The sequence below is a fragment of the Cornus florida genome, unplaced genomic scaffold (assembly GCF_030987335.1).
Source record: "Cornus florida cultivar Cherokee Brave unplaced genomic scaffold, ASM3098733v1 CherokeeBrave_3.0.0_Hap2_Chr10, whole genome shotgun sequence".
NCBI classification, from domain to species: domain Eukaryota; kingdom Viridiplantae; phylum Streptophyta; class Magnoliopsida; order Cornales; family Cornaceae; genus Cornus; species Cornus florida.
In genome coordinates this window covers 111,315,901-111,387,989 of record NW_026775580.1, presented here as the reverse complement: position 1 = coordinate 111,387,989, position 72,089 = coordinate 111,315,901, and the positions used below count along the sequence as shown (strand labels likewise).

At 32.4% G+C, this 72,089-nt stretch overlaps 6 protein-coding genes across 6 annotated transcripts in view; 1 reads left to right on the top strand and 5 right to left on the bottom strand.

Annotated features, from left to right (window-relative positions):
- Nucleotides 1–949, bottom strand: part of LOC132277157 (hexokinase-1-like) — a 7,918-nt gene extending 6,969 nt beyond the window's left edge. The window contains exon 1 of the mRNA XM_059778910.1: nucleotides 328–949. Coding sequence (XP_059634893.1) covers nucleotides 328–599 — 272 coding nt within the window. The 5' untranslated portion in view covers nucleotides 600–949. The remainder of the gene's footprint in view (nucleotides 1–327) is intronic.
- A 34,078-nt stretch (nucleotides 950–35,027) lies between these two features.
- On the top strand, nucleotides 35,028–37,030 carry LOC132279851 (protein DETOXIFICATION 52-like). The gene has a single exon (XM_059781902.1). The coding sequence runs from the start codon at nucleotides 35,159–35,161 to the stop codon at nucleotides 36,749–36,751; it is 1,593 nt and encodes a 530-aa protein (XP_059637885.1). The 5' UTR covers nucleotides 35,028–35,158; the 3' UTR covers nucleotides 36,752–37,030.
- Nucleotides 37,031–43,890: 6,860 nt separating this feature from the next.
- On the bottom strand, nucleotides 43,891–47,180 carry LOC132277154 (probable pectinesterase 53). Its single transcript, XM_059778905.1, has 5 exons — nucleotides 46,763–47,180; nucleotides 46,351–46,540; nucleotides 46,051–46,257; nucleotides 45,105–45,340; nucleotides 43,891–44,270 (listed from the first exon to the last, which is right to left on the bottom strand). The coding sequence occupies exons 1-5, from the start codon at nucleotides 47,125–47,127 to the stop codon at nucleotides 44,123–44,125; spliced, it is 1,146 nt and encodes a 381-aa protein (XP_059634888.1). The 5' UTR covers nucleotides 47,128–47,180; the 3' UTR covers nucleotides 43,891–44,122.
- A 6,784-nt stretch (nucleotides 47,181–53,964) lies between these two features.
- LOC132277152 (protein OXIDATIVE STRESS 3-like) lies at nucleotides 53,965–55,161 on the bottom strand. Its single transcript, XM_059778902.1, has 2 exons — nucleotides 54,458–55,161; nucleotides 53,965–54,329 (listed from the first exon to the last, which is right to left on the bottom strand). The coding sequence occupies exons 1-2, from the start codon at nucleotides 54,715–54,717 to the stop codon at nucleotides 54,083–54,085; spliced, it is 507 nt and encodes a 168-aa protein (XP_059634885.1). The 5' UTR covers nucleotides 54,718–55,161; the 3' UTR covers nucleotides 53,965–54,082.
- A 1,903-nt stretch (nucleotides 55,162–57,064) lies between these two features.
- On the bottom strand, nucleotides 57,065–59,900 carry LOC132277153 (profilin-1-like). The gene is made up of 3 exons (XM_059778903.1): nucleotides 59,656–59,900; nucleotides 58,393–58,530; nucleotides 57,065–57,565 (listed from the first exon to the last, which is right to left on the bottom strand). Exons 1-3 carry the CDS (start codon nucleotides 59,776–59,778, stop codon nucleotides 57,431–57,433), a joined length of 396 nt encoding a protein of 131 aa, XP_059634886.1. The 5' UTR covers nucleotides 59,779–59,900; the 3' UTR covers nucleotides 57,065–57,430.
- Nucleotides 59,901–62,357: 2,457 nt separating this feature from the next.
- On the bottom strand, nucleotides 62,358–64,635 carry LOC132277151 (profilin-4-like). The gene is made up of 3 exons (XM_059778901.1): nucleotides 64,279–64,635; nucleotides 63,391–63,528; nucleotides 62,358–62,817 (listed from the first exon to the last, which is right to left on the bottom strand). Exons 1-3 carry the CDS (start codon nucleotides 64,405–64,407, stop codon nucleotides 62,683–62,685), a joined length of 402 nt encoding a protein of 133 aa, XP_059634884.1. The 5' UTR covers nucleotides 64,408–64,635; the 3' UTR covers nucleotides 62,358–62,682.
- Nucleotides 64,636–72,089: the final 7,454 nt, after the last annotated feature.

Here is a 72,089-nt window from a genome sequence, read left to right as displayed (position 1 = left end):
TAAATTCAAGGGTATTTAACAAAAAAATCTCCACTCTTTATTCAACAAATATCAATAAATTAAGCAATAAACTGACATAACAGAAAACACACGCAGTGTCAAATAATATAAATAAAACAAAAAAAGAAAAAGAAAAGAAAAAGAAAAGAAAAAATAAAATGTTTAAATGGCTGGTACTCAAACTAAAAGCAACTCAAAATTCAGGGTTTCTAGTCAAGATTTGTTCTTTAATTACCAAGATCAATATTAAAACACTGGGACATATATATATATACACACACACACACACACATGATTGTGTATTTATTCATGTCGAGAAATATATACCCGGTGGGGAGGTTGTCGACATAGCTGATGATCATCTTGAGCTTGCTTCCACCTTCGGAGGCAAGCCCTGCGTGCATCTCAACGGTCATTGCATCGGCCACCTGTCTCAGCTTCCCGATAGGGGTGCTACACTTCTCCTCCAACTCCCTCAGTATGGCCATCGCCTTCGCCCACCGCCCGGAGCACTGCATGCGGTGGCGCACCACCAGAGCCGCCGCCGCGCAAACCGCGGCGGCGCACACCACCGCCGCCCCTACTGCCACCTTCCCCATCAAGAAAGAAACGCACACGTCACTTTACACAGATCGACCTAATCCACAGACAAATCTCTCTACACTCTCTCTCTCTCTAAAAATGAGTCTTGATTGATTGAATCGATTTAGGTTTGAATTTTGATTAGGAAGTGTTATTAGATGTGAAAAAAGATAGATTTGTTTTGCAGAGGAGTGGAATTGGATAGAGAAATTAATGAAAATGGACGAATTTGAACGATTTTTTCGAAAAATTCTTGAGAAAAGAAACAGAGAGAGAGAGAGAGGGGACAGACTTGAAGGTAAAGATTTTTTTCTTGGTTAATCACTCTGCTTCTCTCTCTATCTCTCTTTATATTTGTTGTGCTTTGACTTTCTTTTTACTCATATGACTGTCTCTTTTCCGGTTTTTAGAGGCTTTAACTGCTCTGCTCTATCACAAAAATCCAAATCTTTATCATACACATAAGCGTGGTCACTTGTCACGCATTACGCTCAGCTGTCCAAATTGTAGAAAGATAAACTAGACATTTGCATGGTAAAATCATTGATTTTTTATTTATGGAACTTAAATTAATTATGGGCATCGTTTATCAATTTTCAACTCTAATAAATATTCTTACTCAATAATCAGTTGCAAAGTCTCTCTTAATTCTTACACTATTTCAATTAATGTTTGACATATCAATTTTTTATCATTATTTTTCTTAAAAATAATAATGAATTATAATTTAAATAATTTAAATGAAGGTTAAAATCATGATGATATCATTAAAAGTTAAGCCAGCATGGCTCTGATACCAAAATAATTAATATGGATCGATAATTTTTGATATTATAATGAAATAAATTCTTACTTGTATAAAATTAATCGGATAATTATTACTTTTTATAGTAGTGAGTCTAACATCTTTACATGACTTCATACTTAAATTGAAAATAATATAATAAAAAAGCAACGCGATTATTCTTTGACGCAAAAAATATTCAATTCTATATATTTCTTAGAATTTAATACGTTGTCGTATTTACTACTACTAATCAGTATCAACCTATTTTTTTAACATGGAGATGAGAAATAATCCACTCTATATATGTGTATGGCTTTAAAGTTTATCTATAATTTTCTTCTTCTTTCTATTTTTAACAGAATTTAAAAAGGAAATAATGTAATGAAAGAAAATTTAACAAATGATTGATGATGTGACAAATTCTATATTATAAATTTGACTTTTTTAGTTCCATTTCTAAAATTGCAGTCCTTATTTCTTGCACAACGAGTACAAAATTTTATCCACACTTTTTTATAGTCATAGTTAGATTAAATTTAACTTAAATCCACCCATCTCCATGTCAAATATTAGAACATTCCCAGTTAACTATGACTATAAAAAAGTATATATATATATATATATATATATATTTAATGTAAATATGATGTTTCCAATAACAATCAATCAGTGTCATGTTTATAACTCACATAATTTTTATAAATCTATTTAACAATATCTAAGATTTAGAGAGAGAGGTTGAGAGAAGAGAGAAGGAAAGGCACATAATTTTTACAAACCTACCTAATTGTATCTAAGATTTAGAGAGAGAGAAAGGGAGATGTGGTAAATATCTGTGTCTTAATATTAGTTTTTAGATTAGTTTTAGAGAGAGCAATAGAGAGATATCCTTATCTATCCATATTTTAAACTCATTAGTCTCCTTATCAAATATTACAAAATCACTCTCCCTATTTTAAATCTCCAAAATTAGAGTCCTGATCTCTTACTCAACCGGGAATAAGAGATTTTATCCACACGTTTCATAAAGATAGTTTAATTAATGGTCATATTTCAAACCCAATATTTTATTTTCAAATGCGACAAAACTACTATCTCCCTATTTTTTATTTCTAAAATTAGCAAGTATTAGCATTAGCATATTATTCAGACTGAAGTCATATTATTATAAGCTTTTGCTTAATTTGTTTCAAGAATTGTACTAGCACACTTGATTTACATGAACATGGGAACCGGTTTAGGGAGGTTTGAGGTTCACTGGCTTAGGAAATACTGTAGTTCTTAAAATATAGATTTTATTATTATTATTTATTTATTATTACTACTATTACTATATTTGGTGTGTTTGGTTAAAAAATTTTTAGTTCGATTCGGTTTCATATTTCAAAATCCAAATGTACAATAATAAACTAAGTTAATCAATACATTCAGAACTTTTAATTCATTCTTCTCTGTCACTTCTAGAACTGAAATGAATACATATAGAATTACTAATTCAACAACAAACATTGAGCCATAATTCAAAAAACCAACAAAATTCAGCTAGCCACTGTAAATTAATAAAAAATAAGAATCAACTAATAAATTGATAAGACCTAATTGAGAGTGGACTGTAAGATTGATAGTTGTTACAAACTTCTAAGTGACTTGGATTGAAAGATTATATTATATTGTAATATATATATAACTAAACAGTTTGGTTTGGTCCAATTCGATCATAAAATACCTCAAATCGTGACCAAATCATATTTTTACGGTTTCATAAATTTAAAACCGTAACCGAATCAAACCGTTAGCAAACCGAACCAAATTGTTCGATCCAGTGTGGTCCGGTTTGAAATTTCGATTTGACCGAATTTTTGTGCACCCCTATAATAGACATGAATGGAATGTGCTTTCAAAGTATAGGGAAAAAATTAAAACAAAAACAAAAACAAAAAGAAAGAAAAAAAGTACACACCTCAATGTAGAAGAAGAAAAAGAAGTTCATATTTCATAGAGAAAATAATTTCCATTTTATTTAAATTATAATAAGAATAATAATATTATACATTAAGTAGTATATAAGATATATTGAAATGTGTTGGTGTGAAATAACATTTTTACCCTTATTTAACCTTTTAATTTAAAATATCATAATTGTATAAAAACGAAATTACCCTCAATGATTAATTATCCAAAAATACGCTCACCTTCACTCATTCTTTCTCTTTATCTTCATATGTGGGCAACCTCCCACCACCTCACCACCATTGGTAGTTGAATACATTATCAATAATTTGTTTCAAATGAAACTAGTAATAGAAAAAGAGTCACACAAATAAATAAAAGAAATATAACCCTTTTAATAAATATATATATACACAGACAAGCACAAATTACTCCAATTTTTCAATCAACAATCTATTGTGCTCTCAACATTGCCCTTTTAGCAAAACTGGGTTAGAGGTTGGTTGTGGGAGAGGAATCCTTGTTTTACAAGATTTATAAATCAAAGTATTTCCCAGACTGTGATTTTCTTGAAGCTAGTTATGGATCTAGAAATAGTATCTGTATTAGTTTCATTTTTTAATTTTATTCTTCCCTTAAAAAATCGTTCTGGTGCATAGAGGGGGTTTGGAGAAGTATCTCAGCCTCTAAGGATTCAATCCGAAAATGAATCCATTGGAAAATTGCAACTAGCTCTAAAGTTGATTGTTGGAATAACAACTGGTTGCTAGACAATTCAAATCCAAGGCCTACATCGGTCTACAATTCAAGAAATCCTTCTAAAGTTGATGATCTGATCAATTCAAATTTGAGGACGTGGAAGGTTCATTTAATCCAGCACATTTTTAATGCTCGAGATTCAAAATTGATCCTTCAAAAGCTAATGAGTGCTTCAGATTTGGAAGATTCTATAAGACAGAGTCCTTCACATAATGGTAAGTTTTTTGTTAAAAGCGCCTACAACCTGGCTTTAACAGAGATTAATGGGTTTAATTGTAATCATTCTGGTCTTGAAAGTGCTGAATGTAGTCACGAAATGGAATTCTAAGGCCATTGGAAACACTTCTGGAAGCTTAAGGCCTACCGGAAGATCCAATTCTTTTTATGGCAATGCGCGCATGACAAAATTCTAATATTGTGTAACTTATGAAAACGAAGCATTTCAATCATCACTACATGCCCACGATGTGGATTGTCAAAGGAAACTGTTGATCATGTCCTCTTTAACTATGAAATTGCTCAATTGGTGTGAAAAACATCTCCGTTTAAGCTTAACTCGCTAGGCAATGATATTCCATGGAAGAGAAGATGGTTAGAGCTCTTATCTAGTTAGAACAAATCTGATAATCCAATAGAGTGCTTCAGTCTGGGGGCGTCTATATGCCAGCATCTATGGAAGTGTCGAAATGACAAAATCTTCAATGCGAGAACATCGAACTTTTTAGAGATTTTAAACAGAGCTATGGACAACTTTGTTGAATTCAAGGAAGTTTGTAAGAAAGATGATAGGCTGGTGGAAGTGCCTGATGCTCCTCCTAGGCTTGTGTCCTGGTACCCTCCGCCACATGGGTTGTTCAAACTCAACTGTGATGCAGCATTTGATCATTGTTGCAAGAGATGTGGTGGAGGTTTAATATTGATAGACTCTTGGGGTAGACCGGTGAGAGTTGCTTTGTGCCTTTTTTATTTTGTGCACTCTGTTTCCATGGTAGAAGTTTTGGTTGTTCGTTTTGGGTTACGTCAGTTGCAGGTATGGGATTACACCCAAACCATTTGTAGAAGGAGACTGTAAATGTGTTATGTCCCTTTCCCCTCCAAATTCCTTCTCGGTGATTGTTGTTGAAGATATAGCTAAAATAGTTTCTGGTGATTCAAATGTTAGGATTTATATGCCCCGGCATAGCAAATTCCTATTTGGATTATAGTGACATATGTACCTGACGTTTTTGAAATATTTATGCTTTATACAATTGGTGAATTCAATGTATTATGTTTCGATTCATTATAGAATTGATAATATCCACTTGATTGCAAGAGATATTTATATATGTATTTGATGGCGATCAATACATAAATATAAATAGTAATCATAAATTGTTCATAGTCGGTAATTATGGATGAACTCATAATTAATTAAGACTTGAACTGGATTCGTGTTAGGTTGAGATATATTGCAAGAGCCGTCGTATACAATTGCTCCCTATCACCGTCATGGCATTTGACTCTTAAGTATGAGAAAAATATAAATTCTTTTATTAATTAATAATTACTTTGATTTGTTTAGCAGATACTTCGGGATCCTTAGACCGACACTTTGGGTAGTTAAGTAATTAATATTTAGAGGGTTATATTTTCAATATTTGCATCATTACTACTTGTATTTATTTTGTATTGATTATGATTGATCACAAAGTAAATTCGAAGGCCTTCGTGTATTTTTAGACAAACTGATTTATTATATATTTATTTATTTAAATTATTATTTTGTCAAACAAATGTTTTATTGTGATCGAGCCAGAAATAATCAAAGGTACCAAAATAAATATATTATTAAGCAGTCGGATTGATGGCTTTATTTATTCGATAACTAATTATGCATAAAGGGGTCAAAGTGTAACATTGACTTAGAGGTTATTTATTATTTAATTGGAGTTCAATTAATTTCTTTTAGTGGAGTAGAAATCAATTTATGAGTTAATTGAATTGGGTTCATGGACCGAGCCAATTATTAATTCATTGTAACCAATAAAATAATAAGCCCAAATGATTCTTACTCATAGCCCAACTTGATATTGGAATCCTATTAGATTTGAGACATGTGAATTAGAGATTGAGTAGGATTATTGTTTCATTTTCTTTATCTTTATGTTGCCTATATATATACATGGTCTATGTATATTTTAGGGGTAATTTTTGGAAGAAGGAAAAATGAATATATTTTCTCTCTCTAGAAAATTAGGGTTAGTATTCTCATCTAATGGAGACTCCCACGAGCCTAATTTTCCAAGGTCATTCATGGAGGCTTATGAGTGATTCCTAAAGGCAAAACAATTACCAAGAAAATAGAGATCCAAGGAGAAGGCATCTTGCTAAGGGATTTGCAATAAGTGAGAACATTCACTTTAAAGGAAAGATTTAAAGGTTTACTCAGACATTTGATGTAAGTATTCAATCTATTAATTGAATGATACATCATATTTTATTTTTGCACAAAACTTGTCTCTATGTGATGAATCAAGATCTATGAATTAAAATCCCTCGAAAAGTTTTTAAAACTTACACGTTTCCCGACATCGAATGCAACTAACTTTTCATTGAAATGGATTCCTTGAAACTGTAACAGGCTAGCTCATGAAATAGGGCAAGTGAGCTCTTAAATGTAATCAAGGTGATCTTGCTTGGGAGGTGTGGCCATCTTAGCTTTTAGCATCTTTTGAGGCAAATCTTCCTTCTATTCCTCTTAGTTTATATTTTAATGGCTTCAGAAAAAAAAAAAAAAAAAAAAAAAAAAAAAAATTCTATTGTGCTCTTTAATAAAATTCATATATATATATATATCATCAATTCAGTTTGAGTTTTGAAGTGGTTAAAAAAAAGTTTTATTTTTGCAGTGATTTAGTTGTATTCTTTTGTAATGTGTCTAAATCGATTGATTGTAATACTATATAAAGCAAATGAAATATGTTATTGAAGTTCAAGAATCAACAGCTTTCAAGCATTATAACTGATAAAACTTTTTGTTAATATAAATATAATGCATTATGTAAGTCCAAAGGTTCAAAAATCATTATAGTAAAAAAAAAAAAAGAAAAAAAAAAAAAGTAACCTGATGTGAATTAATTAATTTGCTTAATCTCTAAATTAATTGTTCTTACATTCTATTCTTCCAAAGAAACATTTCTAAAAAGTTTTGTATTGATCTCTAAAAATAAAAAAATTAACATAGGACGATAACGAAACGTTTTTCTTAAAATAGGGAAAATCTACGACAAACCCAAAATTTTAATCTACATAAATAATTTTTTTTCATTTTCATATTTGATCATACATAGCAAAATATTATTAAAAAAAATTACATTGAAGCCAAAATAGAGAAAGAGAGAAGGAATAATAAGTGAAAAGCATAAAGTTTGTCATGGGTATTTTGGTCTTTTAAATAATTTTATTTTGGATAAAAAGATTTTGACAAAGTTAAATGGATAGCAATATCATTTTATATTCAAAAACTGATCTCATAATTTTGAAAAATAATACTTGGGTTTGAGTGAAAAACGGAATAAATAATTTATAATGTGAGGGGTAATTATTTTTAAAAAATGTTTCTATGTTTGGTCAAATATAAAGCGGCAGTGTAATAAAATTAACCTAAAAACATATACATATCTATCGAAATGTGCAGGACATCTGGTATCTGTTGTGGTTGCTTTGACGGTTGTCTCAGTTACACTTGGCGAGAGGAATCAAAAAGTGGTCCATCAAACTTTTTCCTCTTTGATCCCATAGGTACATGTTAACAAGACAACCCAAATGATAGGATAAGACATGCAAAATTGTTCTCAATGGCCCATATATTTACAAATATATAAATGGACACACAAACACACACACTTATTAATTTGTTGATGTGTCCTTATCAACACACAGAAGGAAATGAGATGAGTTTTGTAGTCATTGGTTGAATGAGATGAAAGATGAGTCTTATAGTCTTACAGTTATGTGATATCATTTCATCCTATAAAGTGATTTATACAGAAGAAATTTGCTGTAAAGCTACTTAATTTTGTAACTGTACACTACTTAATTTGCTAATGGATGTCATGTGCATGCTGATCAATTCGGTTATATATATTGCAAATGATTCTCTCTGCATTAAGCATGTTGCTTTCACTACCCCCATTGCCCGTCAAACAGATAACTAGTGAGTGGTCAATTTCAAAGCCCAAATTGTGTAATATATATATATATATATAAATTTTGGTCGATATCTCTATTTGAAATAGGACCACTCATTCTCACTGTCCTCTGTTTGGACTTCTCATTAACAAAATTTATTCTCCTCCATCAACATTTTGATATATTTTACTTTTTAAAAACCGTTTTTAATAAGTTCGTCTCACAATAGTTCAGATTTAAAAAGAAAAGTTATGTTGAATTTTATTACTTTGATTTAGTTAGTGTCTATAAGTGTGAAAATGTTCGTCCAGTTGTTGGTCTTGCTGATCTTCAAAATAAGGTCTTGTTCCAATAAAAATATAGAAATAAGAGTAAAAAAATTCTTGAAAATAATGAATAAAGGTAATTTCAAATTTGAAAATTTTATGTTCGTGTTTATATGTAAGGTATTTAACGGGTGTAGCATTTTGCTCTAATTTCTAATGCTTAAATTTGTGTTATTATATGAATGGATGGTATACTGAAGGACTGTATGGTAAAGTTGTAATTTTTATTTTTTGCATCAATTCATTTATGTGAAAATAGCAAGTTTTGAAAAGCTCATTTTTGTTTAACCAAAACACATTTGGTGACATGCTGTTGAATTTTTTTAAAGGGAAAACTACACTTTGTTTGGCTCACAAAGTGGTCTGAGGTCGCTAGCCAATGAATGACTGACCTAGAACGCGGGCATGCTAGAATCCTGATGGACTCGAATGCTCCTTGCCAAACTATTCCTATCGGGTCGGGTCACCGACCTAAGGTGATTCAGGCAAAAGTTGAAGAGTAGGAATGACCATCTCCTTAAGGTTGCTATTGCCTTTAAGAAAGGACTTTAAACATTTAAGATAAATATCAATTACAAACAACTTAACTGAACAATAAATATACCTGAATCTGTAAACCTTTCTTCATTGAACTTGACTGATTACAATAATGAATGAATTATAAACTCTTGATTGAAATGGAAACTAAAGTATTGAATGCTGAAAGATGAACTAAGTACTAAACTGATAGTGCTAAACTGAACTTGATGAAATAAAAGTTAAGTGCTAAACTGAACTTGATGAAATAAAAGCTAAGTGCTAAGTGATATGAATGCTAAAGGTTGATCTTTAGAAATGGTCTTGGACCTCTTCCTTGTGAGGCTTAAGTGGGTATTTATAGAGGCTTCCATCTGGTGTTGTCCCTTTCAACCGTTTCTCTAGAAATTGATTGGTTATAAGCTGAAAGTGACTTTTCCTAACCACCTTGCTGAGCTGGTCAGGTTGACTGACTTGCACATCCCTCTATAGGCAGATACAAGTATGTTTGACATAGTATTTTTGACTAAGTGGTGCCTTTTCTTTCATACTTGATGATTTTGGTCTTCAAGCCATTTTCAGCTCTCTGCACCTGTCATGTCTGGCTTGATTTGTATATTAGCTTGGAGTCGTCTGATTACTGACAATTCTGATTTTCCTCATCAGATGTAGGTGAGAACCTTCCATCTGTAGTTCTGAACTTCTGATATTGTCAAGTTGTCCTTTTCTATTTCAAGCTTTTTTCACGTTTCCAGTCCTGACTTGTTGGGTTCTTGAATCATTGGGATTTACAGCCGGTCTTCATTTGAATTACCCCAAAGATTCCTCAAGTGATTATGACCCGAGACCCCTGATCATGACTATATTTGGTCATGAGTCTTGATCATGGCTATAGTGACTAAAAATCTTGGTTAAGGTTCAGATCATGACCATTATGACTGAGAGTCTTATGATCATTGTGACCGAGAGAAATAATGGTCGAGACTCTTGATCATGGCTGGTTATGAGTCTTTAGAGAGACTTTGGATCGTGACCATTATAACTGAGAATCTCATGACCGTGACCGTTATGACTAAGAAAGTTGTGACTGAGAGTATTTTAGCTTAAACTCATGACCATGAGACTGAGACTCTCATAACCATAGTGACTGATAGGATTTTGACTGAAAACTCATGATCATGACCATTGAGCGAAATTTGGCTAGAACTCGTGATCATGAGACTGAGACTCTCATAACCATAGTGACTAAGAGAATTTTGGCCTAAGCTCATGATCATGAGACTGAGACTCTCATGACCATAGTGACTGAGAGAAATATGGCCTAAACTCATGATCATGAGACTGAGACTCTCATGACCATAGTGACTAAGAGGATTATGAGACTGAGACTCTCATGACCATAATGACTGAGAGGATTTTGGCCTAAGTTCATGACCATGAGACTGAGACTCTCATGACCATAGTGACTGAGAGGATTTTGGCCTAAGTTCATGACCATTGAGATCGAGAGTCTCAATTATGGCCGGTTATGAGCTCAAAACCTCATCTTAGTCTTAATGGCCTAAAAATTCCACTTTTCTTAATTCTCAACCTTAAATCTGAACACCATGATTAGAAATTAATCTTCCGCCCTGATGATCATAGGTTGACCCAAAGTTCAGACCTCATGGTTTCTGACCACGTGACATAAATGCTTCGAATTATATTTTAGGTTTTAACACACTTATTTCAAAATAACAAACCGATCTACTTTAAAAGTTCATTTTTCACTTTGGTTGAATTAAGTAAAATAATTACATATGCATCAATACTAAAAATTATTCCCTTAAAATCAAGTACTTTCTTTAAGTAATTTTTTTCCTTAAACTTTGAACCATATTACTACAACTTTCATACATACATACACACGATAACTTATACAAACAATAAAAAAAATTTAATATAGTAAAAAATTGGGCAATCAAAGGTTAGTCCCCAAAAAGAAAAATATAATTAAACTCAAGAATATATAATATAAATTGTCTTTACTGTGGTGGATGTCTCGAGATGATTATCAATTTTTTGGCTCAATTAATTACACTTGTTTTATAATAAATAAATAAAAATGATTGTTGGTGTAACATTTACTGAAGCAACCATTTAGTTTTTTCATGATCTCCCTCTCTCATGTATACTGTATGTGTGTGTGTATATATATATATATATATATATATATATATATATATATATTCATAGGAAAATTTTCACATTTGCAGGTTTATATTGGTATGAATTAGGAGTTATGGTTAAAGTTATGTGTAAATAAAATTATATATATATAAAGGATGAATTTTCACTTACTGAAAAAAAATTCTATACATAATTAATTTCTATTAAATTATTTGTATATTTCTAAATTAATATTTGCAGATTTGAACCGATATGAATTAGGAGATATGGTTAAAAAAAATTGCACAAAATTTATATAATATATATATATATATATATATATATATATATATGTGTTTTATTTTATATATTTTGGTAATATATACACCAATGCCAAGTTGAAAGTCAACTTAGAAATTTTGTGTTTCTAAATTTTATGAATGAAAGAATGATTTGATTTAGGAAGTATATTTTGGTATTTTGAAATAAGAGTTTGCAGGATATTTTGGACCTAAATAATAGTTTTTAATGCATATGTAATTATTTTACCTAACTCGACCAAATTGAAAAATTAACTTTAATAATATATTGATTTGTTATTTAAGGCTACTACTAAATCTACTTAAGTGTAGTTTTCCCTTTTTTAAAAGAGGAAAGAAAAAATATGTTTAGTAAAATAATTTTTTTTTATTTTAAAAATGGACTATTTTATTTACTATTTGAGTATAATTGAAAATTAATAAATTAATAAAATATATTTTATTTACTATTTAAGTATAATTAAAAAATAATATTTTATTTACTAATTGAGTATAATAATAAAATAACATTTTTAATTTTACTATTTGAGTATAACTAATAATAAAATAATTTTTTTAATTTTATTTACTATCAGAGTATAATTTAAAAATAATAAAATAACATTTCTTTAATTCTCATTTTGAAAATAATAAAATAAAAGTATTTTGAAAACCAAAAGAGAAAACCAAAGCTTCATTTTGAAGTTGTGGGAATTGTGAAAGAAATGGCAATGAGTTTTCAAAACTTTTGAAATGTAAAAAGTCAAAATAGAGTTATTTAATGGATTTTGTTACTATATTTTGAAAAAAATAAAAAAACATATCAAAAAATCAAAACTCAACAATTTACCGAACAGGCCTAAGATGTTGAGAGTGCAACATACTTGGCCTTGGACCTTAAGTGTTGCAATCATCATCTCGTTTTAGGGCTTTGCCGCTAGAAGTGTCCATGAGCTGGCCTGACCCATTAGTAGACATGTCTCTGGGCCTCTGGTGATCACGATTGCACAAATCTGAAAGATCATTTTATAAACTACAGTATATCACAGGACTTCTGTTGAACATCATCTTCGATAAGCAGAAAGATTTTGATTAATTAAAATTTTGTTTAACTGAAAATTAATGTTGAGAAAGAACAAGTTAATCAGAAATTGAATGATTCTAAGGATTGGCAAGTGCCGTATTGCCCGAGTGGTTGGATTGCTTCCCGTGTCTAGCTTGCACCCTCCCCTTCCCCTCTAATAAGTAACCACTAACCCCTTACCCTGAAAAATAATAATAATAATACCAGGATTGATTAGCTGCAAGATGGTGAACGATAGATTTTCTCTTTAATTCAGATTTCAGGTGCCATGTTTCTTTCCCCAAGTTTTCTGAATATCAAAATAATCAGGGCCATCCAGTTCAAATGCCAGGCCCATTATTAGTTGGACTGACAATACTCTAAAGCCCATTAGTTGAAGCCCGGAGGAATTAATGCTTTATTCATTTTAATTTTTATTATCATAACAATTTAGGAAGAGGGAAACTCAAATACCAACACACTAGAGGATTGAATAATCCCTGTTAAAACAAGACTCGTTGAGAGTTTTTAACGTTGACTCGTTGAGAGTTTTTTCTGTGCCCAAGCCACCTCTTCTTCCCTTGCTCGAAATTCTTTTTGTAAACCAATCAAAAAAAAAAAAAAAAAAAACAATCAATTCAAAGTTCAAACCCAATAATTCAAATATTTGTTGTATGAAAAAGCCCAATAGACGACATTGACGTCTCTAGTGAGAGAGAGTGAGTGGGGTGGTTTTACAATTGAGCTGCAACAAAACTTAATTAGGTTTATTTTACATCATAAAATTCCCCTTACATTAATTCTGCTGCCAACCCCACCCTTGATTATTACTCTTATTTATCAATTTCCTACAATTAATATTCTTAGCTCACACTGGGGAGGCTTTTAATTAAACTAATCACTTTTGACGATCTTTCAATAATTCTCTCTCACACGTCACAACCCCACCATTAATATAATGTTACATATATTAATTTGATTAGACACAAGTCAAATAATTACGAAATCTAAGAGATCCCCAGATTACATGGAAAAGAAAAAGTAATTAAGGAACTATTATCATCATTTTATGTTCATCAAGTTCAACATATATAGTCATATTCCAACCACTAATTAATCTTCCTTAATCCAAAATTAATGACAAAACAATATATGGACTTAATTGTAACATGCCCATTGACTTAGGATGACAAAAAATTTCCTTGCTATGGTGGAGCTAGTGAGTGGTGGGATCTCCATATTGAACACACATGATGTTGTTAGGGGCTATTAGGAATTCAAAATAGAAAAGAATGTAATTTTATTTTTTTATTTTTATTTTTTTGTATATTAAGATCTTTTATCCTCCAAACAATAATTTCAATCCAACATGAAGTGATTTGACCGCCAAATCCATCCAAATCTCTACACATCATTCATTCAATAATTTCTTGAAAATCATCTCTCATGTTACGGTTTCCCAATTGTCAACATAAGATAATATTGTTTGTGCTTAATAGTGGTAAATTAAAGTAGTAGACTTTTTCCTTCTGATTTGACCTGTGTGTGTGTGTGTGTGTGTGTGAGCTTGAAATGAAAGCGATGTGCATGCTTCTTCAATTGACAAAGTATGTGATGTGACCTATCAATGGATTTTCTTTTTAACGCGTGACCTATGAACGTTTCGTAGGCCAATTGGGGTGCTAAACAAAATATAATTAATTCTTTGCATTAATTAAGGAATCCAATTTGAGTAAATATAATAATAATTACTTTGTGAAAGAAAAGAAGCACCACTCTGTGTCTTCTCCTAATAGGATCTACACATAGCAAAACCACCAACTCCAATTTCTTTTAGCCCTGTGGATCCCCATTAGCCTAGCTTTTTCATATTTTATTTCATTCCACCGTCTCATTGGACAATTAGTGGGTCAAGCACATTGCTTCAAAGAATTCAAACATATAAATATTAAATAGTATGTGTGTGTGTGTATATATATATATATATATATCTGCGCAGTGGAATGTGGCTGAACCCAAGTTGGCTGTGACTGAATAAACCCAGTCAGCAATTAGGTTAGGCCGCAGTGAGCTTGAAGGGTGGTGGTGGACTTGACAATGTTGCCTAAATAGGTTAGATTCGATTGATCGAGGACACTGAGATGTATCAAAACCATGTGCACAAATGCTCACCACGTGGGATATGACATGCGTGGGTCTGTTTACAAACACCAAGTGGTTGTATTCTCCCTTCTTTTTAATTCATACACATGCAACAGTATTTATTACAAGCAAAGACAGTAAGGAATGTAATTAATGGTCAGTCCTATAAGCATATATATATATATATATGTAGGTATAACAAAAGACACTACTGCCCATAGGCCCTGTAGTGTACCCTCTTTAGATGCTGCAACTTGCAAGTGTTTTTGTGTTTGAGACACACTTGTATAATTTTTTTTTGTTGTTGACGATGCAATGCATGATAAGATCAGTTTCAGTACTAGTATGCATATGATTATATATATATATTGTGTTTGAAGGTGGAGGTGAGCTGGGCGTGTGAGGCAAGTAGCTGGAATTGCTGAAACACCATCTCATATTTCACGTGCCTATATATATACATATATATATTTCTTCTAGGCCTTTCCTATTTATTGACAGTGATATGGGCACATACAGTTACTTTCTAATTATATATAACTAACTCCTTAGATTTGTGCAAACTAGCTCAGCTGTTATAAAACTGTTCACTTGGTTATAATATGTGTGTGTGTGTGTATATGAAAGCTGAGTTCTTCATCGTAAATATACATTTCAAATTTTTATTTAAAATAGTTGAGGAAGAGTTTGTGCAGTTGATTTGATTCGTATCATATCTTTTTTTATAGTGTTTTAATTATTTGTATATATTCTTGATTTGAAAAAAAGTATTGTAATTTGCACTACACACAACACGTGACATATGAACTTTTATAATCCTAACTAATACGTGCCGTGGAAACTTTGCTTGGTTAGCAATCGCTGAAGCAAGTAGGTGGTACAAGTCCATGTCTGGATCATTATCAAAATCTAAAAGAGGCAAATCTTAGCCGTTACACTTAGTGTGTGTGTGTGTTACCAGCCCCTTGGTCTTGAAACAAACTGAGCTGAGATTGACATAAAGTTCAATCACGACTTATAAAAAAGTGAGTCAAGATTTTGTTAGGATTTATATGTTTTGGCATAATAAATTTCTATTTGAATTATAATGATATATGTTCCTAACGTTTCTAAAATATTTATACTTTATACAATTATTGAATTTAATGTATTACGTTTCGATTCATTATAGAATTGATAGTGTCCACTTGATTACAAGAAATATTTATTTATGTATGTGATGGCGATTAATACATGAATATAAATAGTAATCATAAATTGTTCATAGTCGGAAATTATGAATGGACTCATAATTAATTAAGACTTGAACTGGATCCGTGTTAGGTTGAGATATATTGCGAGAGCCATCGTATGTAATTGCTCCCTATCACTGTCATAGCATTTGACTCTTAAGCATGAGAAAAGTATAAACTCTTTTATTAATTAATAATTACTTTGATTTGTTCGGCGGATATTTCGGGATCCTTACACCGACACTTTGGGTAGTTATGTAATTAATAGTTAGAGGGTTATATTTTCAATATTTGCATCATTGTTACTTGTATTTATTTTTGGATTGACTATAGTTGATCACAAAGTAAATTCGAAGGCTTTCGTATGTTTTTAGACAAAATAATTTATTACATATTTATTTATTTATATTATTATTTTTGTCAAACAAATGTTTTATTGTGAACGAGCCAGAAATAATCAATGGTGCCAAAATAAATATATTAATTAAGTAGTCGGATTGATGACTTTATTTATCCGATAACTAATTATGCATAGAGGGGTTAAATTGCAACATTGACTTAGATGTTATTTATTATTTAATTGGAGTTCAATTAATTTCTTTTAGTGGAGTAGAAATTAATTTATGAATTAAATGAATTGGGTTCATGGAACGGGCCAATTATTAATTCATTGTAGCCAATAAAATAATAAGCCCAAAGGATTCTCACTCATAGCCCAACTTGATATTGGAATCCTGTTAGATTTGAGACATGTGAATTAGAGATTGAGAATGATTTATTATTTCTTTTTCTTTATCTTTATGTTGCCCATAAATATACACGGTCTATGTATATTTTAGGTGTGATTTTGATGAGAAGGAAAAATGAATATATTTTTTCTCTCTAAAAAATTAGGGTTAATATTCTCATCTAATGGAGGTTCCCACAAGCCTAGTTTTCCAAGGTCATTCATGGAGGCTTATGAGTGATTCCTAAAGGCAAAACAATTACCAAGAAGATGGCGATCAAGGAGAAGACGTCTTGCTAAGGGATCTACAATAAGTGAGAACATTCACTTTAGAGGAAAGAATTAAAGGTTTACTCAGACCTTTGATGTAAGTATTCAATCTGTTAATTGAATGATACATCATATTTTATTTTTGCATAAAACTTGTCTCTAGATAATAAATCAAAATCTATGTATAAAAATTCCTCAGAAAGTTTTTAAAACTAGCACGTTTTCCAACAGTGGTATCAGAGTATGGTTTGATTCATTAGTAGAGATCATGATTTTATGAAAATCATCATTCATGGATCTAAATTTGTATATGCATATGTATATATTATTATATGATCATGATGTATGTATATTTGTAATTGGATGATATTGATGTATGTTTGGGCTATGGATGAAGCTTAATAGGTTATTTGAATGTAATTTTATCTTTGGATGAATGTAATTAAGGCTTTGATTTAGCCGTTTGAAAGTTCAATGATGTAATTTAATTTTTTTATTGTATTTCAAATTATAAATATTTTTATAGCTATGTAATATTCATCAAAGGATGCTATGAAGCTTTAAGAAGGTCAAAAAAGGTTAAATTAGGGTTTAAGAATTTTTTGGAAAATTTTTGGAATTTTTTGGAATTTTTCTGGAATTTTTTAGGCTTAATATAATTTTCTGGGATTTTTTTATTAATTTTCTAGAATTTTTTCGGCGATTTTCCGGCGACCGGAGTTTTGCCGGCGGCGAGAGTCATTGCGGGAAAAGGACACGGGATTTAGTGCATCGCGGTACATAATATTACCATGCAACCGGATCCATAAGCGTTGGATTATATCAAGGCTGAAGAATGATCACATGCAACGCACTTACATGACAATTAGTGCGCACCCAATGGTATAGTGCGTGAGGAACACGCGCAGACAAGTTTACTGAATGCTTGGTGTGCTGGCGCGTGTAACGTGAGTTACACGCGCTAGGCTTTGCTTTAGAGACCCAGCGCGTGTTCACGCGCTGGTCATTCCAACGCACTACAGGCGCGTAGCAGCACGTGCCACGCGCTGCCACTATCTATGAGCGTGTGCAAGCGCGTGAATGAAAGTGTGGGGTGCGTAGGCGTCTGTGATGGGCACGTGGGTGTGCGTGGAGGCTGCTGGGACTAGTTTCTTGGTTCCTCCAGGTGTATAGATTCAACGATGGACCTCCAGGATTGTTTTTATAATTATTTTGTGCCATTTTTGCTCATTAAAGAGTAAATTATTGCCCCAAAGTAGATTTTAATATTATTCTCCATTATTTAAAGATAGTAGGAGTTTAATGGAGTGCAATAATTATAGCACTTAGTAATTATTTAGTTTTTAAATGTTAAAAGCTGATTCCATTGGCCATTTTTATTTGCTTTATCTGTCATTTATTGATGTATGTGATGTATAGAATAGATAATTGTTTATTAATTATTATTCATGCATTGGATCCATGATATTTAATAAAATGACTTGATTTATATTAATTAAATTATGAAAATTAATTGGATTTGATTACTAATTAATTTGAGGGCACTCATTGGAAAACGAAAAATTATTTTTGTAAATTATTTTTAAAGTGTGCTTCAAATTAAATATTAGTGAATCATTTAAAAATCCAAATATTTTCTAAATTTAATTGGATTAAGATAAAGGCGTTTTGCATGCATTATATCATGTAAATGATTAAATTAAAAACCCTAATTATGAATGATTAAAAAATTGAGTGGGAGCGGGGATTTTTATACATTACCTCATGGCCTTTGTTATTAAAACCATTGTAATTAGATCTTCAAAAATAAGGCCCCACGCATGATTTGTAGAGTCTTAATATTGCAAGAATGGTTGTCTCATGAAAATAAAAATATTAAATGTTCATTGTAATTAGATCTTTAAAAATAAGGCCCTGCGCATGATTTAAAGAATCTAGATTATAATGATAAGATATTTAATGTTTTATTTTTCATTAGAGCTTTAATAACGTTATATACTCAATCTAAAATAAATAGTGTTAGTTCCTCAACGGAGTAGTCTACATTAGGTGATTTTAGAAAGGCTAAACCTAATCGGGAATCATTTCATATAGATAGACAAGGCATTGTCTTAAAACATATGGAAATGATGGGATTTGCCCGCCAATAGTAATAATGAACTTCGCCAACAGAATAAGTTATTGACGTATTGGTTATCCGATTTTTCATGCAGTGGTTAAGGGACCCACATATTATTATTTTAATGGAAGTGCTCACCTAATAACAAATGAATCCCAACAATAGTAATAATGAATTCCTCCATCAAGATAAGTTATTGACGTATTAATTGTGTGATTTATTATGCTACGAAGTTGAGGGACCCGCAATAATTAAAAGGTACTGTTCACCAATAATGATAATAATCTCTTATTCTATTTGAAGTTTATTATATTATGTGGTTAACAAACTCATTTTAATTTTAAATATGCATGATAGTATTAGTAATTCACCTAGCATATTGTATGATTGCATACCTAGCATATTGTATGATTGCATTTATATTCAGATTATTTATGTCTAATCCATTTAATCCACTTGCTATGATATTTAATATAATTGGACCTCATTTATATTTATTGGAAACGGAACTTAGATATTTTATTCACAACGTGGTGGTACAAAATGTATTTACTACTCCTAAACCTAATCCTTTTGTTTTAAGATACCCAAGAGAACATTAATGTTTTTAATAAGTGAAATAAGGCAAATGATATGACTTGGAGCAATATTCTAGAGTTTATCTCGAATACGCTCCAAAGCTAACATTTACATTATTTTATTTTCTTCAAGCATCATGCTAAATGTCAATAACATGTTTTGGTGAGATTGGATAGAGAGTATGCCAAAGTACCATGTCAGACTTGAATACCATCAAGATAGCCTAAGGAACTATGAGATCGAATTTTGGAAAATAATTTTTTATTATTTAAAAATAAGCTGGAGATCAATAGGGCAGACTTGGGTGGTAAGTTTCAAGTTGACATGATTATTGCCTTGTTACCAAACTCATTCGATTATTTTAGAGTGAATTAAATAAGGAATCAGTTTGAGATCACACTCGCTGATATTATTATAGAATTGGTAACAGATGAAGGGATAATCAAAAGTATGGGCGTTCCTATCAATCTAACATATTCTATACCATCTTCTTCTAGGCCCAGGTGGAAGGGCAAAGGAAAGAAGAAGGATGATAATAGGACTAGGCTAATACAAAACATGGGTATTCAAAAGGTTAAAGGGAATAAGGCAATGTATGTTGAGGGCGAAGGAAACTGTTTCTTTTGCCGCTAACTAAGACATTAAAGGACGAACTGTCTAAGCAATGACGTGGCATAGGAAAATATATATTTAATTATTGAGCCATGTTATATGGTTGTATCTATTAATTCTTGATGGATAGATTCTGGAGCCACTAAACATGTTTGCATTTCATTGTAAGGATTTCAGGAATTCAGAAGCCTCGATGATATGGATATATATATATTTATCTTTTGACCTAATGCCAAGGTTGTAGTTAAGTCAGTAGGAGTATTACATCTGAAATTAGAGAGTATGAGGATATTAGTATTAAAGAACAATCTTTATGCACAAAAGTTAGACGCAATCTAATTCTTGTTTCACTTATGGTTTATAAAAATTGTATTGTTATTTTGTAAAACTGGTTTTATAAAATTGAATAGATATGCGATTGCTTCAGGTGCATTGAAAGATGGTTAATATACTATAATCACAAGCTCTTAAGATTTACAGGATGTAGAAACTAATGTTGCATCTTCTAGATTGAATGCTAAGAGAAAATTTGTTATTCCTGACTCATTGTATTTTTAGTGTCTATTTTTGGGTTGTAATCAATCAAAATGAGATTCAAAGATTGGTCAAAGAAGGTTTATAACCTAGTGAGGCAGAGAAGCCTAAACCAACTTGTGAATCTTGTATTGAATGATAGAGAACCCTAAGGGCTTAATCAGCCAAATGAAATAGACATAAAGAATAATTAGAGTCGGTACACACAGACACGTATTGTGATACCCTTTGGATCCGAGATACGGGTTGATCAGGCCCAGGCCCAAACCCGAGAGAATATCAAACAATTAAAGTATTTTAAAGCGAACACAGATGACAAAATGAAATAATAAAGATGGAATAAAATTGAAAGAAACATTAATTATAAAACCCTCCATGCATAACTGAATAATAAAACTCCAATCCTCCAAAACTTCAAGGTTACAACTTGGGAATCCACTGGTGGACCCCTAACCAAAAGTTCAATTGAAACTGAAACTGAAAATAGATAATGCTATAAACATCGAGAGAAATCCTACGTAATCAGATGAATGTGAGACTGTCCTCAACAAGCACGATCAAGTTCTAAGGCTGGAACCGTCCTGTACTTGAAAAGAATAATAAAGGAGTGGGTCAGACCCACGAACAAGTTCTAATCTAACTGCAATCCATACAGTGACCCGATACGCAGATACACCGTAGACACCTCATAATATCTATCTAGTCCATACATATAAATATATCCACACTAAGGGACATTCACTGGTCTATAATAGGGGTCTCAACCTGAATAGAAGGCAACATGCGAATACGCACCCAAATGTGGGGCATGAGTACCTAGACCTAATAGGGTACACCTCAACCTATTATAACCAGCTACGCATCCACCGCATATATGCACCCTAACCAAAGAGTCTGAGACTCAAGCTCAGCTCGTGGTATTATAAACATATATATAAAATCCATCCAAATCCAGGGTATGTAGTTCAAATATTTAATAAACTGACATACAACAAACCAACTGGTTAGTCACTCAACTTATTCAATTAATGTGACTTAACCACCGTCCATTAATCCAAGAAGCCACTCAACTTAGTTGCAGTTGATATGACTTAACCAAGATTAGGATTCAATATTTATAAATCCATTCCTTAAATCCGTTAGGTTAGGTTTAGGTGTCTGGAGCTGAACCGTCACCAGTATGTCACCGTCCCATACCGGTGCATACAATCCTCAATATCCTTGTAAATTACATCATATATATAACAATTTAGTAATTTACAATCCAAAATTAATATCCAAATAATTGCAGAAGGAAATATTAACAATCTAGCAATTTAAAATCCAATAATAATCCATGTAATTGCATCGAAGAATTAAATATTCTAACAATTAACATCCAACACATGCATAGTTCAAATTTAATAAAACAATGACCCTATCATGTATTTAAAATTAGTTCTATAATAATATTATAGTCCAATAAATCGCTAAATTAATTTAAGCGATCTAGTTCCCTCCACCCGGTAACCGAGTACTAAGTCATATACTTATATTTTGTTGTATCCTTTAGCACAGAGCCCCCACTATGCCACAAGTCCAATATATTACTTTAAAAGACTTCATCGTGCATCTAAAATAAATTTAAAATCATTTTATAGCACCCTAAACCGTCAGATTAAAATTAATCAACAAATCTCCTTTCAGCCGTTAACTGTACGCAAAGTTGTCAAATAGCGTACTGTTAATTCTATTTAAAATTAAGGGGTAAATTTATGCAATTCAAGACCTTAGTTACATGTTAAACTTATTATTTAAAAACCCAATTAAAATTTTAAAACTGTTCAATAACCTAGAATGCCCAAACAGTGACTGAAAGTCACTTTTACGCACAAAACAAAGAAAAAGCCTGCTCTAGAAAAGTGGAGCAGGCTCAAGGTGACATAGAGCCGTCTCTACCACACCTTGGAGCCGGCTCTAATAGGTGGGAGCCGGCTCTTGGCATTCCAGAGCCGGCTCTCTCTCCCCATGTGAGCTTCCTCTACGTTTCAGCTTTGTTCTGACCTCTGTTCCAACTCCGGCCAACTACAACCCTTCTGTTTGGTTTCTTAAACTGATCTTAAGCATTTTATTAACACCCAAGAACATCTTAAAGGTTTGATAACAACCATTAGACCCAATCATAGAGATTAAATTTTGTTACCGAACTAACATGCGATAGGAACAAATCTGAAACTATTTGACGAATTGAAACGGAACAAATTGCAACATATATTTAAAATAGAATAATCACAACCTTATGAGTTTTATATAACCCTAGTATTGTTCCTATATTTTGTTTACAGTAGTTGCAATCAAATACAGAGACTAAAGTTACAACAGAAACAACATGCTTGAAGGACAGAAAACTGGAACGAAACTTGTATGCACTGTAACAGATTTATTTTCAACACCACAGATCATTAATATAGCATAAGTTAAACAGGTAAATTCCAGTTACTGATTGATTAAACCCTAAAGATTATCTAGGTGCACAGAACACGAGCCAAAGAAAAGGAGAAAGATAAGAACTTGCCTGTGATTTCAGTTATGAAATCTCAGCGTCATCTCTAAGTTTCCGGCAACTACTGAACACCGGTAAACCTTCTACTGCTCTGAATCTAACCTCAATCAACCTCCTTGGTCCTTTCTGTAAAATTCCCCTCAAGCCTTGCTCTGTTTCTCTCATCTCTGTTTTCTCTCTATGTTTCTTTTTTGTCTTTGATACGTGAACATGAGTGGTATAAAGACTTTTTAAAACCCTAAGTTGTCATGATGATATATTTATAGGTTTTAAACTAAAACCTAAATCCAAAATTTCTATCCAAGAAGGAAACACAAATACTGATATTCTCTACCTCAGTCAAAACGTGAAACCTTAAAAGAAAAAAAAAAAAACCCTACGATAAACATTAATTTAATTACATTTAATAAAACAAATAATTAACAATACAATTAATTAACAAACCAATACAATCAAAATGCCAATTCATTCAAACAACAAGCAAATAAAGTTCAAATAAATCAACCAATGAAAACCAAACAAATAACCCACACAATTAATTAAATAAAAATGCAATTAAATCAATTAAACAAATAAAATGCAAATAAAATGCAATTTAAACAATAAATGAAATACCAAGACTATCCTTTTGAAATTAGGGGTATTACACGTATGGTCTTATGAACATCCAAGCAAGTTTACTCACGTTTTGGATAAATTTATCTGATGCGACACAAATCTTAAACTTTTGGTATATTCCGAAAGTGTCAAGACTAATATAGAGTAAATATTAGGTAAACTTATCAAAACACTTCGATCTGATCGTTGATATGAGTATTTCTTGGGATAGTGCAAAAACTATATGGTTAATGAGGGTGTTGTGTACCAGTTTTTCGCAGTTGACGCTAAATGGATTTAGGTGTCAAATAGGAATAACAGAATTCCGCTTAATATGGTTAGATCTATGATCAGTCATGCCACATTATCTCTTTCATTTAAGAGTTTAGCGTTAATGATATCGACGCGCATTATGAACTGCATTCCATCTTAGTCTGTCTCAAGGATACCATTGAGTTGTGTTTTTGACTAAATCTTAGTTTGAATCACATGCACATATGGGGTAGTCTTGCACATGTGCGCTTGATATGGACAAGTAAGTTGGAAACAGATCATACGCATGATATATTTGATAGCTACTCTAAAAGTCACTAGAATGGATTATTTTATGTTCTCAATGATAAAAGTTGATTGTTTACACTCACTATTTATCTATAGGAGAATCATATTATGAATCACATACCTAGTAGCATAATGTTAGAGATTATGGTATAAGTACCAGATGTGCCACATGATGAACACACTTATTATAGAGATTGAGAATAATATATGAATTCCCGATTGATGCGTCAGCATCATCTAATACACAGATTCCTGCATCGGTACATTATTATAGTGGGAAGATTATCATCCAATCTGACAGAATCATGTTTTTATGTGAGACCTTTATGGACATCCCTGTTAAACATGAGTTGGACCCAGTAAGCTACACGAAAGCGTGAACCGATATGGATATAGATCATTTTGGCAAGTTGTTCTGAAATCAGAGTTGGAATCTATGAATTCTTATTAAGTCTGGGATCTTGTAGAACTTTCTAGTAGGGTGATATCTATGAAAGGCAAGTTAATCTACAGAAAAATATCAGAAGATTTCTTAGTGAATAAATCATGAGTGTACAAGGAATGTCGTTATTTTTCTAATTCTATATATATTAATGACATCCTACTCATTTAGAATGATATGGAAAGTTTTGTCATCAGTAAAAAGGTAGTTGTTCAATTATTTTGAAATGAAGGATTTTAAATATGTAAGCTATATTCCTAGGATCAAGTTTTTGCAATATCAGGTTAAAAGGAAAATAGACTTATCTTAATAATCCTACATTGATAAAGTTTTGACCAGGTTTGGTATGCAAAACTCAAAGAATGAGTTCTTGCTTGATTGACATGGATTGTTCTCTCCAGTAAGTAGTTTTACAAGACTAGCAGAAGAGATTGAGCAAATGAGATTGGTACTATATGCTTTGGCATTTGGGAGTCTCATATATGCCATGGTCTATACCAAACAGGACATCCGCTACATTGTAGGGATAGTCAGAAGATATCATTCCAAGCCTGGACTTGATAACTGGTCTGTTGTGAAAAATATCATAAAGTACCTTAAGAGATTAATGATCTCACACTCATTTATGGATGTGATAATGTGGTTCCAGTTAGGAATGATAGTTTTGTTTTCCAATCAGAAGTAGATACTATGAGGTTCATGACTTAGTGTATGTTCACTCAATGGAGGGGAAATCAGTTAGTAGATTGTTAAGCAGATTTCAACTGCTGACTCAAACCCGAAGGTGGAGTATATTGCAGCCTTAAAGGTGGCAAAGGAAGCCTTTTGGTTTGATCTCACTGATTTAGAGGTTGTGGAGCATATTACCCTACCTATTAAGCTATATTGCGACAATAGTGCAGAAGTAGTCCAAACCAATGACCCAAGGTTCCATAGAGGAACAAGATACAGTGAGAGGAAGTATCATGTTCTACATGATATTGTCCGGCAAGAAAATGTACTCGTGGCTAGAACATTGCATTGGAACACAACTTTGTTGATCCATTAACAAAGGTGTCATTGATCAATAGTTTTGATCGTCATCTGGATAACATTGGAGTTAGATGCAATTTGAATTGGTTATGAGGGCAAGTGGGAGCTGTTGGGATTTATATGCCCTGGCATAGCAAATTCATATCTGGATTATAGTAACATATGTTCCTGACGTTTCTGAAATATTTATGTGTTATACAATTGGTGAATTCAATGTATTATGTTTCAATTCATTATAGAATTGATAGTGTCCACTTGATTACAAGAGATATTTATTTATGTATATGATGACGATCAATACATGGATATAAATAGTAATCATAAATTGTTCATAGTCGGTAATTATGGATGGACTCATAATTAATTAAGACTTGAACTGGATCCGCGTTAGGTTGAGATATATTGCGAGAGCCATCGTATGCAATTGCTCCCTATCACTGTCATGGCATTTGACTCTTAAGTATGAGAAAAGTATAAGCTCTTTTATTAATTAATAATTACTTTGATTTTGTTCGGCGGATATTTCGGGATCCTTACACCGACACTTTGGGTAGTTATGTAATTAATAGTTAGAGGGTTATATTTTCAATATTTGCATCATTGCTACTTGTATTTATTTTTGTATTGATTATGGTTGATCACAAAGTAAATTCGAAGGCCTTCGTATATTTTTAGACAAAATGATTTATTATATATTTAAATTATTATTTTTGTCAAACAAATATTTTATTGTGATCGAGCCAGAAATAATCAATGGTACCAAAATAAATATATTAATTAAGTAGTCGGATTGATGGCTTTATTTATACGATAACTAATTATGCATAGAGGGGTTAAAGTGCAACATTGACTTAGAAATTATTTATTATTTAATTGGAGTTCAATTAATTTCTTTTAGTGGAGTAGAAATTAATTTATGAATTAAATGAATTGGGTTCATGGATCGGGCCAATTATTAATTCATTGTAGCCAATAAAATAATAAGCCCAAAGGATTTTCACTCATAACCCAACTTGATATTGGAATCCTATTAGATTTGAGACATGTGAATTAGAGATTAAGAAAGATTTATTATTTCTTTTTCTTTATCTTTATGTTGCCTATAAATATACATGGTCTATGTATATTTTAGGTGTGATTTTGATGAGAAGGAAAAATGAATATATTTTCTCTCTCTAGAAAATTAGGGTTAATGTTCTCATCTAATTGAGACTCCCACAAGCCTAATTTTCCAAGGTCATTCATGGAGGCTTATGAGTGATTCCTAAAGGTAAAACAATTACCAAGAAGATGGAGATCAAAGAGAAGGCGTTTTGCTAAGGGATCCACTTTAGAGGAAAGAATTAAAGGTTTACTCAGACTTTTAATGTAAATATTCAATCTGTTAATTAAATGATACATCATATTTTATTTTTGCATAAAACTTGTCTCTAAATGATGAATCAAGATCTATGTATAAAAATTTCTCAGAAAGTTTTTAAAACTTTCACGTTTCCCAACAGATTTAAAGGCCAACATAATTTTCGAAAGTCTATTACGAAGAGGTTTCATCAAATCATTGGTCAGGTCCTGTTTTAGCCCACATCTAATAGTTTGGCCTTGTGATTGTGTGTTTGCTTACCTTCCAAAGAAAAAGAAAGACTAATAATAGTCTATTCGGTAAGAAAGAAAAAATTGGGGTTGATCTTGGAAGGAAGATAAGAAGGAATGAACAAAATTTTTTCTGGAGAGAAGAAAAAAGAAGGTGAACGAGTTATTCTTCATCTTCACGAATTTTCATTCCTTCAAATATAGATGAAAAATAAAAAAATAAAAGAAAGAAAAACAAAACTGTTATAAAACTTTAGTCTAATACCGCCCTTCATGATTATTTATAAGCTTAATATTTTACCCACAATATCTTTTATGTTGTCCTAATAAACAAAGTAAGTTATTATCTCCTCCTTTTATTATTATTATTATTTATTATTTTTATTATTATTATTTTCAACCAACCAAAAAAAAAATAATAATAATAATACCATTTTTTAAGGAATATCTCATCCATCTCCTCCTCCTTTTTCTTTTATCCAATTTTCATTCTTATGAAACAAAGTAAAAAGGTCATATGATCAATCAGGGGTTTGATGCTTGGTGTCCATAATTTTTCTGAATTGTGTGTTGTAAAGACTATATATATTATTATTATAATTATTTTAGCAAAATGGCAAGGGTACTAAAAACCAATCTGATTTGTAAAGGGATTTGAAGAAAAGTGTGTGCGATTAACTCATTCTTCGTTGGATATATTTCGTGGTACTCTTTTCACAAAATCTCAGTTGTGCCCTTCTTTTCATCTTTGTATTAATGTTGTTATATATTTAAATCTTAGTCCATGCAGAAGTGTCAATTGTTCTTGATATTTTTATGCAATCTCGGAACAAAAGTCAATTTATAATATTTAAAACAATTTTAAATATTATGTAGTAAATTATGTTTCGAATAATGGCTAAATGGGCCCCAGGCACCACAGTTGGGAAACGAAAGTTTTAATTGAGTTCCATATTCTATTTGTTCATTCATTTAATAGCTAATCTAATTTATTATGAGGAGATGGGGGGAGAAGTACAAAGTCAATCAACTCTGAACTTATTTTTAAAATTCAGAGTGTGAAATTAATTATAAAATATATTTAAATACAACGATGGCACCAAATTGACATTAAAACAGGAGTGAAAATATCCCTTAACTAATTAGTCAAAAATCACATTTTACAAAATTTTGGTTAATCTAACATATACTGTAATACAATTTGTTCTACTTGACAGGACCATATTGTCTCCACCCCATAAAACAAAATAATAAATAAAAAGATGAAACGACAACATTTTGATAACTTCTTCCTCTTATCTTTCAACTTTCACTTTGTCAAAATTGGTCTTCCTTGTCATCTTTGTGAAGTCAAACCAGTGTTCAATGCTAAACTTGAAGTGCAAAGGAGACCAAGAATTGGTTAATTAATTCATTTAGACATTGGTTACAATAATTTCAAATCTGTTAATCCATTTGCACTCAGAGCAATTCATAAACAGGTCTCTTAATTTATGTTTGGTAACAAAAAATACATACTATTCATGCCTTATTATAACCCTTCACATCATTCCTATTCTTATTCCTTTTTACGTCTCGTATCAAACACAATTTCTCTTCTCCCTTCATTACCATTATTTTTCTTTTCCTTTAATTTTCATCGTCCCAAACTTGCCCTTGATTAACCAACTCATGCAGATAGAATTTTGCATTTGATTATTTGCATGCCGTTGATCAAATGGCTGGGTTCCATGATCAAAAGAAGATACCTGCAAGGCATGAAGTGGGCTCCATCCACTAACTACCCAATAAGATTGAAGATATATATATATATATATATTCCCTAGTTCGTTCAGGAAATAATAGTCTCAACTTTGAAGGACCATATAAATGTTTAACACCTGTTGAATTTTCTCTTTAAATTGCATCTCCTACTCCTAGGAGCTAATACGTTACATTATCATTTCCGACCATCTGTCTTTTGAAATGCGCCTCTTTTATTTTATTTTTCTCACGCATTGAATTTTATAATGAAAAGTAGAAAAACAGAAAATTAAATGCTGAATGTATATGTGTGTGTGTATACATATATATACATACATACACAAATATGTATAAAACTGAATGGGAGATAATACTTGCACTTGAAAAAAAAAAAAAAAAAACACCTCTGAACCACAGATTTATTTTGTTAGATCTGTTTGAATTGGAGTGTGGATATGGCCCGATATGTTTTAAGTCCATACTCAGAGGCTGTCTGTCACTCATTTAATTACAACCATTGTCTTCACTTGCATACTCCTTGAAATAGTTTGTTTGAATTAAATAATTTAGTTTGTATATATATATAGTATATGGTATCCATGAATCAAACGATCACTGATGAATAATCAAAATCATGAAAAGTGGTCCACAAGCTAGGCACTCAGTCTTAGCTAGCCACTTGATATAGTACTGGTGCCATGATAATATTTCTACATACGCTTTATGGCATTGAAGATGCAAAACGCCATCCTAACAGTAAAAACAGTGATTGATATAAAAATGGTTCCAAGGCCTATTTGTCACCCCGATTTGTATGGTCTAAGGGTGTAACGGATAGAATTTACATTTAAATTTATTCACAGTATCAAATAGATGTGAAATATATATTTAAATATCAATATTAATTGGTTTAGTCTCCCCTCATTGGTAAAAGATTTGGAGTAATTTTGTGAATGTATGTGATTATTTATGTAATTAAAAAAATAAGTGGTGGACAGAGACAGAAGAAAAATTATTGAAAATTTCTTAACATAGATAGCCTTAGTGTAATAAATACTCATTATTTTAATATTTTTAAAAAATAATTATTTGGAATTAAATGAAGTTAGTACTTAGTAGTGTGGAGGTATCCAATAGTTCCCGAGACACGAGTGGGTATCAGATAGAAGGGCGTTGGGAGTGGACTCTGCTTTGTGGGTCACACTTTGCTACAAACTACAAAGTTGGCCTCTGAAACCCCCCAGACTCTGCCCACTGCAGTGTCTCTCAGCAAATTATAATCACGACAATATCTGTCAATTACGACTACTACACTATACAGATATGTATATAGAATATATATATATATATATATATATATATATATATGGACAGAGAGAGAGAGAGATGAACATGATGCGGAGGTTAAGGGGGGAGAAAATTGGGGGATGTCTCCTTCCTTCCATCTGTATCCGAAACTACCAGCACCTTACTCACCACAATAATACAGTGTTACGCACCCACAACTTTGTTTGGTACACTACATATATATTTCACACCAAATAAACATTGTACTTTTTAAAATGTTAGGGGAATAAATAATTTTACTTTCAGGAAACAAAGAAAACAATATATTTTGATTTTATTGTTTTTGATAAGCTGGATTTTAATTTCATATATATATATATATATATATATTAGTTGGTGATAAGTAAAATGACGTGGGGTGGAATTTGGACGGCCAAAGCAGTCGCTAGCAATTTTGGAAGTAGCAACGGTTTGAGTTTAGGGTTGCTTTTGCTGACGTGTAAGGATATTAGGGTCCCACCAACTATTGAAACATTTGAAGTGGCCTAATTAGCTAGGTAGATGGATGAAATAAAACTGCCCCCCACCACCACCATGCAATCTTAGCTACGGTACTAAACAGTACACACTGCAGAGGCCAGATAAGGCAAGAGGATCTGAAGTTGGGACAGTGCACGTGTGCCACTCACGTGTCATCTCTCTCTCTCCTTATATATATATATATATATATATATATATCAATTCATTCAGTTAAACAAATTAACCTTTTTGTCATAATTGTATACAGGGTACCATTGATTCATGCATCTTAGACGTTTTAGAGGACTTACGGATCATGGCAACTGGTAGGTTAGAAATTTACTAGGTATCCATGTTTCAACTAATTTGGGCACCCTAACTAGCTATGACCACCCGGATACCCACAAGAGTCTATACGGTTTGAAAAATTACCAACAGGTTGGATTTATCCTGATATTTGCATTATTATTATTATTTTTTGCTTGCTTGCTTGTTATTTACACACGTGTCTTTATCAAAACTTGAATTATATACTTTCTTTCAAAAGTTAAGGACTGATATCGTTAAGTCATTGATATATTTGCATCACTTTATATCTTGATACAAATTTTCCTTCCGTGTAAGAAGTTTTATTTATTTATTTTTAGTTAGTACTCACACACATATATATTTTTACTAAAACACCAGATTAAATTCTTGACTTCTCTTTAAAATATAAGAGTCTGATAACATTATGTCACTATTGACCTGTTAGTATTACGTGTGAGATTTCACAAACACATTTTTCCTACTCGAACTATCTTACTTAGCAAAAGTCTTTCTGCTTGAGTTCAATAGATACTCTATTCTATACAGGTGGGGGGACGAACAACCTCTATAAAAAAAAATATATACATATTATTAAAAAAAAGAGGGCACTTGCCCCGTGGTCCTATATTGCCTCCCTCAATACAGGTATAGGCATAAAGAGAAATAATTAGAATTTTTGATGGAAAAATCATAATTCATTTTTCTATATGTTTTATTTTTTATTTGATAGGACGCACTTAAATACGAGAATATTATCTGTCTCATTGATGGCATATAGGCGAACGACCTATGTTGAATGATCAGAAAAACACGATTTTGGATTCCTTACAATTTTGTGATTGCGAGTAGGTGATTTGCAAAGTATTCGTATTCCTTCAGCAACAATTGGACAAAAAGTTGATCGTTTATTTAGAATATGTTTTATTAGTTCGCAAAATAATTAATTAAAGAGTGAGCTTGGGGTTGGCAAACTAATTAATTAAATTTGTTTTATTATTATTTTTATATAAAAAAATTCGTTAATTTTTTATTATTTTATTAACATCGAGCATCCTTCTAAGGACGATGGTGCAACGATCTCTGTTTCCATTGACAAATTTTATTGTGATGTATGCATTTGTGTCTAACAGTCTATTAATATATGTCTAATGATCAGATTGGTGGATTTTTACCCATTCACTTTATTCATTTGAAAATTTAAACCCTCACTATTTACTCATCAGTAAACTTTGATCAATTTGATTTCACCTTCACCATGCACTCGATCACTAATCCTTGATCAACTTGATTTCGTTATCTAATTAAACACTTTCTTTCGAACAAAGATGTACCATTATTACTTGAAAAAAAATAAAATAAAGAATACAAAGGGAGTCCATCATATCTATTATCATGCAAATGTAGGTTTTTTAACTTTATAAATTTTGAAGGGCAAATTGCATAAAATCTCTGTTCACTTCCAATTTTTGGTAAGAAACCCATCTAAATAAAAATAAAAAAACTAACATAAGACCCCCTAATTATCTAATCTGTTGCAAAATAATTTTATAATGACTAAACTACCCCTCAATATAAATTTAATAAAATGATACGCCTTTAATATTAAATCAAAATTAATAAAAATAATTCATCTGGCATAATTTTTTTAATGGTGAGTCTCTAAGAACTTGAAAATATCTTGAAACAATTTTCAAAAGTTTCTTAAGTTTCTATTTTTAAAAAATAAAGAAGGAAATAAAAAACCAAAAATTAAAATCATTTTAAAGTAAACCTAAATTTTCTTAAAGTTAAATTTTTTTAAAAATTTAAAAGGAATTAGAACCTAAAATGAAAATATTTTTTAAATTTATATTAAGGGATATTTCCATCAATATAACCTCACTTTGCTACATATTTGATAGTTATGGAGGTTCTATGTCAACTTTTTTCTTAAATAGGGATTTCTTGTCAAAAATTGAAAGTAAAGGAGATTTTATGCAATTACTTGTTTTTTAATTGATTTTATATGAATAAGAGTTGATTTCACAAATTAAAAATATTAATAACATCATGATATTGTCAATCCCACTAGTAAAATCAATCAAAATTATGCAACTTTTATACTCTCCTCGTCATTTTCCTAATTTTATTCATAAAATGAGGCAATCAACGTACAAATGCTATCATCTTTGCTAAATTTGACTACAAAAGGAAAATAGTAGTACCATTGAATGCTTAGATTGAATCATTCTAATCTCTCATCTCAAAATAAGTGTTCACATTTTTATATTTTGCTTTTCCAAAATAATTATCCCCATTCAAGAGTCAATTACTATATTTTATAACATTTCTAATTTTGAATATTTAAAAACAACTAAATGTAAAACATTATCATTTATACCAAGTGGTTTCGTTAAAGTGTCAGACTTCCATTCTCTGTATCTACTAATCTAATTTTTAACACTTCTTGCCTTGTAAAAAAAAATACAAAGGGCCTTGTGGTCCAGTAGTATCTCATCTATCTCCCGAAATAAACAAAGTAGGTGTGTGAGTTTCTTTCCAATAAAAAAAATAAAAATAATAATAAACCCATCATAAATATATTTGACAATTCATTCCCTACTAAAAAAAAAAATGAATCAATCTTAAAAATTAGGTTTTTAAAAAGTTGACAATGGGATGAATGGAATATATATATATATTTAATGACATTGGGCTATATTCTCTCTAAATATACTTGTATACAAATTTTGTTTCAATGGAAAAAATAATTGGAATCTAATAACAGATGTGTGTATGGTGATACATGTATATAACCCTGGAAAATTAATGTTTATTTTTTTTTGTCGTCGTGGTAGTCGTTGTGGTGACAAAAAAAAAATTATCCCAATATTTTTGGCGAAAGTCAGATTCTCTACCATAAAAAGAACGAGATGATAAGGAAAAGAAAAAGAAGACAAAATTTAAAAGATAGAGTAAGTTTCATTAATTACCAAAATAAATACTTCTAATTTTTTTTATAAATATATATTTTTTGACTTGTTAAAAATAAAATTAATATGTTGACAAATTAGGCTCCGGCACTTGGAATACAATTTCAAGAGAGATGCCGTAAAAAAGAAGGGGCAGCATAGTCCTTTCACGACGAAGGCGCCCCATTAGTTGAACAAACGGTGCGCAAATCACAATCTATGGATATGTGTGACTGTGGACTTGTGGAGAAAAGTGAAAGCAGAGTCGCCGGAGATCATGAAATCACCCAAAAAGATATCGGTAAAAACTCATTCTGCATATATTTTACACAAACAATATTGTATATAGATATATTGGAAATTGAAGCTCTGAGACTGACAATTCTGACGTTTCTTTTTCTAAGCCACATAAAGCAAGAAATTAAATTAAATTACTACTACTACTCCTACTACAATTCACACTCATATATACATCTGGAAAATCAGGTCACCACTCACCATAAAGAATCACTGGTAAATTTATAAAAAATAAAAAATAAAAAAGATTAAAAAAAAATAAAAAAACAAAATTGAATTAAATAAAAAAACTAAAAAATGCCCCACCTCACCTCGTCTATTAATAGTTATCTTGGCCTTCCAAGTCGAAAATCAATCTATACACACACAGATAAAGCTTAAAGCTTTTTATAGTGAGAGAGAAAGGGGAGTGGTCTTCATGAGAGTATCTCTGAAGCAGATAAACTTATTCAGGATTTTGTTCTATCACCATGTGCAATCCAAACAGCACACCCGCCATAGCTGTAACTGAACAACCAAACCAAACACCACAAACCCATTTCTACTTCAATCTGTTATCACTACCAGACACCATCAAAGACCACGAAAACCCCAAACCAGACTCGAAAAACAGAACCCAATTCATCACTTACTCACAGATCATCAAAGAGACCAAAGCACTCTTTCACCTCTCTTTACCCATTGCACTAACCGGCCTCATCCTCTACTCTCGTTCTATCCTCTCCATGCTCTTCCTCGGCCACCTCGGTGACATCGAACTCGCTGCCGGCTCTCTCGCCATTGCCTTCTCAAACATCACCGGTTATTCGGTCCTCTCCGGCCTAGCTTTAGGCATGGAGCCTCTCTGTTCACAAGCTTTTGGTGCCAATCGTCCCAAGTTTCTCTCTCTAACTCTACATCGCTCTGTTATTTTCCTACTTGTTTCCTCCATACCCATCACTTTTTTATGGCTCAATGTTTCCAAAATTCTTATATATTTACACCAAGAACCCATTATCACACGCTTGGCTCACACGTACCTCATCTTCTCTCTCCCTGACCTCTTCACCAACTCCTTCATTCACCCAATCCGCATTTACCTTCGCGCTCAAGGCATCACCCACCCGCTCACGTTAGCATCACTCGCCGGCACGATTCTCCACTTACCCATCAACTTCTTGTTCGTCTCTTATCTCCGGCTCGGCGTCGCTGGTGTCGCCGCCGCCTCCGCCGCGTCCAATTTCATCGTCTTGGTGTCTCTAGTTCTGCACGTGTGGGCCACTGGATTGCACGTGCCGACGTGGACCACGCCGAGCCGAGAGTGCTTCACCGGCTGGAAGCCGCTGATTCGGCTTGCTGGGCCGAGCTGTGTTTCGGTGTGTTTGGAGTGGTGGTGGTACGAGATCATGATCGTGCTGTGCGGTCTACTGGTGGACCCCAGAGCAACGGTGGCTTCAATGGGTGTGTTGATACAAACGACGTCGTTGATATATGTGTTTCCGTCGTCACTCGGGTTCGCGGTTTCAACTCGTGTGGGGAATGAACTCGGAGCGAATCGACCCGATAATGCTCGGGTGTCAGCCGTGGTGTCTATATTTTGGGCGGCTCTGATGGGTTTATCAGCGACGTTTTTTGCTTCTGGAATGAGAGGTACGTGGGGCAGGATGTTTACTAACGATGTCAAGATCCTACGGTTGACATCGGCTGCTTTGCCAATCCTAGGGCTGTGCGAGCTCGGGAACTGTCCACAGACAGTCGGGTGTGGGGTGGTCCGTGGGACGGCCCGACCCAGCACCGCGGCTAACGTGAACCTGGGAGCATTCTATCTGGTGGGAATGCCAGTGGCGATTGGGCTTGGGTTTTGGACAGGGGTTGGTTTTTGTGGGCTGTGGATGGGCTTGTTAGCAGCCCAGGTATGTTGTGCGGGGCTGATGTTGTATGTGGTTGGGACCACGGACTGGGAGTACCAAGCGATGAGGGCACAGGTGCTATCGTGCACAGGATGTGGAGAAACCGCACTGTCCGGAGATTGTGACGATCAGAACAAGGAACCCTTGATTTGTATAATGGTCACTTCATCATGATAACCAAACGATTGATGTAATTTTTATTTTTTATATAACCTTTTATTTTTCCTATTAATTTTCAAGTTTGATTGTGAATGACTTACCTAATTTGGGATTTAAGAGAATTAGTAGTAAAGATGTTGATTTATTTATTTTCTGGGATTGGCTATTTCTATCCTTAACACACTACTCACTGTCTATGAATCAAAATTGCCCCTATTCAGAAAAAATAAAAATAAATAAATTATTGCCCCTAAAGGCTTTATATATATGTAACTAATTTAATTCCGTAGTTTTCACATCACCACCCAAGTTGTAAAGAGGTAGTAATAAAAATCTACAAGTATTAAATTTAAACGTTTTGTCTTTCCAATGTTTGGTTATTTTGTAATTTGTACGTTTGGTTATGTTTCATAAATCGAAACATTCTCTCTCTTAGCATTGACTGACAAAATAACGCACAAAAAAATGGTAAATAGTAGTCGTAAATATCAATTCAATAATGAAGCTCAATAATATTTGCAACACCTGCATGAATGTACCCTTAGACCAGTTAATAGACTTTTGTGTGCACTTGCATGGATTTTTGGTAACTTACATATATGACAAAGATGATGACTGGTCTTAAATGTCTGACAAAAGATGATCGATGACCAAAGAAATATGCAATCCCACACTTTGTTCTTTTAGGTGCGAATATTTTCCTTGGTTATAATTTACTTGAACATTGGTGTACGTTAAAGAAATCATTGAATAATAGAAGATATTTTAGAAAATTGAGAGGGTGGGTTTATACTTTATACCACTGAAGAGGTTGAAAGCGATGTCTAAAGCTATACCATTCTCCCCAAGGATGAATAATTAGGGAATATTATTACATTTACAAGGAGTTTTGCACCTTTATTTATGATTTTACGCGGAGCTAAAGTCCTTATGTTTTCAAAGAATAAAATTAACTTAAATGTTGATATTTATTTGCTGAAATTATTTTTATTATTTTTAGGTACTATTTTTGTACATACAAGTATTACTACTATTCGACCTTATAATCAAATATATCTTGATTGTAAAGAATCATGCATTATAAATTAAGCTCCACTATCTTGGCTATTAATATTGAAGTGATCCCAAAAAGACGAGATACGTATTTTTATAAAAAAACAATTCTTAATTACGTATCTTTACATGATGGTTTTTACTCCAAGGAAAAGCGGGACAATTAGGTTGGGTTGCTTTTTCTAAACTGAAAGTATATATATATACACATTGAATCCTTTGAGCTTCTAAGTACATATAATGCATGGTTCTGAATATAAGGAACCAATTTACCTTAAGTTGATCTGATAAACGTCTAAACAATGGATTAATTATTAAGTAGAATAATCACATCAGCTACATAAACGACGAATGGAAATCATCAAACTGACCATACATGTTGAGTCATTTTCATTGGTTGAAGTTGTACCAAATGGTACCCTATAGGTGTGGAGCCCACTAAACAATCTAGCTAGTGATATTTATTTCCATCCTCATAATATGGATAGAAATACCCTGTAAACAAACAGTGCCCATAAGGGAAAAGGTGATGCACAGCAGAGATGGAGTCTATAGTGCCATGAAAGTTCAGGGGAAGGGAAACAAAATAGGGTCTTGTCGGTTTTTTAAGTGCCAGAAGCTTTTTATGCAGGCTTTGCACGGGGAGGGCATCGGCCATCAGCATCACATAACACACACATATTTGTTTTTCAGTGTTTGTATGTATATATATCTATATATTACTAGTATGTGTGTGTATATATATATATATATATATATGAGTCAAATCAATTTTGTTGTTATATTAGGTACATTCAGCATCAATTAAATTCATCTCCCCTCTGTCTTCATGTCTAATTAGCATTTCAATTGATATATATATATATATATATACACACACACACACACGTCCCTGTCTACTCTCATTTCTCATGCTGCATATAAGGGCCGAAGCAGCACTGCTTACTGGTCCCGACCATCAAATCTCTATTAACTTTTCATCCAAATTCACAACTTTTCTTTTCTTACTTTGTTGGCATTTTATATGCCATTTTAATTCAGTACTCATAACCCTATCATCCAACTTGTAGCATTTTTCTTAATATTTTTTAATTTTATATGTAATAAGGCCGGTTAGCTAGACAGAAAGATGTATTCCATTTCAAAAATTATTTTATGAAAATTTGGTGATTTAGAACAGTTAAAATTTTTAACTTGTTTAAACTCTTCTACTCTTATACCAGATTTTTAAGAAATACATCTCTCCAAGGACCAAAGCGCACCTATACTTGTAGTTTTCTTTTTCTGTGTTTCTGAGTGTGTATATAAAAGTTGAATTACAAAAAGAAAAGTACAAGCAGGAGACATTCCATCATGACCTCTTTTTTTTTTTTTTCTTCATAAAATGTAATCGGAAAAAAAGTACAATTTCATTAAAATTTCCACCATAGCCACAGTTAAACAGTTAATAATTGATGATTGAGGTGACTACTACATGGCATAACTTAGATTTTTTATTTTTATTTTTATTTTTTTATTTTATCTTTTTGAATGAAGGTATTTTGTCATGACAAATGTCTCTTGAGGATCTTGATATAACATTGACCCTTATTGAGCTAGCTTTCTAAAGTACGTACAGTTATATATATATATATATATATGAAGCTCTAAAGTTTAATCCAAGGAGCTACCCCTGGCTGTTCTGTACAATTAAGAGACGCTTTCAAATTGGATGCTAACTTTAAATTATTTTGAAATGTATAAATTAAGCAATATTATATATTACTTAGCGTTTGAACTGGAGGAGGATCAGATAGGGAGATCGAGCTCAGCAAATTTATATAAATAAATAATATTGTCAGAAACCAAGGAGACATTGATGAGGCTTCATTTTAGTATTTAGTTTACAAAATACAATCTTAAGTTTGTTTTTTTATTTTTTATGATAATGACTTAACATCATCATCTTCATTTGTCCACGTCTTTGGGTTGATTGTTATCGTTATGTGAGTGGTCAAACTGATTACCAAACAAGTATGAATGGCGAGTAGCGACAGGAATGGTGACTCTCCATTACTGCATGCCTAAGCTAATAGCTACGAACAGCGAGTTTGTTGCAATTCATTTATATTTTATTCTACCTAATATTTAAGTGTAGACTCCATCTTACAATATAAGTATGATATCAACTTTGCGCATGTAATATATACATACGTAATATATATATATATATATATATATATATATATATATATATATATGATCACATATGTGTAGAAATAAATAATATGGATCAAGATTTTTTAAGACATAAATAAATAGACAACAAGAAGACTGAAATTTGTGGGGGGAAAACATTGTAGTATTAATGTAGTTGCTTGATGAACTGGATCATATTCATTGCACTCACATGCTAATGGGATAATATTATATACACAATTATTGACTCAACTTTGAGAGGGTTTTGCTCTACTGTGTCTCTCTTATCCATTCTTATGTTGAAAATTACATCTTATATATTGGTTTTCTGGATTTTCTTACCATATATAAAAGATTGAAATAATTAGATCAAGCTTGACTTGTTACAAACATGACGCGTCCAGTGGGACTCATGTGGACTGAAGCTAGGTAATGAAACCAAAAACTTTTTATTGATTAGGGACATCACCAACAATTGCCAAAATCATTTTCAAAGGTGAAAGACACATTAAAGAAAAAGGAGGTGAAACACCTATATATATATATTATACTATACATTTTTTTTTTCTTTTGGTTCGATGTAAACAATTCACACACATCTATAAAAATTTTCCCACTTCTTTTTGTGGAGGAGTGATTCTATTACCCCAGAAAGTATGTTGTACCCGGAGATATTTACACGGGATACTTACATTTGGTACCCTAGACCAATGGACACTAATGAAAACGTTTTCTTTGATAATAGAGCAATGGAGAGTTATATATAGAGAGAAATAATGTGTGTGTGTGTAAGATTATAAACTGCTTATACTAAAAAAAGCATAACAAGGTGCCCAGAGTCATTACTTTGGAAAACCCTCCCTTTATTTGATCAACTAAGATAACTCTATCTCTTACAGCAAAGTAGTATCAATGATCAACTTAATCCCCAATAAAATAAAATAAAATAAATAATGTAGCATAGCTAGATTGTCCCCATCTAAAAGAAAATTTCAAGTTGTTAATGTCCCCATGTTTATCAGAAAGCAAATGTACATGTCAGTATATACTGTATATATATAACAAAATAGACCCCAACAGCCTGCTTGTAGAAACATTATCACGTGCAACCATGCTTTTGAAAGGATTATTTTCGATGTCACCTATCAGCCTTTGTTTTATGGGTGGAAAAGATATTAACGTGCATATGAGTAATGAAGCCCATTTCAAGGTCTAAAACTCTTTTGGTACATTAACTATTTTTATTTTATAGGCAATTAAGCTTAATTGTCAAGATAATACGAAGACGCGAGATCCATCAATGAAAATATCTCATAACTATTGTTTCGATCTATCTGTCACAGACAACATTCTCAAACCAGTAATCTCACAAAAAAATATATTAAAAACTCTAGCTTGCTAGGTTTACTTTATCCATCACTTTTATGAAAAACAACATTTAATTGTTGTTAATCTGATATGTATATTGATGAATTAATCCTCATACCTATAATTTTTAGTTTGTAGAGCAGATTAGCAGCATATATATATATATATATATATATATATATATGAAGAAGATGATAAAGCTAAAGGAAGCCTGTGCTGGATCTAGTCACAGAGTCCCCACGGGTGCCTGATCAATGAACAGCTGAGAGGTAGGTTGCCATTCCCTAGCTAGCTTAATTGTTAGCATTAAAATGTTAGAGAAGTAAATATATATTCATGCACAGAAAAGAAATTATAGGAACAACATGATTGATATAGACCATGATCATGCTTCTCACATGGCTGAAGCAAATGGCTGGTACTGTCCTCTCTCTCTCTTTCATATCTTCTTATATATATATATAATTGTCTATCTCCTCGTCTTTCCAGGACTTGTTGCCATTCTTTGAGTCTCACAAAACCCCAACACCACCATCATCACCCAAACCCACTCCATCATGCCTGTCTATATGTGAAAGGAAACCCTATGGTTGTTGCTATACGGTATGTGACATATTAATTAATTATATAAAAAAAAAATTCATTGTAGGTGAAGTTAATTAGGGCATAGCCTTTGTCTACCTTAGAAGCAACAATTAAGACACAACCCAATACACTTTGAATATTCCTAGCTCTCAGCAGCAGCAGCTTTGCATGGGTAGACTAGGGTTTTTTTTAGTTCCATGATTGGTTCAACCTACTGTTTGTTTATATCTCAAATAGGCATGACCTGTTCCCCGTCCCCCAAGTGGACCTGACCTGACCTGACCTCCTTCAAACACATGACTATGTCTATGTGTGACATATATATATAAGCATCTTTGTATATGTAATTATAGAATTAGTGTAGAATGCTTGTTAATTAGACTTCATTCACTACTCCCATCATCCTCTACTCCCTCTAGGGTCGACACGTGGAAACTTGTACTTATGATCGATTGTGATATTGTGTGACGAAATGATAGTATGTATTTGAGGCTGCTTCTCCTTTTTGGGCCTTTGAGGGTGGCTCCAAGATGTACAAGTGGATATTTTTACATTAGCATGCCACAGGCCAAACAAATGCAACCCAGATCCCCTCTCGTTTAGGTATTCTGTGCACACATCATTCGACGCAGTTATATCACAAAATGCAACACTTATCATGTAACAATTTTTAAAAATTATGCAACACATTTTATGGAAGATACAATATTTATGCAACATATTATATCGCATTATTACATTATAATTCATTGAATCAAGAATTTAACACATTTAATTATGGAATTGTTGTATTGTCGATTTAAAATTGTTTGGATTCACAATTTAAATTTATTGTATTAAGCTTAAAAAAAAAAAGAAGAAGAATTAGAAGACAGATCCTGGTTGAAACAAATGATAGCATGTTTAGGTGAGGATTATTAAGCGTGTTAGAGACGAATTTGACCTGCTTACAATGAATCTTGAAAAAAGAAACTAGGGAAATTAAGGTGAAAAGGTTTGTGAGATAACCAATGAAATAACGACATGTCCTTAAGCAGAGCATGAGCTTTTGAGAGTCATACCGAAACCTTCACTCATACACTTGACCTCTACAGTCAGTCAACGCTTGTGCAAGTAAGGTAGGGCTAGTAATTGTCTCCCCAAATGTGGGTGTAAATTGACCAAATATGCCCCCAAAGGCAAAATGGTCATTTCACATGCAAACAAAGTCTCAATAGATGTATGTCATCTTTAAGACATAAACATGACTTCAAGTCTTTTTGAATTCGATCTCCTTCTCATCCTTGGCACCAGGGTGTGATATCTTTTTAATTAAGGAGAGAAATAGTCAGCAGTGGGGGCTTGGACCAGGCCTACTACGATGCATAAACATATCAGGAGCCCAACTTACTTTGTTCGGTCTAGAAAGTCCAATCAATCAATCAGGCCCAGACTGGGCCGCCCAGTGATGCTAATCTACGGGTTACAGAAGTAAAAATTCAGTTTCCTTACTTGGCAAGTCGTTCCTTGTCCTGGTCTCTCTATTGAGAAGGTAATGGGCCCAAAGGATTTCAAAGCTTCAATCTTTGGGCTTTTAGCTTAGTATAGTTGGAGGCAAATTTCAAATCTTGGGCCAAGATTCTTTCAGATGATTTTTTTTATGAATGTTAGAAATATTTTCTTTGGTGTGGGCTAGCCTGAGTAAAGAACTTTAGAGTGCCAACAAAAAACGAGAACCACCCCACCCACAAACAAATTGTTTGTATTGATTATTGCATATATCAAATTTAATTGGAAAATACTTTTAAAGCGGAGGAGTAGTAGAGAATTCCTTCACAGAATACTTTTAATTGGGATGAATCAAGAGTATTCTGATAAAGAATTCAGTTCAACTCTTCCCTCAATTCAAATTATATCTCTCTCTGTGTTTTTTACTCCTTCAAAGAAAGAAATCAAGTAGATGAAGGTACTTGGGCTTTGGCCATGTTTCATTATACTCGAGATATCAAAGAAATTAAACATAACACATTATTATTATATCATAATTTCTTGTAATTCTTTCCTTCATCCAAAGATATGTGGTATCGATGAATGATGAAGATCGAATCAAATCCTATTTAATTACTCTAAGGACTACTACATATTGATCAATATTATCATTTAATTAAGATGGGCTTCTTAAAAAAGAAAAAGAAAAAAAGAGAGAAACAATTGTGGACATTATTAAAATTTGATCCATTCAGAGCCATCGACGAAGCTAAGTGAAATAAAAGGCTTGGCTTCCTCATCCGTGAGTTCTCTTGACCATGATACTCTTCCTGCAAAGCTTGCACCTGGTCCCGTGCACTTGTATTGCCCATAAAACACAGTCCTGCACCCCAACCACACACACTATCAATACTACCTCTTATATATATATAATACAGATGCTACTGTGACCTAATTTAAATTTGTATGTGCAGCCAATGTATCGTAGGTAATATCTCATCTATATATATGTCTTTTCTCCTTGTCTAGAGGTTAAGTTCCTAACCACCACTTGTTACCAAAAATGTCCTCCACCTATATATATATATATCTAGAGAGAGAGAGAGAGAGAAATGAATGATTGAAGGTTGCTATTGGTGGGAGTGTGTATATATATATATATAGTTGCGTGATTCAATTAAATAGAGTTATAACAAAATAGAATGGAGAATTTGCCGCTAGTACTCACTGCTCGGGAAGAAAAAGAGAACATGACATTGACAGATAGTGTAGGCTGTAGCCCATGTAAAGAAGTTATGCGTTCGATAGGGGGTGGCACCGTCCAATGCGCATTGTGAATATATTGTTATAATTTGGCATGTTAAGAAAACCAATTATATTTGGATGATTACATCATCCGTTGTTTACATGTTACATCCACCTATGCAGTCCCCAAATGTATTTTTGTTTACAAGCTAGTGCTCGATCACGATAAAAAGAGAATAACAAATATTCTATACCATTGTTTACAGATTTTTATATTTTTATTTTTAAAACGAATAATCAACTCACACACTAATCACTTTGAACTCTTGAATGACTTGCAAACTACAAATACACACAATTGTTTACAAACCTAATAGACGTAATATATATTAATCACAGCATGTGAAAATGGATAGGAAAAAATATTCTAGCTAATTGGGGGGGGGGGGGGGGAGGGAGAGAGCTTACATACATTTCTCGAGTAGGATCACCCCAGTTGTACCAGCCTTTGGGAATGATAATGTTGTCCATATATGTATAGGCAAAGACTACCCTAGAGAAGGGACCCCATGCCCTCCCTAGGTACAGAGCACCTGACCCCGTGACCTTACAATTCACAAATGAGAATCCCGTGTCTTCCAATAGGCTGCTCCTTCCTTGTGCTGTAAGTGCCCCTGTTAACTGTGCTATTGCATGCACATGACATCCCTGCATTCCCAATTACCACATATATAATATACTACTAGTATTTTTATATATCTCTCTCATCACATCACAATCCTTAACAGAATAACAACAATCACAAAGTTTGTCTGTCACGCATCTTTTTTTTCTCAAGTCACGACACTAGACTAGTAGTAATTTTTTCAGCTTTTCAATACTGGTTTCAATTGTACTTCACTACAAAACTGTGTTCTACAACTTCTCACACGCCCACATGCCAACAAAAGAGTCCTAGTGGTTTAACTGTCAAATCCTACGCCTCTTTAACCCCACCCCCTTACTGGATCATCACATTTTCAAACTAGTGAATTTTATATTATTATAGTAACAAAAATTCATCATTTACAGTGATGAACTTCACCCATCGATCAAATGAAACTGCAGATGATTTTAATCCCCTTCGTAGGCTGGTATCAATCTTTTACCATTCAATAAGTTTCATTTAGTAAATAAACATTATCTAGTTACAGTAGTCTATAATGATTTAGGGTAAGAAGGAAGGGGATACACCTAACAAAATAGAGAAAAGCAGAGGACATGTACTACGGTTTGTGAATTTGGCAAAAAGTAGTTTGGGGGTATCCCTATTGCCAAAGTTGTGTCCTTGTAGAACAAGTGTTGTAGCAGTTGGTAAAACTAACTATTCAAAGAAGCGTTACTTTAGGCTAGTTTGGGTACAGAAAATTCCAACTGACCTCAAACAGAGACAGACCATTGCCAAAGATGAAATCCACAGAGCCTTCAATGTAGCAGTCCTTGTAATAATGCCTACCCATATGGTCATAGAGTGTGTCCTGTGCACCCATGAACCTACACCCTAAAAAAGCTGCTGTATCTCCTGATATTCTAAATGCCACTGCTTGCTTTCCACTAGCTCCTGGTGGTGGAACTGGTGTTGTGTTCTGCAATTAATCATGTTAATTTACTTGCACAATTGTGTGCGTGCGTGTGTGTATATATATATATAGAGAGAGAGAGAGAGGTTGATATAATACCTTAAATGTAATGTTTTTGGCAATGAAATATGGGGCATTGACAGCAAATGTTGCAGAAGCAAAGGTACCAATAGGCTTCCCTTTAGCTCCAATTGTTTGGGCTGTATCTCCCCACTGAACAATGGTCTTTTCTGCTCCTGCTCCTTGTATGGTTATGAATGATTTCAATTTAGGTATATCTACCTTTTCCCTGTAAATTCAAATTTAACTCTAACAGTTCAGAAAGTGATAAATATATGTATGAGAAAAAATAAAAAAAATAAAAAGATTTCTTATGAACCACTTGATACTTCTTAGTCAAAAGACCACTTCCCACAGCATTATGATGAGAAACCACAAAAGCCTGAATATTGACAAAAGCCTCAAAGTCCATGACTATAAACAACAACAATTAATATATTGAAGTACTTACGTGTAAACTCCTGAATGAATTTTGATCACTACTCTGACAAGATTTATGAATGGGAGAGAATCAATAGCTTTTTGAATGGAAGTAAAGTCTCCGTACACCGGATTTCTATCGACGGTAAGTGTGTAAGAAGGGAAGATTTTGTTCTTCGCATTGGAGAAGAGGGTGTGCTTGAGGCTACCAACAAAAATGACCCACTTCATGAATTGTTGTTCCGAGAATTGGGCTTGTGTCATATTTGTTGTTGTCAGGTGCTTCCCCAAAGAGCCCTTTGGTCTGATACCCTTGGTGTGGCATAGCGTGCGGCTTGCATTTACAAAGAGAATAAGAATGATAATACTATGGGAAATGTGTCCAAAATTAGACATCTTTATTAGAGAGTGAGAATATAAGAATTAGAGTGAGAGAGGAAAGGAATTAATGTTAGTTGAGACTTTGGAAGTGGTTTATGTGATCATTTATATATATATATATATATATATATGTGAGTCCTTTAGTTGGAAATTGATGTCAGAGTTGGAGAACAATGACATGGAGAGAAAGGTCACGGGTGCTTCCACTGACATCAATGTAGAAAACGTTTGTTTCTAAGATTGGTGCCTTTTTGTGGCGTTTTGGTGGTGGTGTTTACCCGTGAGTCCTCTCTCATTGTTTGTGTATGGGTGTGTATATTCGTAAAAAATATATAATCATATATTTTTGTATTCTAATTAGTATCTTATCATTAGCTTTTGTATTCTATTTTGGTCTCAATTAGATCGTCTATTTGTATTTTGTAGACCCAAGAATAAGCAGGGTTTAAAAACTTCACAGTCCGACTATTTCGCATAATTCATATCAAATGGGCTAAAACTAATCGGATTGTTTCTCATAATTACACAATATATGTGAGACGAAAGGATTGATAAAGTATTTGTGTTTGTCAGAAATATTTTGAGGCTGAGTTATATATTTGACTAGAATACACAATGCTTTACAGTGTGGTCAAAATTATCATCCCGTGATTATCAATAATGATTGTGTTTTCTTTTCATATATAAGTACAAATTTGAGAGAGAAATTTCAAATGTGCAATGAATTTGTAGGAAGAGAAATGGCATGGCGTTCGAAAATCAGTGAAGACTGGTCGAACCTGAATCAAATCATATTAGATGATGTTGGCACAGATTCAAGAACCAGCAACTTTGTTGTAAGAAACACACTATTTGAACGCTTTTTGTTATGTTTTCCTTTCTTTTTTGCCTTTTTTCTTGAGTTCTTTTTTACGGCCTTGTCTACTTTAGAAACATTAACATAGATATCAGGTGAATTAGTAACATCAGATCCACCTGGGATCATAACAGAGGAATCAACACCTCTTAAGAGAATTCTGACATGAAGAATTGCCTTGAAACTGATTCCGTGGGCTGAGTGTGGGCCGTGTTTTTTGTTCGCGCTTTGGCCTTGTTTTGTAATCTCGTTTAATTTCAATATGATACATTTACCTTCTTAAAAAAAAAATTAAATAAATAAAATAAAATAAAATCTTCCTATAAAAGAGCTAAAAGAAAAGGACAAATAACACAACATTATTATTGGCTGGTTGGTCCCACACACGTTGGCCCTATGCGTGACTATCTCATTCTGGCCCCCCCCCCCCCCCCCCCCCCGCGCCGCGGGGCACCAATAAAAAAATAAAAAAAAAAAAAAAATTAGTATAATATGTTTAGCCTAATTTTTTTAAAATTTTAATAATAGTATTAGTCTCCTTTTTAATTCATTCAAAAAAAAATTACTTATGAAATTATGTAATTAAATTTATGTTCAATATTAATCTCCATTCCATTTGACAATTCTTAGATTCACTCTTGTACCTGACTGAGATAGACAGTCATTTCAATCAAATGAAAAGTTACTGATTTAACTTTTTAAAGAAAATCATATACCATATCCGGTATTTAATATACTCATTACTTCCTTAATTATTTGGTTATATTATGCTCAAATAAATAAAAAACTTTAAAATCCACTAAATCATATACTTCTTCTAAAGGTTTCAAAATATTAAGAAAATAAACAATTCTTGTACTATATTTACTTTGGTAGATGAAAACAGAGATCCGTCTGCTTAGTAAAATTGTTTGAAGAAAAGACATGATATATATAGTTGAAACATATCCATTCTGTGAGAACAATTCTTTTTCAACTAAGCATATAAAAGAATCAAACTGGGAATTAATTAAAATGCATACAAAACTACTTATCCAAAAATGATTTCGCCCAATGCAAAACATAACACGTACATTAAATACAGGAAATTATAATTTAAATAAAGATGTGTGAGAGAGGGCCATCGGTTCTGAGGGATTTCTAGTTCCTTATTTCAAGATTCTCATAAAAATAAAAAGTAATACGAGTAAATGAAAAGGTGATATATACATAATATGCAAAAGTTTTGAATCTTATGTAATTGATTTTCTTTCATTTATCTTCAATAATTTTTTCCAAAAAGAAAAAAAGAAAAAAAAAAACAGAGCAGATACATTAAATTTGTACGTTAAATGGCCGCCTTGCATTATCCGATTTCTTTGCATTTTCCAACGTTTTCTCAGAAAACCAACAGACCACTTTCTTACTTCGTTTGTTTCCTCCTCACTAGTGCCGGCCCTCTTTCTTTTTCTTTCTTACTTATCCATTTAACCCAAACATAGCATAAAATTTACAAAATAAATAAAGAAAATTACATAAAAAAAAAAAAAAAATTGAAGAGGAAAAGTTACTACTACTTAGAATCCATTCATTTGTACTACAATATTGGATGGAATAGATCAAATGATCTAACCACACCCAGATCTACATTCAGTAAGAAAATAATAAAATTAAAAGATGCAATTTATTAAGATAGAGACCAGATCCAGATCATCACCCACCCTACATCAGAAATATATACAAGATCAGTCAAAGGAAAGTCTTAGATGGTCGATCAAGGGTCAATAGTGTCTTGGGGATCTTCAAAGTTGGGATCCTTAGCATCAAGAGCTTCTTTCTGGAATCCAAGCTCAGGATGAGAGTAGCCATCACCCGACCATGTAAACTTGCCACCATGACCTCCCTTCTTCGGCGATCCGTTCATCCCACTCGCTGATTTCTTATCGTTGCGCACGCCCTGTACAGCCTTCTTACTGGGTTTCCAACCCTTTCCTGTGTTCTTCATTCTCTCTCCTCTCTTTTTTTTTTTCTCTCTCTAAATATATGTGTCTATGTATAGATGATATAATAAGTGATGGATCTTGGATTGGTATTTATAAATGATCGGTATTGTACGGGTATTTTTATTTCAGTAATAAATATAGTCTAACAACCACCACTTAAGATAAGACCTATTTCGGTGACGACCAAAAACAAAAAAAAAAAAAGATAAGACCTATTTCTAGTTTTTATTTCTCAAGGGAAAAAGGATAAACTTTTGCCATTAGTTTTCAACTTTTCGTTCTCGCGCGTGAATTTTTTATCATAATATTTTGGGCTGTGAGGGGGAATATATTTTATTTTTTAGGTAAATTGTAAGCGCTTTTATAGTAAATTTTATTTATTTATTTTTCGTCAAATAATCCCCTCGACTAATTGATGGATTATTTTTTAAATTTTTACTAAAAATACCTTCACCAACCGTTAAAGAGATTTTATACAATTTGCCTAATAAATAAATAAATAAATATATATATATATATATATGCATTTTTATATACATATTTTGATTTATAAATGTATATATGGGTTTATATATCGTAATTAGTGGCTTTTGTTCAAATTGGGTTTAAGTTCATTTGAAAAGTAGTATAATTTTTATAATAATACCAATTTAACCTTTCGTAATTAATCCATTATCAAAATAATTAAAAAAATATTAAAACTTATCCTCTTAAAAAATTAGATTCAAAAAAAAGAACATTTAATTTAAGACGAAGGGAGTACATATTTTTATTTATACAATACGTATATTAGGGGAGGACAAAAATTCAGCCAAATTGAATATTCAAACCAGACCGGACCGTTTGGTTTGGTTTGCTAACGATTTGATTTGGTTTGCTAACGATTTGGTTTGGTTACAGTTCCAAAATTGTGAAACCGTAAAAATACGAGTTGGTCATGATTTAAGGTCTTTTATGACCGAACCGAACCGTTTAGTTATTTATATACATGTTAAATTATATATATATATATATATATATATATATATATTATAATATAATCTTATAATCCAAATCACTTAAAAGTTTTAACTATCAATCCTATAGTCCACTTTTAATTCTTTAAGGTTTTATCAATTTATTAAATGATTATTATTTTTTATTGATTTACAATGGTTGAATTTTGTTGATTTTCTGAATTGTGGCCGAATGTTTGTTGTTGAATCAGTAATTTTGAATATATTAGGTTATTAGCAATTCTGAATTTATTCATTTCGGTTCCAAAAGTGATAGAGAAGTATGAATTAAAAGTTCTCAATGTTTTTGTTTATTGTTGTGCATTTACATTTTGAAATATGAATACTTTTGCAGAGAAAAAAGAAAAAGAAAAGGAATAACAGGGAAAAAAAAAAAGTACATTGGAATCGAATCGAACCAAACCGGTTTCTCATGGTTTGGTTTGGTTTATTTGGTCAAATGGTTCGATTTGGTTCTAAATTTTCTGGAATCGTTAGCATTTGTTTGATTCCCAAAAAACTCTCAAATTAATTCGTGTGCCCCCCTAGTGTGTGTATATATAGGTATATGAAGTAGACATTTGATTAAACAATTAGATGGCAAAAAATGAATTTTGCTTACAAAAATAATTGAATAACACAAAATAGTTTTTTTTTTTTTTTTTTTTTGAATAGAAAAAAAAATGAAAAAGAAAAAGAAAATGATATTACAGCATTTAACTATGCTAGAGATATGTTAAAGAAATAACATGTAGTTGCATTATAAATATGATTGCAGGTAATGAAAAGTATAAGTTTAAATATTATTATTCAATATATATATATATATATATAAAATTTAACTAAATGAACACGACAATTGGATACATCCATTACCAAGGGCCTTGTGTCCTAGTGATAATTTCTCAAACTTTTAAAATAGGTGGTGAGAGTTTGATTTATTAAAAAGTAAAGTAGGTGTGTGAGTTATAAAAGATATATATATATATATATATATATATATACACGTCCATATAATTTTGGAGGTATTTTTGACAAAAAATTAAAAGATAATATCTCTATTAGACCAAGTCCAATGGTAGTGATTTTAGAGAGTTTGGGCCCAAATTGGCGATGCCAGACTTGCCAGTAGTCCAATGGAGTCTCCAAAAAAATGGGCCTGAGATTTTGGGTTGCCAAAAAAGGGAACCCCGTTGGCTATTGTGGCCTGCTTTAATTTTTTTAACTTTAGTGGCCCAAAATATTGTAGTCCAAACTTAATTTTAAAGGCGCGTTTGAGTTGGAAAAAATTGCAGAAACCAGCATTTTTTTTTTTTTTTTCCTAACTTAACTGTAGTATGCCTGATATAAACAGTGCCTTAAAAAGTTTTAAAAATGAAGAAAGGTGATTTTTTTTTTTTTTTTTTCAATCACACTTTTGACATCATAGTCATTTTAGATATGATTCTATATTGATACAAAAGCATACTTTTTTTTATATATATATTTTAAATTCATATCGTATTGTATTATTTTAATTTTTGTAATTCATAATAAATATTGTATTGTTTAAAAAAAAAATTTTGTATGATATAATCGTTAGGGAAAATTTAAAAGAAAAAAATTACTGCCTAGCGGTATAAATGGAGATTAGGTGTTCGAATCTCAGTGGAGGCAATGTGTGTAAGTCTCAACTCTAAAGAAGAAAAAAATAATATTAAAAATTTTAAAATTTTTAAAGAATGAAAAAATATATATATAATAACTAAAATTTGAAAATTTCAAGACCTTGACTTGCTTTTGAAAAATATTGACTTTACTCTTAAAAAAAATTGACGTGTCAATTTCAAATTTTAGGGACTTCATCATGCTGTTCGATAATAGCAATGCTCTATACTCATGATGTGATTTGACAATGTGGAATGATTTTCGATAAGCAAATGGATAAGAACAATATATAATAATAATAATAATAATGTTCATATACTGTTACCGTCGTAACCATTGACTCATAGTGAAAGCACCCTCCACATGGCTACCGTGGGATTTTACATCCACATATATATATTATTATTTTTTCACAAAAACACATTTTACATCCATATTTCACGACACCACGTTGAACGATCAATGATAAAGACTCTATCTACAAAATGGAACGTGGATTACTATGATTTGTGGAAAAAATTGGCGAAAATTGAAATGTTTAATAATAAATAAAAAATAATAAAAAGAAAAATCATGTGAGAGGGAGGTGGTGGGCTCCCCCCATCTTTCTCTCATTCTGCTGCTTCAATTTCATTGTTCCTCTTTATTTTGAGTGGTGATAGATCCTCGCACCTTTGTTTTGGAATTTTTTTTTTTTTTTCCCCGAAAAAAAGACTCTAAAATCGAATCATCTATCAAGTAAAACTTCTCATTTTTTTTTAACCAATCATTTCCTTTTATTTTGGAAAGTAAAAGTTACAGATGAAATTTGAAAGAGGAACCTTGAAATTTCAAAAAAAAAAAAATCAAAATAATTGTTAGTCCCTTCTAGGCCCATGGCCCGCGATCTACCTACCTTGCTAGACGCTTATTATGTCCACTCCCTCCGGGCCTGTTGATGGTCCGGCCCTCCAACAGGCCTGAGGTGACCCAATAGTCACCTCAAAATTTAAATTCATTCCTCTTTCACTTGTAAGGTAACCGTAACAGGTTCATCCTTACTATGGTGTCTTCTGTAAAAGCCAATATGTTCACTTGTACAACTTCCTTCAATGAGTTATGTTTCCCAAAAAGCTCAATTGGGTCTTATTTGGCAACCATTTTTGCTTCCTAACAAATGGCGTACTATAGTAAACCAAAACACATAAATAACTTTCTTTTATTGCGATTTGAATAAATATGTTTGTTTCTAAAAAAACGAGGCCAAAACCAGAAACACCAAATTGGTGTTTTTAATTTTTGCACAATAACAATTAACAGTACCCAAATTTTTTTTGCTCAAGTTGGATTTGAAGTTGAATTTAGTACTTGTTACATACATACATGCATGCTCTTGTTTGTGAAGTTTTTCATTGCCAAAAATAATTTAAAACAAATGGCATGGTAACAAAAACCATGAAAGGTGTACTAGGTTTGAATTTGAACATTAGAAATCCTTGTGTACATGAATACTACTGGGCCACAAAAGTAGCTCTCTTACCTAGTAAAGACAAAAAGAAAGAACCCCTTGAAGCTTTCTTTGATATGGTAGCCTTAGGACTGAATTTCTGACCATCCAAACCCCCTCCATAGCTCTTACACGACTTCATTTTCTTCTTATAAGGGCTACCCTTCTTTGCAAGATCTTCTAAACTCTTCACACTTGCTAGACTTGCAAATGATTGTGACTTACCTTTATAATGTTTAGACAGACCTCTCCTGCAAATACAAATACACACAGTTACACACAATTAGTCACACTAACTTGTTATTACCACTCTGCCAGCAGAACAAAGAACACACAAACACACACAAAAAAAAAAAAAAAAATCTTTGAAATTACTTACTTGATGGGTAGTTGGTCCATGAGATCAGATAATTCATACAAAGGCCCATATGAAGATGATGTTGACGAGGTTGCATCCTCTACCATGTCTGATATTGATGAAGAAGATGTTGTAACAGAGCTAACTGATTCTTCTTCAAAGGAGGATTCAGAGTCACAAATTTTATCACCAGTACCTTCCATGATCACCCATTGATCAGCATCATTAGAATCATTTTCCTTCAGAGGCTTGTCTTGATAAAAATGCTTTGATCCACTCATTTTGATGACCAAATCTTAGCAACAAGAATAAAAATAATAGCAGAGGAGGAAAGAGGATGAGAAAATCTTAGTTAAAAAGATTTTGTACCTTGTGATTTCCAGCAGGCTTAATTTGAGGGAGCATAGTATATATACACACACACACACACACACACATGGTAGGAGGGTTTTGACTAGTTCTATGATTTGATAAAGAAATGGTATTTGTTGTGTGGATGAAACTTGGTGGTCAATCAAAGGGAATAAATGAGGGGGATTGGAGGATTAGTGCTAGTTTATCTGTTTTAAAATAATTTTCTATATGTTGCTTTATGCTTAGATTTGTCATTATTATCTGTTCTCGTGGGTTTGAATTTCTCGGTTTCTCATCCTACTAAGAGATAGAGGATAAGGTCTGTTTTACTTTGAAGACGTCCATCCGTATCTGAGTCACCACTTTTCCTTTTGGGGAAACTCAGGTCACATTCTTGCCATGCTTGTCCCCCATCCATAAACCTATATATATATATATATATATATATATGACACAAAATCCCATTTTCAAAATTTTGTTTTTTAATATTAGTGTTATCCTCTACCTAAGTCACAACCCTAGTTTTAATTAAGAACTATGGCAAGGTTCATGTGTCCGATTTTTGGATGGAATAAGATGATAGCACTGTAGGCTCTTTACGGTCAATTTTTTTTACTGTTACGGTTTTTTTTTACTGATTGGAATAGATAAAACTTAACGATCACTCTTGTTATTTTTCTTAATAATATTTCTTTCTTACAGCTGTTATGGTGTTGGCTTGGTGGGGTTTTAAATTTAGTGTGGCCCAAATCTTATCCCTAATTAAAAGTCGGTTACATTCCTTCATATTAAAAGTAGTAAACGGTAGGCAATCAAGAGGTCAAGAAGATACAAATTCCAACTCTTACCCCTCAAGTTAGATAGAATTATATATATATATATATATATACACAATGTTGATGTATTTATTAAATTGGATGAAGGGGAGGCCTCACTCCTGAGATAAAGATAAGGTGGTTGACTTGGGGTAAGGAGTGATGGCATTCGCATTGCCATTCATTTTAATTGGAATTCAAAATGCCACCACATGCTGTGCTGGTACCCTCCCCATCCAATCTTATCCATGGTCCCACTGGTTTGACCCGCCCTTTAATCCCCCCAATGCTTGGACCCTTGCCTCTCTATTCCAATGGCTTGCTACCCACACAAACAACCCTCGTACCTTCCATCAACTCTCTCTCTCTCTCTCTCTCTCTCTCTCACACACACACACACACCACCACACAAAAAGAGAGAAGCTTCTATTTTTATTTGTTTATTTATATATTTATATTTTCTGAAAATAAAGTATTTATAATAAAAAAATGGAGCACTGAAAGAATTTTTATTCCTTAACCATTTCAAAATTCATATGCAAAGTATATTATTACCATAAAATATAGAAACTCGATGATCTAATTTTGAGGGTAGAGTGAGTACATAAATGTGTTTCTTCTCATGATAAAAATATAAATAGAGTTGAAGAAGATAATATTTCGAGTATGTCATGAGGAGAGTTTGGAACTCCCCTTGGGATGATAAATAATTTCAATTTAGAAAACAAAAAAATATACATTAAGAGATGCGGAGGGTCCTTTTTTTTCCCATTATTTTTATTTTTCTAGCCCCAAAAAAAGGAACTTGGGAAAGGATGGATTATAATACTCCCTCCCTTCTTACATTTTCATTAAATTCTCATTTAGAAAGATACTTTAGCATTGCATCTATTTACTATAAAACGATGCCCTCCAATTATAATTTATTTGTTTATTATATGTTTGATTTTATCATTATATTTTATTTACAAAAGTTGAAACTCGATCACAGACTGAATAGAGTTAGAATTTAGAAAAGAGATGGGATTGATTAAGGTCAACAAATATTTGAGTAATGAGTTTGGAGCTTTCTTCTGTTGTTCTCTCAGCAACAGATGCTGATTTGAAGGGGTTACCAACTTGAGGCACAAAAACACAGGCAAAAGACCAATAACCCAAATGTCAAAAAAGTATGAGAGGGCCGGTGTAGATTAATGGTACTTCCTCACCTTCTAAAGAAAAATGTCCAAAATGCTGGACTCATAGTATCCCTGCATCCTGTTCTACAAATCCTGCCACGTCACACCATATGTTGTTTAAGTTGAACAAATAAACGAAGTCTTAGCTCTCGGATAATTGTAAGAGTACATACTAAACCTATATGCTGTTAACTGATGGTGCCTTCGCAAACACCAGAACAGAAACCACCCCAGATTTTAAAAATAAAATAAAAATAACAAGATCAAGAACCGAAATGTCATTTATCACACAAACCAGATATTATACTTGTGAAAGATGTCAATCAATTAAGTTATCCACCAAAAATAAAAAGAAAAAGAAAAAAGAAAGAAAAGAAAACCATAAGCAGACAAGTACTGCACTTCAAGCCAACCATAACACTTCTCATAAAGAGAGTACAAAAGATAAAACATAAATTCAGGAAGAGATGAAATCCAATCACTTCTGTAGCACCAAACACCAATTGTTAACACAAGGAGTTCTCCACAACCTCATATACTTGTTGTATTATTATATCACTGCAACCATTCCAACAGCAGATATATGGATGCAAGCCTGTAAAGAGGCTAAGAAAATTTGAAATAAGTCATTAAACGTACCAAACCAATTAAAGACCCTGTTCAATGAGATAATCACCAAGCCTTTCAACTATCATGTTGCATTGGCCTGGAGTCATTGGTTCATCATAGATACCAATGATCAAGGCCTGATTTGTCTTTTTAACAGTAACACCTCCAGGTCCCTGAAACCATGATAGACAAGGGTCAGAATCTAACCATTACATTAGCACCATGTCAAAGGCAACGTTGACTATTCCAAGTCTAAGCATTATTCCAAGTCTAATCCAATGCTGAATAACAATAATTCAACAAATTGTTGCTATCATGATCCACAATCTTTTCAATCAAAATATAAAGAATATGAAATCTTCCTTGTGTTAATATAATTGGAAAATAAATTTCTGCTGCTGCAGATTAGTCATAGTATTGCGGACCTGTTTCAAGTTCAAAAATTACAACTTCAACATTCAGTTGGTTACAAATACAAATCTTGCGGAAGGGACTTGCATTGAGACATAGATCTGAGACAGCAATTTTTAAACATCATAATTGGAAATACAACCTGTTTACAATGCATAAATTAATTTACCCAATGGTGAAGCCCCAGAAGAATAAAAAAATAAATCAGCCATGTGGCTCATTTTTTATTATGTAAAATCCAGTTTTTTTTAAGGTAGGTACTAAATCAAGCTTTTTGCTAAACATGGTGTAGCTAATAACATAAGAAAGCTGTATATTTCTGAAAATTGTGAACTTTCTTAGCTTTGAAGAATTATATTTCAAATTGAACATGAAACAAAACATCATCATTCTTGAAAGTGAAGTCACCACCAAGAGGCCATTATCCCTACTTCCCAAAGGGAGGTAAGGCATGTGTGTGAGTACCAACTAAGGAAAAAAACAAAAAAAAAGTGAAGTCAACATACTTTATCAAATTTGTGTTTGAATACGTATGCACAAATGCAAGATAGATAGGTAATCAAACAAAGATCCGATATATATTCATCACCTTCTTCCCTCGAATGACAGCTCCTGCCTCGCCCTGTATCACCATGTATTTTGTGCCACCAAGGTACAAGCCAGTTGGAGCAAGTGAACCAGGTTCCTCAAAGTCAATCACTATTGCAGTTATTTCTTCAGGCTTGAACTAAAACAGTGTTGACATAACAAGCAATGAATATTCAGCTATGCGTTCAAGAGGTACGAATACACAATGCACATGACATTCAAAGACATTGTGTTAGAGTTGTGTCTGCATGACATGGATGTTAATGTTCTCGGTATATCAAACCAATAAAGAAGCTTCCGAGTCAAGGGAGAAACAGAAAAATCAATTATTAATAGGTATCTTTTTGCTTGTGTTACATTTGTTTCCCTGAAAAAGTATATTAGAAGAGAATAATTTGATTTCATTTTTTATTCCATTCCTTAGAATAGCCAATTGCTAGAAACACATTTAGCTGTAAGCATTAATTGAAATTCACACTAATCCCATTCAGGGACTAGTGTGACGTCAAATCACACGAGCTCTCAATTGAAGTTTTAGGAAGAACGAGAAAGGGATTACCATATTAAGTGTATATGGATTATCTAACTAAACACAGATCAATTCTATACTTGATGAAAAACAAATTCCAGTGACCCAAAAGTTTAGGGAAAAAAAGGAAAGCCAATGTTTTTCCATGTTGAAATATGTACTATATGAACAGTGATCATTTCTGAAACCTTGAAAGTTAAGGTTTTCTGCAAAAACAAATTTTATATGTGTGTTGATATTAATTTATCTTGCTATACTATTCAGTTCTAACAGGTAATTTAATGATTAATGATAAATTTCAATAGATAAATAAAAATCAAATCCACAAATGATGCAAATACTAAAATCCCAGATCTCAAATGATATAGAGTAATCAATCAGAACACTATCAATTAAACAAAGACCGAACACAAATTAATCAACAAATCGGATCAAAACAAGACAATTCAAATCAAGTGAACAAATACACTCAGTAGGTGGATACGGATTGATCTTCATAACAGATCGAATACATAGAGTAGAAATACAAATTCAAGCAGAATGAATCAAGAATATGCTTTCAAATCTAAACTAAAAACGCACTCCGATCAGATCCAAGATAGAGCATCAAACCTATTAAACAATTTTCTTTTAGAATCAAACAGAACTTTTTCACAGCTTCGAAAAGCACAAGCAAAGTTAAAAGCAAATATATATATATATATATATGGGTTATATAGAATAGAAAATAGAGACCTGAGGGAAGGAGGCGCTCTGGGCCCAGACGATGCCGTCTTGGCCGATGATGGCGGAGGAGGTGAGATGGTTGCCTTCGATATCGCACATGAGGTGCTCGTCCACGTACACTTGCCACGACATCCTCGTTTACACTTTCTTCGGCTTCTTTGTGTTTTTTGTGTGTGTGTGTGTGTTAGCTCAGACTCTGTTCGGGGTCTTCTTGGGTGAAGAGAGATGATAGCGTCGAAACAACGAAATGTCATTGAATCATCACACTAATATATAGGGTGGAACGCTAGTTGCGACTATCACAATTTCTATAATTACACCTTATGTCTCCTTCTTTATTAAAATTAAAAATATCTATAATTACACCTTATGTCTCCTTCTTTATAAAAATTAAAAATATAATTTTTATCTTAATAATTACTCTTTAATGTTTTTATCCCACTTCTTTTATTTTCTTCTCTTCAATTTTATTTCTTATATCAAATATGGATTGTCAAATATATATATATATATATATATATATATATATATACACACACACACACACACACGTAAATATATTATTTTCCTTTTTTTTTTTTTAAATTGTCAAAACAAATAATATTATGGGAATAGATTATTTTATATCTTTTTTTAAAATTATATTTTAACTATATATATGCTATATATGGTCTATGAATTCACTTTCAATTTTTATAATCACAATAAAAAGTAATAGGAAAAGAAAAATGACAGAATTTTGAAAGAAGTAAATTAGAGTATGATTGAATAAGGAAAATTTGACTTTTTAAAAAAAAAAAAAATTAAAGAAATTTAAAGAGTAAATGAGGATACAAGGGAAAAAGTTAAGAGAATTTTGGAAATTTAATATTTTTAAGGGGCATAATATACAAATTTCTATATACATATATATGTAAAAATAATTTAAAAATTCATATATATTATATAGGGGGCAAGCCGGGTTGTACATATATATATATGTGTGTGTGTAAATAACTACCTTCATATGTGTATAAATTTTTTATTTATTTATTTTTCTCTCTATCACTTAATCAATGTACGTGTGTGTATATATATATATATATAAATTATATACATATTATTTTTTTTCTCTCATCACTTAATTAATGTACATGTGTGTGTATATATACATCACTTGCTATCAATATATAACACGTATATATGTAGTTATAAGATAATTTAAAAAAAGAAAAATAAAATAATCAATTATCATAATGTTATTTGTTTTGGCAAATTCAAAAAGAAAGAAAATAATATGAATTGTGATTATATGAATTGAACGTGAATCCGTATGCGCACACACACACATACATATATATACATATATATAATTAAAAAAGGAAATTAAATAATCCATTCCCATAATATTATTTGTTTTGGCAATCCAAAAAGAAATAAAATAATATATTCCCGTATGTTTTTTTTTTTTTTGCAATCTATAATGTTATTGATATAAGGGATAACTTAGGAGAGTAGAATAAAAGGAGAGAGATAATAAAAAGGTTAAAGGGCAATTTGGTTTTGAAAATTTATATTTTTAATTTTCATAAAGTAGGAGACATCTTATAAATGAACGTATAATTATAGAAATTGTGACCAATAAGAAGAGGCAGTCACGATTACAACCGGTTAGAGTAAGGTTTTTGAGTTATGTTCTTTTATCAATGAAAAATAAATAAATAAAAAATAATAATAATTGACATCATGAGATGTGGGGGTAATACAATTTACCTGAAAATTTATATATATATTGTTCTATTTTTCCTTACCAAGGTGGGATCAACATTTATTACTGTAAGCTCATTTAAAGCTGTTCCTCATTATATGATAAGTAAATAATGTCTTTGTATCATAATAATTTTTTATATTTTATTCTCTACTTTTCAAAATGAATAATGAGGATTCAATTTTTTAAAACAGTAAAGTGAATGTGTGTGATAAAAAAATAAAAAATAAAAATTCTGTTGAACGATTTACCCCTGTAAAATTTGTCCAAACCAGGAATGATAATTTACCTAATTTCATTTCATACTGTGAGAAAAAATGAAATAAAACAATTTTTTTGTTCTTTTCTGCTTTAGATAACACAATAAATCTGCGAACCCAAAAAAAAAAAAAAAATCACAATAGTGAAATAAATAGATCGACCAACCCGCTCAGAATCACAATAAAAGCTCATATGAGCTCATTAAGCATGAATTATGCAATTTAAAAAAATAATGTAAATGAAACATATTATTTTTCTCACAATCATACTTTTTCTTTAAAGTAGATGTTATCATCCCACCTTATTCTTCATTATGGCTATGATTAGGTTGGATTTAAATTGATGCCTATTCCTTTTTGAATGGCGAATTTATTCATTGGATACTCCCATTCATAGCCTCAGATCCATCAACTTGCAGCACTTCACTTCTGGTCCACTGGCTTCCTCTGCAAATATTATCCCATTTTACATACATATTGAATAATGTATTTCTTTTGGTGCATTGTTGGTGTGCAAGTTGATTAATGTGCCTATCATTTTCCATTTTGATATCACAAGCAGTGTATGGGCCATCGTCCTTTTCTTGACATGTGCATAAAAGAAGATTGTACCAACTCTTTTTGAGTTGGGCCTCAATTCGGGGCCCGTGGGTCAACCACACCTTATCCACCAACCTGTGTCGAATGGAAAAGCCCACATGGCATTGGAAAAGCCCTCAATTGTGATAAGCTTATAAGGAAAAGCATATAAAAAGGTTTCATTGCATATCAAAATTTATATTGCAGAGCCAACTGAAAGGAAATGTAAAATACCACATATGGGTCATGGAATACACAAAAAAAAAAAAAAAAAAAAAAAAAAAAAGAATCAAGAGGTTAAGAATGCAATGCAAATTAAAGCAATCCTAAAAAAAAAAAAAATGCCTTATGTCCTCAAATGGTTACTGCGTGGAACAACTCCACTTCCAATTCATGTCTTCAGAAAGAAGGAAGAAGGTTGAAGCATAGAAGAAGAAAATAATGCTAGGCCTACAGGCCTTGATCAACGAGGTAATCTCCCAGCCTCTCAACAACCATGTTGCACTGTCCAGGAGTTACAGGTTCCTCATATATACCAAACACGAAAGCTTGACCGGTCTTCTTAATAGTAACACCTCCTGATCCCTGCAACACCAATTCAAATAAATCTCCAATTTAAACAAAACATGTGGAAACTCATCATATTCATTTATTTTTTTCAGCCCATTTGGGCCAGCTTCATTTGCCAAAATCTGACCAGCAGCAGTGGAGATGGTGATCTGAATATAAAAAAAATTGCAAGGCTACTAATCATACACTTCATATGGATACTGTTAGAGGGGCTCATCCCATATCGGATCCGGATGAGAAGTGAATGAGGTATAAATGAGTGGGTATACAGCACCACTGATACTTGATATCAGAGCCACAGAGAATGTTATGCTAGCTAATTATATAACTACAATTACAAACGGGATAGTAGCAGATTGCGGAAGTATTATTTTTATTACCAACAAGATGCACCTACAAGGCAAAGCAAGTTACCAAGTTTCTATTTAAGTTACCAAGGTTCTATTTAACTTAAAAAGAGCAAAGCTTTGTTACGAACAAAGAATTAATGGTCTGCTTATATTATACTTCAAGATGTGGTAAACCCACTGATGCCATGTAGGACTATATTATAGGAAAGAAAAGAGGTTGCAGACATAGATGCATCACCTTCTTTCCACGGATGACAGCTCCAGCTTCTCCCTGGATTACCATGTACTTTGTGCCCCCGAGGTGTAACCCTGTAGGGGCAAGGTGGCCTGGTTCAGCAAAATCATTCTTGATACCAGTGACCTCCTCCGGCTTTAACTGGATATAAAAATAACCAAAATAATTCAGAAAATGAAAGTGTGTCAAAAATATCAATTTGATAAAACAAAAAATAATAATAAATAAATCCTTGCCACTTGTAAAATGATCAAAATTAGAAACCAGAAATAATCACAGGCATCGCCATAAGAATATATACATGTTTTCAATTTCATAATGGGGTCTTTCTTTATTTAGTATCTGGTATTGAAACTCAACATTCAAGCAGCCACCAGTTTTATCAAATCACTATATAAATTTAACCTCGTCGCCACATTGACAACAATTTATATGTACAAAACACCATTATCTCAATATCTCATAACAATATGTACAAGTGAAAGAGAAACTTATGGAGCCGAATCAAAAGGACAATGCACATTGTTGTATTAACCGATGATCCAATCACTACAATAAACAGATCGATCCTTGGAAATCCGCCCAACAAGTGCAAGTGCAGTGAATGACATAAAATTGAAAAGGAAATCAAAATGGAAATAAAGATCAGAAATGGAGTGTTCGATTTAGGCAACTCACAAATTATTTCCAAACACAACCATATCAAATCGAATTCGCAAAAATGCCATAGTAACGCAAAATTTTGATTAAAAGAAATGATCGAAGCACACTATGTCAAGCAATTTAAATAGATCAAACCAAACAACGATTTCGAAAAAAATTAAATGAAACATTACAATGACAATATAACCATAGGTATACAAAGGAACACACACAAATATATAAATAGACCTGAGGGAATGAAGCGCTCTGAGCCCAGACACTTCCGTCCTCGCCAATGATGGCCGCGGCCGAGAGATGTTGGCCCTGGCCGTCGATATCACACATCAAATGTTCGTCCACGTACGTTTGCCACGACATCTTCTCTCTCTCCTTCTCTGATCTCTCGTCCTGCTCTCTCTCCTCTGTATAAGCTTTTTCGTTGCTTTTCTTCTTCTTTTTTTCCCTCTATTTTTTCTTTTCTTTTATTTTTTTCAGGGAAAAAAAATTGGATGATTGATGATCATGATCTTCTCTCAGCCGTCCGTTCAACTGAATTTGACCAGTGCCGTACAAATCTGCCTTAATTCAAGGATAATTACATTCATTGCCGAATATACCCCCATAAAAAATTAAGGAATGCAATTATTCCCATTCAAATGATCAAATGACAAGAAGCCTCCCTTTCTTTTATTAAATTTATGGAAAAAATGATATTATTGAGAATCTTTAATATCCCGATTTAAAATATGTTGTGATTATTCTAAAATTTAACTTAAATAGATATCATTAACCAAAAGAGATAAAATATGATGTGATTATTCTAAAATTTCAACTTGAGTCCGACTATTTACCCTTACAAATAAAAATCTACTATTTCACCGAGTTTCTGTGATTACTTATGTGTAATATAATTGGACCCATTTATAAATAAAGGTAATTAACTATTTAGAAATTCTTAATATAGTATCTTTGTTAGATTTTAAAGTTTCAATCCCATATATATATATTACATTGCATCAATCTAAGATCTAAGAACGGTTGAGATACCTAAGATGGCATTTTCTATATATAGTTATATTGTGTATCCCTAGTACTGGTTAAAACTAATGATCTATGTGATTATCATAAACAAAAACAAAGAGAGGGATTTAAAGAAAAATTGCAAAAAATTGTAAAATTGTAAAACATTACCGTTTTTATTTCTAGATTTTGTACAAATTAAATTCTTATATTTGAATATCATGATACGTCTTTCAACTTAAATATGTATGATTACTACCATTGTTTGTTTCCATAAAATACAGTCTCGGATACAGATCATTTCCTTGGGACAGTCATTCATTAAGACACATCATTTGCTACATCTCCCTTTCAATCTCTCTCTCTCCTTTCAATCTCTCTCTCTCTCTAAATCTTATATACTAAGACCAAATTTTTTTCTTCCCTTTTAAGTAACTTTCATATTCAAATTTTGCTTGTCGGAATCCGTCGACTTCTTCAACTTGTACTAAACGTAATATATGGAAATAAATAAATAATGAATGGAATCTTCCGGTTTGAGGTTTTGCTCAGTTCACCAGGGAATAATCATAAATATATGTTGAGTTTTTTTTTTTTTTTTTAAAAAAAAAAACAAAAAAAATCTGCTGAAAATTAATCAAAGTTTTAGATTTGGCAAAAGTCATGGCGTCGCAGTTGACATGACAAGGAAGATGACCATCTTAGATCGCTCTTTGCATGAGGAAGACAGAGAAGATCGTAAATTTATTTATTTATTTTCACTCTAATTTGTTAAGATAAACGGCTGCCAGGGCCAGGTCACCAATGTGAAATTGTTGAGTATTTTAGACAGCCACATTAGCATATTTTCTTTCTTTTCACTCTTTCTCATTCCATTAACAAATTAACCCTATATTAAGTAGGTTTGTAAAAATGATGTGTGGTCCAGACATGATACTGCTTGGTTGTTATTGGGAAATATATTTTTACACAAAATGTATAAAACAACTCGGAGGTAAAAATAAATAATCCAAATTTTTTTTCGTGTAAATCAATTATGACACATCAAATATACACAAAAATAATAATAATAATAATAAAATAAAAATAAATTATACACAATTGTTGAAGATACTCTTAGTATCTAAGATTTAGAGAGAGGTTGAGAAGAGAGAGAAAGAGAAAGGGAGAAAGGGAGATGTGGCAAATGACCTATCTTAATGAATGATGTGTCTTAATAGTAGACTTCAGATTAGTTTTGCAGAGAGCAGGAGAGAGATTTTCCAAGGAGAGGATCCGTATCCCTTTTTTCCCTTCCTTATTTTTTAGTTTTTCATTGCCCTTTTTTTTTTAGTTTTCCATTTATGATTATATCATTTTTTTTTTTTTTTTTTTCACATCAGGTTTCATGGTACTCAAATTTACGAATTTTGAATTGTATAAAATCTACAACAAAAATTACAATGTATCAATTTTTTTTTTTTTTTTTAACAAATTTTCAATACTTTATTTATTTTTTAAATTCCTCTCCTTATTTTTGTTTCTGGAGGTCAGATAGATCATTAGCTTTGATCATTATAACAATTAACAAATGCCTATAAAAATTATTGATGTATATTAATGATCAAAGACAATGTTTTATCTCAACAGTTCTTATAGAGATGCAATGTGATGTGTGTGTGTATATATATAATAGATACACAATTTGATATATATGGTGATTGAAATTTTAATGGCTAACAAAGATAATAGATTAAGATGAGACGTAAAAAAAAGACTGCAACTTTTTAAATAGTTAATTACCTTATATTTTAATATGGGTCTCATTAAATTTGACGCATAAATAGCCACATAAACTCGGTGAAGTAGTAAGTTTTTATCATGGTTCGGCGTATCGCCAGTCACGATCGATACCGCAACCATAACTGATACTGCGAACTATGATTTTTATTTGCCGGACTAAATAGCAAGACTCAAATTTATGTTTTATATTTGGAATTAAAATTAGCAAATTTGGAAAAAAAAAAAATTAAAAAATTGAAATAAAATTATTATTATTTTTTTCATAATAATAATTTTATTTCAATTTTTTAATTTATTTTTTCCAAATTTGCTAATTTTAATTCTAAGTGTGAGGTATAATGACAATCCTAAGGTTTAGTATATACAAGTTGGCCTATTTTTAGTAGGGCTGTAACTTGAATTGGCCTAACCCAGCCCAGTTTCAACCCAACCTCAACCTGAATCGAGTTGGGTTTGGCTAACCCGAATTTTACTCAACATGGGTTATGGTCAAAACCCGTACCGAATATTTTCGGGCTAGTTGGGTCGGATTGACGGGTTGAATTTTTTTAATTCTTTTTTTTTTTGGAAATTTATATTATATATATATATATATATATCTATTATATATATTTGATTATATTATTATTAAAAAAACAAAATATTTTTAGGGCAAATCGTTTTAGCCTCCCCAATCGCCTCCATCTCTATTCTCTCTGAACTTGCCCCTCCTCTCTCTCTCTCTGCAACTGCAAACTACAAAATCTACAAGAATCAGAAGTTCAAAACCCATATATTTTAGTTTTATCTATCAGTCTGCAAGAATCAAAAGTTCAAAACCCATATCGGCATATCATTTTAGATTGTTCAAAAAATCAAACCCAAATTTTTCAGCCTCAAATGGGTACGCCAATTATTTTATAAATTGAGCTGCATACTCCAATTATTTTATAAATCTTTTTAAAAATTATTAAGATTTTATATATGGAATTGCTATCTTGTGACTTTTTTATATTTCCATTCTCTACAATGGGGTTACATCCCTGTATGGATCTTAATAACTTTTGCACATGCCATGTGTAAATTGATGAACTATAATAAAAGCCTATGGTGTTGGAGTTTCAGAGGCAAAATATTCTCTATTTCTATGAGTAGCTAGGCAAGATCTATAAGGTAGAAGGTACGATAATCTTTATCTCGGTCCATTCAAAAGGGAAAACATATTCTCTTGCCATTTTTCCAAAGAATCGAGATTCTGAAGTGTCAGATAAAGTTTGTGAAAACAGATTCATGCTTCCAATCTTATAGACAGACGCTAGAATTTGGATTAAAGAGAAAGAAGAGAGGTTCTTTCTTAGAGCACTTCCACTATGCATCTTTTCTTCTAAAACATAAAGTTACAGGCGCAGAGGCGACAGCAGCAGAGAGGATAGCGGCAGAGAGAAAGAGAAAGAGTCCCGACGGATTCAATAAAAAAATTGGTCCCTTAGTTCTTTTTTCTTTCCTTTTTCCTTTCGCATTTCTTATCAAACAAATAGGGAAATTTGCATTACTTTAACTAATACCGATTGATAGGAGAAAGACATATGTTGATAAGTATAATTATTGGTAGCATTTTATTCAGGATTCCAAGAGATGCTGGATCTGTTTTTTCGATTGCTCTCGATCCCCCTAATGGAATAGAGTACCATATCTTTCTTAAGAGAGAGGAGAGAGAAAGGAGAAATTTTTTTTTTGGGTTTTGGGTTGGGTTCGGGTTGAGCCCGAGCCCAACCCGAATATTGATAGGTACACAAAACCTATTATTTTATGTACCAAAATAAGCTTTTAATTAGATTTTTATATTATTTAAACATTCTTGTATGCTCATTTTGTGTTTTATAGGTGTTAATGTGTGAAAAAGAAGAAAAGAAAGTAAAAATCAGCATGCCACATCATCATCTGCAATATATATATATATATATATATATATATATATATATATATTATATTTTGAAAAGAGAAAGAAGAAAAGAAGAAAAGAAAAGAAAATAAAATAAAGAAAGTGTGTGCACGTGAAGAAGAGAAAGGAGGAGAGAGAAAGAAGAAAAGAAAAGAAAAGAGAGAAAGAAGGAAAAAGTCAGCAAGGGTAGGTAGGAAGCAAATGAAATGGTCAGTGCAGTAAATAGCAGAAAGGTGGCGTGAAGAAATGAAGAAACAGTTTGGGAAAAGCCATCATCACAGCCTACAAATGGGTTGATTCATTTGGCTATAAATTGCACACTTCGGAGGCAGAGTTGGAGGTAGAAAGTTAGAGATAGAATTTCTTTATGTAATTTTCTTTAAAATTTGTTTAATTTAATGCAAGTTATGTCCACAAGTTTTATTCTCATTTAATTTCCAATTCAAGTGTTTAATATTTTATAGTTGTAATTTCATTTCCATAATTCGTGACCAATCTCAAAATCAATATTTTTAAATCTCTTGTTCGGAAATAGAAACTTACCTTGAATGCGTGGTTCGACCCTACTTGCCATTAGACATTTTTAGTTAAATGGTTGTAGGTATTTTATATGTTGATATGGAGTGTATTTGACAACGATAAGTCCATAAATACACGCCTATCAAATATGTCTGGGTTTTGACAAAACCCAACCCGAACATGAGCTGATTTGTAAATTTAAAACCCAAATTTCAAAATTTTGGATTGGGTTTGGCTTGGGCTTGGTTAACCCGCCCAAGTTGCAACCCTAATTTTTAGACAATAACATCCATTATCAGAATTTTTTTTTTTTTTTTTTTATCAAAACAAGCCCTTAATACGTTAGAAAAGACAAGATTGCCCATCACTATTTAATTCATTTTTATTGTAAATTATTAGAATTCATGAAAAGTCAATTTTGCCTTTATTAAATATATACAATAATATACACACTATTACTGCCACTTTTGTAGAGGGATTTGAACCCATGATTGGAGGACGTCGGCGGCGACAATGGTTGTAGTGGTTCATGGAATGGTGAGGACATATATATACATATATATATATATATGTACATATACTCATATACTACTTATATAATAGAGTTTTTGGGTAACTTTAGAGAGAGAAAGTTAAAGTTAGAAAGAGAAATAAGTTAGCATTGATTGAACCAAGATATGAAGCCGGTGGGTAGAAGTCGGCGACGGTGGATGTCGGTAGTGGCAGTGGTGGTGGTGGTTCATGGCATGGTGGCGCTGGGTAGTGGGTGGTGATGGGCTTGGTGGTGGTGGCAGTGGTGGTGTAGGAAATAAATGGATGAAAAACCAAGAGAAATATAGAGTACTGATATGTTATGAGAAATACCAGAGAGTGTGAAATCAAACTATACGAAGACTTAGCTGAGGCGTGTGAACATACTGCCCTTAAGAGTAAATTCACCCTTCTTAGATGATATCTCAGTGTAGTAGGTTACGGCGTTCCATTCTCCAGGATACAACAGCAAAAAATCCACCGCAAATGTACACTCGTAATGCAGTGGAAGTTGAACAGCTTTAATATGGTCCTTTGGTCAGTGGGATTGCAGAGGATGAACAACGCAACGAATGTGTATTTGGCAAAACAATGACAGCCAAATAATATGAAGCCAGAAATAAAATTAGAGAAGAAAATAGTGAACTATATAACTCTCTGGATACATATATTGCAGAAGACGAAGAAGGTTTTTTAGTGTAGAAACCTTGAGACTTCTCGACGTATTTATAACCAGATAGTACAATGGTTATATACACATTCCACGATATAATAGCACAATATCAGCAATGGCAGGATATTACGATGACACGTTAATATGACGTTGCAGATATTAGGGTAAGTTAATATAAGTAGTGGCATAATAATAGGCTGACGTGGATATAGGAACATTAGAAAATATATACGTATTTTGAAATATATAAATATACAACAGGTGGTGATAAGGACAACGGACGTTGGCTATGACAAGGCTCGGAGGAACAAGGAATGACCGACAGTACCCAAACCTAGACCACTACGAACACGGTAGGGGGAGGAGCAAGGAATGACCTACAGTAACCCAAACCTGGACCACTACAAACACGGTAAGTAGAGGACGTCAGTGATAGTAATCACCCTTCGTCGCCGATGATACCAATTACCCTTCGCTGCCGGTGATACCAATTACCCTTCGTCGCCGAAAACTTCATCGGCCTTAAACCTGTTCTATATCACGTTCCTACGTGCCAAGATTTGTCTCTGCGAATAAATCTAACGTGCGTACATGCGCCTCGTCACTGACCACGCTCCAAGCTCCCTTCATGTCGCCGAAACATTTTCCTCTTCCAAGAAAACCCAGTAAAATCGAATTTCGGGTTTTATTTGCGAAAATAAACAGTGGTGGTGGTTGTGGTTGTGAGGGTTAATTGGGATATTGGTAGTTATGGAGGTGGACATGGCGGCGCTGGTTGTGGTGGTGATGGCGGTGGGTGGTTTTGGGGATGGAGACGATGGTGGTGGGTTTGAGGGAGAGACACTGATAGCTTGTTTGGGTTAGGGTTTGAGAAGGGAAAAAGAAGTAGAGAGTGAGGAGAGAGAAAAATTAGGTTTCTCAGATGTGTTGTACCCAGCAATCCATTTACACTTATTTGATTTAAGGGTATTTAAGTCAATCAGAAAAGATTGTATTCTTTAAATTGACAATTTAATGTGTTAAAGGGTAATAAAATCAATTCACCATTGTTAGTGGGTGTCTTTGTCAACTTTATCAAACATAAGGAGGTGTCATTGTCCAAAAATAAGTCTAATTCTAAAGTTTCAATTTCAAGCCGCCAAACATAACCTATTATCATTTAGGATAAAGTGCAAAAAAAACCCCTGAATTATTAGTTGTTTGCAACTAACCCCCCTGAACTAAAAGATTGCCCCCCCTAAACTATTGACTTGTTGCAATTAAGGACAAACCCATCACAAAAGATTATTTGTGATACCCCTCGATTCTAGAGCCACGGGTGATCAAGTCCGAGCATAGATCCGAAGGATATCAAACAATTAATATTTAATCGAACACAGATGACAAAATGAATTTAATAAATAAAGTTTAAGCTGGAAGAAACTAAAAGTAAAATCCTTTATAATTAAATACTTAGAATCTGATAATCCAAAACTCCATCAGTTTAACAACTCGGGAATCCATCTCAAGTGGACCCTTAATAAAAATCCCAAACTAAATGAAAGTAAAAACTGAAAATAAAATCCAAATCTAATATTTGGAAAGAAGTCCTACGTCGTCGGTAGAATGGAAGAT

Excerpts from the sequence above, each read along its gene's own strand:
- LOC132277151 (XM_059778901.1), bottom strand. The coding sequence starts at position 64,407 with ATGTCGTGGCAAACGTACGTGGACGAACATTTGATGTGTGATATCGAC. Across the intron at positions 63,529-64,278 it reads AGAGCGCTTCATTCCCTCAG|TTAAAGCCGGAGGAGGTCAC; the intron begins GTCTATTTATAT and ends TTTTATATCCAG. Across the intron at positions 62,818-63,390 it reads CTGTCATCCGTGGAAAGAAG|GGATCAGGAGGTGTTACTAT; the intron begins GTGATGCATCTA and ends TTGGTGTTGCAG.
- LOC132279851 (XM_059781902.1), top strand. The coding sequence starts at position 35,159 with ATGTGCAATCCAAACAGCACACCCGCCATAGCTGTAACTGAACAACCA.
- LOC132277152 (XM_059778902.1), bottom strand. The coding sequence starts at position 54,717 with ATGAGTGGATCAAAGCATTTTTATCAAGACAAGCCTCTGAAGGAAAAT. Across the intron at positions 54,330-54,457 it reads ATGGACCAACTACCCATCAA|GAGAGGTCTGTCTAAACATT; the intron begins GTAAGTAATTTC and ends TTGTATTTGCAG.
- LOC132277154 (XM_059778905.1), bottom strand. The coding sequence starts at position 47,127 with ATGTCTAATTTTGGACACATTTCCCATAGTATTATCATTCTTATTCTC. Across the intron at positions 46,541-46,762 it reads ATTCATTCAGGAGTTTACAC|GGAAAAGGTAGATATACCTA; the intron begins GTAAGTACTTCA and ends TTGAATTTACAG. Across the intron at positions 44,271-45,104 it reads GGTGATCCTACTCGAGAAAT|GACTGTGTTTTATGGGCAAT; the intron begins GTATGTAAGCTC and ends GTTGGGGTGCAG.
- LOC132277153 (XM_059778903.1), bottom strand. The coding sequence starts at position 59,778 with ATGTCGTGGCAAGTGTACGTGGACGAGCACCTCATGTGCGATATCGAA. Across the intron at positions 58,531-59,655 it reads AGAGCGCCTCCTTCCCTCAG|TTCAAGCCTGAAGAAATAAC; the intron begins GTCTCTATTTTC and ends ACACTGTTTTAG. Across the intron at positions 57,566-58,392 it reads CTGTCATTCGAGGGAAGAAG|GGACCTGGAGGTGTTACTGT; the intron begins GTGATGAATATA and ends TCATGGTTTCAG.